The sequence below is a fragment of the Cupressus sempervirens genome, chromosome 5 (assembly GCF_028749045.1).
Source record: "Cupressus sempervirens isolate cs-2001-9-10 chromosome 5, ASM2874904v1, whole genome shotgun sequence".
In the NCBI taxonomy this organism is placed as follows: domain Eukaryota; kingdom Viridiplantae; phylum Streptophyta; class Pinopsida; order Cupressales; family Cupressaceae; genus Cupressus; species Cupressus sempervirens.
The window spans coordinates 899,245,022-899,305,969 of record NC_143122.1 but is presented as its reverse complement, the minus strand read 5'-3'; the positions used below and the strand labels follow the sequence as shown (position 1 = coordinate 899,305,969).

Genomic DNA, 60,948 nt, shown 5'->3' with positions numbered 1-60,948 from the left:
TATGGAAAATATCTCCTACTTATCAATTAATGAGTTTAAGCGTATTTCTAATGAATGGTTCATAAGGAAAAAAATTTGGTGAAGGTTTTGCAAATTGGGTTGCCAACATAGTGGGTTTAACCATTGAGGAAAAATATATAGTTAAGTGTGCTCAAGATGAGGTAGTACTAGGATAGGCGGCCTCTCGAGAAGTCTCAATACTTCACCTCTATGTGTGTCATCTAAGTCTAATGAGTATTGAGTGTTTGATTTATTCTCATGAGAGATGGATTCGTGTGAATCACTACTCATGAAATTTGGGTCAATGAGTTTGACTCAAAAACTACATAGCTAAATCCTAATAGCAATATCACTATTTGACTTACTATGGAAAATATCTCCTACCTGTCAACTGATGAGCTTAAGGGGCTTTCTAATGAATGGTTCATAAGGCACAACACTTGGTGAAGGTTTTTCAAATAGGGTTGCAAGCATAGTGGCTTTAATCATGGATGAAACTCTGTAGTTAAGCACGGTCAAGCTGGTGTAAAACTAAGATGTGTGACCTCCTGAGAAGTCCTTATGCTTCACCTCTTTGAGCATCACCTAGATCCATTGAGTGCTAAGTGTTCCATATCGTTGTTTGACTTTCTATGTAAAATATCTCCTACTTATCACTTTTTAGTAAATACCGACCTAGTAATGTTGATTTATAAAATTGCAGCTTATTTATTACATTCTTTTTATGTACACTATTTATTGTTCAAATTATATAAATTTCAAAATTTCTAGAATACTTCAATAAATAAACCACATACATAGCTATAATGTAGTACATAAGACTATACTAAGTATATTAGTAGTTGGTAAAAATTCAAATAACTTTGAGTACTAGAATATGATGGCATCATCCTTATCTTTCTAGAACAAAATTATTGTCTTTTATGAATTAACATAATCAAAAAGTAAAAATTTTCTTAATATATGAAATAAAAACTTTACAATTTTTTTGCAAGTTTTCTTGAATATTATCTTAGACATAAAATGATAAAAAATTCATCATGACATGTTGATATTAATAGTCTCATGAAATTAAAATAAAACCCTTACAATAGATGAATAATGATCACAATATCCACTTTGTATTGCATAATTGAAGTAGAGGGGAGAGGGCTCAATATTTGACTATTCCAATTATTGTGATGGCAATTATTTATATAATATAATATAATACCCACACTTTTTGATTTAGTATCCATTATTTTTTACAACATTGTACCAATAGTTGTGACTTTTAAGTTGTAATTTATAATGATAAGTACTCATATTTGAATGAATGTGTTTCTTATTATAAAAAGCAACCAATCATGTGATGTCACATGTATAGGGGTCTCTAATACAATTTAATAACTATCACTTTTCTCTAGATAATTTTGGACACCTTGATAAAAAGTATGTTGATGGTGACATGGTCCCAATACCTTAGTTATAACCAGTGGATGCCAAACAAGTTACTCTATAAAAAAAATTGAAAAGTACAAAGTTACCATACCCAACTACATTCTCTAGGCATGGTCTATGGTACAAAATGCACCTAAATGTAAAATAAATGTAATACACTTAAATAAAATACATTGTGAACAAGTGGAACCTGGCTGCCTCATAACATTTCTTGCATGAGAGGGTGAATTTTTTTTTTTTTTAGTAGTTTTGCCTCTATTGACAATATTTGTCAACCTATGGTTTCTATAGAATAAGCAATGGAGAAATACATTTTTATTAGTAGTTATCAGATTGGAAAAAACTATTACTAAAAATACAATTGTTTATATTTGGTTCTAGATAAAACGCACCAAAAGTCAAAAAAGAATTTTTTCAGATACAATGATTTTTTTCTCAATTTTGTTGTTGTTTTGGATTACACAACATATTGATGATAAAGAACAAATGTTAAAAATTTCAACAAAATCTAATGGCCACATCCTTTATATTTTGCATTTGTTTTTAGGAATAATAATAATAATTGTGGTTGACAAGGAATTATTTGACCAATAGTTGCGGATATGGATTGCCGTATTGGGAAACATAGCCGCGTATGATTAGCAAATAAGGTCAAATATGCACGGCTGTAGAGACGTGCCGCCTTATCATCTCATTATGCATTGGTCAAAATTCGCATAAAATGACGGTTTGGCATCAAAATTACTAACCCTATTTAGCCCTTTATTAAAAGTTATTTTTACATTGCCAAGATAGAAATAAGAAGATATTTTAAGAGAATTATAATTTGACATTTATGCTGAATCGTATCCTGTAAGAAAAATTATTAATTTATTCACTCGCACTAAATCTAGTGAATCTTTTAAGTGAGAACACATTTTAAAACGCTTTGCAGTCCGATAAGCATAACGAGATTGACGGCGAATCGGTTTTACGAGCTCCTTAATCGACGCATATAGAGATCAACTCAACCTTTAAGATGTGCTGGAATGATATCTATGACCAATTATTGTTATCAAATTATGCCCTATATAGCCAACCATTTTGGGTGATCTTTCTCAAAACAAAGTTCAGACATCCCAATCTTTGTAAATTCAGTCTAAAATGGCTCTGGAATTAGTGCTTGGCATGAACGGCGGCAATGGAGATTCTAGTTATGCCAACAATTCTTCACCTCAGGTATGTAATAAGCTTGTCTTTTTAATTCTTTCAGCGTTTATCTATAATTTTGCTTCGAATTTCGCTTGAGTTGCAAATCGTCAGTCTCAAAACCATTATGAAGATTGAATGTTATTGAACATATTGCCAGTTTTGATTTAGTTCAGTTCTGTCAATTCTAAAACTAGATTTGTGAAATTGTATGGCGCAGTTAAAGATGATTCAAGCTGTTAAACCAATTCTGGAGCGTGGCATTAATGAGAACATGAGAATGAAGTTTGGTGTAGGTGACATTTTTAGGATGGCTGATTTCGGTTGTGGCACTGGCAAAAATACTCTTCTGGTGGCGGACACCATTGTCAGTGCCATACAACGCTTATTGGCAGATGAGGAGATGCCTGAATTTGAGGTGTATTTCACCGATCTCCCCTCTAATGATTTCAATTCACTGTTTCAAATGTTGCCTCCGCCCACAGATAAGAATTGTGTGGTTACGAGGCCTTACCTTCCAGCGGCTGTTTGTGGATCCCACTTCAGACGTCTCTTCTCACGGAAAAGTCTCCATTTTTGTCACTCTTCTATGAGTCTCCACTGGCTCTCACAGGTGAGAAATATACAATATGACTTCCTCCCTTCATGAATATGGTATTCTTGTCTCATGAATAATAATGTATATAAATGCAGGTTCCAGAGTTTGTTCAACATAGAAGATCTCCTCGTGTTTACGTTTCTGGAGACAGTGAGGAGGGTGTGGCGGATGCGTATGTAGAGCAGTTCGATAGAGACTTCACAGCGTTTTTAAGAGGGCGGGCAGAAGAGATGGTGGAGGGGGCATGCATGTTCATATCTCTTATCGGTCGTAATGAAAACACTCATATAATGGAGGACCAGGGAGTATTGGGACACAACGCGCGCCATTTAGAATATGCATTTGAGGCACTCGTTAAGGAGGTATAGATAGGGGATGATCTCCCAAATTTTATAAATTTTATAATTAAAAGGTTTTTAATGTTAGAAACAACAAGTTTGCTTGGAACAATCTAATGGTTGTTTTTAGTTTGGGTATTCAACAATTAACTAAACTACATCCTTGTATATGTCATAAATTATTTTTTTGTGATGATAACAGGGGATTATTACAGAGGAGAAATCAGAATCATTCAATTTACCTTGGTTCAATCCAAATACAAAAGAGGTGGAGAACATTGTGAAGAGCGAGGGTTCATTTGTAATAGTAAGCATGAAGATTGTGGGAGACATTCATGCACATCCTACTTCAGAGATGAAAAGAGGCGAAGAGAAGATGTTTGGAAGAATTGTAGCAAACCAGTATAGAGCATTATTTGAAAATATTGTGGAAGCTCATCTAGGATGCAAGAGACTGACAGACAAATTCTTCTTCAAGATTGCTGAAAGAGCTTCTATTGAATTTGAAGAGTATCTCTCTAGAAAAATAGAACTGATTGTTGCCTTTTTAAAGAGAAAAGGAGGACCCAATAACAATAGTTAATAAATGAAATCTAACAATATTAATATATTCATTTTACTATGTAGAAAGATAAATTTTACTTAAATATAACTGGTGTTAGCCAATTGGCTAGTTTAGGAAATCTATTGATTCATAAATTGTAAAACTATTGATATTGCTTATACTTTGCACAGCTACATAGAGAGGGGTTGGAGACAATTTTTGAGTAGACTGCCTCTATTTTAAATAAATAAGATATATAAAAAAATTGTGTATTGTCTCAAATAATGTCTTTAAGTGAGTGTATTAAAAAATTATTTCTAAAGATGAGAATTAAACAATTTCACTTTATGATTTTTGTAAAAAAACACATTTCTGAGCAACAAGTTTTGATTCCATTTTGAGTGTTGTAGCTCAACTTCATGTAGTTTCCTTTTTGTGGTTGGTTCCTTCCAGCTATGGTCCCTCCATTGGGTATTGGTAGGGGTTCTTCCCTCCCCTCCCCGCCTTCTCAACCTAAATTCAAATCCCATTCTTGTATCGAGATGTAGCTTGAGGCTTCTAAGGCCCCTTTTTTCTTGAAATTAGTTACCATCACCCCATTGGATAGTACCTTCACCCCAAAATCCCATTACCACTAGGATTATGCTTGATAGTAGGGATTTTAAGCATCTACCTAGGATAAGGTGAATCATTTACAGAAAGGGTTAAAGGAATCCCTTCCTTGCCAAGTAAGTTTTCAACTTTGGCAACAAGCTATTGCTCAATAAAAGGAACTAATATTCTAGTCCCAGATGATGCTATGGATGATATAGTCAATGATATGAAACTAACCCTTATGGGGAGGTTCTTTTACTTCAGACATTCCATCAATCATTTGAGAAAATGAGTTGTGTCTCATTGGGCCCTTAAATAAAGTGTGAAAATTAATGTGTTTATTAATGACATGTTCATTTATTCTTTCTATAACAAAGAAGATCTTACCTATATCCTCATTAATGATTTCTAGTTTCTAGGTTCTAATGTGAGGAATATCTTGGTGGTTTGTAAGTGGAAACCTAGTTTGGACCCTAATTTTGAACTAGAAGCTACGACTCCCACTTAGGTAAGGCTACCAACCCTCCCCCTGGAATTTTGGAACAATGAGGTTTATAGAAACATTGCAAAATCATTTTGTACACTCCTGTTGGTGGACAAAGTTATGAAACTAAATATAAACTCTTTTTTTCTAGAATTTGTGCCAATGTTGTAGTCAACTTGATTATTCCTACCTTTATTATGCTATAATCAAAATACAAATCCTATGTCCAACCAAATCTTATGTCCAACCACTTGAATATGAGAAGGGAGACCTATTTTATCTAGATGGTAAAAGGTATGGTCATCTAAACAATGCCTTCTCCTCGAAGATGAAATGTATTGCTCCCACTATTGTATGTTTAGTGGTGACCTACTCTTCAACTGGCCCCTCCAAACAAGTTGTTACAACTTCATCACCGTTGTCTCTCCTCCATTGTCTTCTCTCAATTCTACACCTTTGACACAGTGAAAGGCAGAAGAATGCCCAAAGGAGATGTCCTAGCCTCTAGCAAATAATCACATAGAGGAAAGAAAATAATGATTCAAGATCTAATACAAAATCACAACTCTTTACTCATAAAATAATTGTTACATGCAATGTGTTAGGCTGTAAGGCCTTCCCAGTTACAACCAAATACAAAGCAATTACAATAAAAGTTCTGTAAGATCTCTCAAGATCCAACCCAAACCTTAGCTAGTCCAAATCCACACTCTGGTAGAAAGCTCCAAAGAAGATCTCAACTTGTGCTCACAAGCCCACCAAGCAATCTCCTTGTTTTCCAAGTTGTAGCTACTATCTCTTCTCAAACTTTATCCAAGATCAAAGTGTAAACTACCTCACATTCAATGCTTTGTCCACACACCCTAAAAATCTTCTCTCACTCAGCTACTCCATCTTCCATGCTCTTCTCCAAGCCGGATGATTAATCACAATCCTGATGTAAACTGTCTCACATTTGACACTCTATCCACAGACTCAGGAAAAAACTCACTCTTCAACTACTCTCCACACTCACTCCTCCTCTGAATCCATGAATAATGACAAGACAAGGCCCTCTACTTCTACCAAACCAAACCACAAGTTGGTCTATCCTATTACAAATTAAAATAAACCCTTGCATGCATAAGCCACAAGTCGACTTAGCAAGTTACATTAAATAAATTCACAACCTATATTTAATCATGCCACCTATTCAATGCCTTTTCCCTCTTTTCTCCATTTTCATTTATTTATTTAATATTTTTCTTCTAATTTTCATCACTTTCTCTCTCCTCCACAATTTATTTTTTAAATTAAATATTTTTTTGCTCTTTTTTTTTTTGTTTAGTAATTTTTCTCTCTCATTATTTTCCAATGCAAGATGCTCCTGCATCAGACTCCCCAAGTAGATAGAAAAGTGTGTCCCACACTTTGATGCCAAAAGAAAGATCTGCAACAATCTTCATTTTCACCAAAGACTTCGACTCCAACATTTATGCAAGAAAACCAACATGCAAATCATCCACATTTGCATCACTCTATCAAATAGTTGAGTCTCAACCATCCAATTAGATTGCTCACTCCTATGACAAAGTGAACATGATGCTTCATCAACACACCCTCATCCACATCAACGACTAGTAAATCCACACCAATAGTAACAAACTCCATATCAACAGCAATATGTAGATCTCCATCAACATATGCCAAACTCTCAACACCAAGCATCTCATTGCTCACAAAAAAATGCTTTGGAACATACAAGACACTACTAACAACAACTAGATCATCCACGACTAAGTGCTCCACAATCTCCATGTCAGACTCAACCAACTGATCATGTAAACCAATATCCATCCCAACATCAACAAGGTTAGAAATATCTTCAACAAAAACCTCCAATTTCTCTATACGTTCTATATTAGGCTCTACAAACTGATCAACAAAGCTAAACTCTTTCACTTCGACCTTGCTATGCCATCTTCTCTCTCAAACAAGTCTTCTCACTAGCCAAACAACTCTCTTCCGGATTGGTAGACTCCAACTCCAATAGCATACAACTTTCTTCTTTGGTTTCTCAAATATTTAAAAAGAAGAATCATCCACAACAACATCCACTTGAGTTATTGTCTAATTGTTCCTCCTCTCCAATATATCATGGATATTCACAATCATCCCAAGGTCCAATCCTCTCGGAGCCATCTTCCAAGATATTCGTAAACCCTCTACAAAAATCACCAATAGATCAATCTTCCCAAAAAAGATCAACCTTCCATCTTCACAACCATAAATCCATCTGCATGTCCTCCCAAGGTCCTATGTAAACTGCCTCAACTTTGGTGATCTCTCTACACACTTAGGAACAACCTTTTCTCTGATACCACTTGACACAATGAAAGGCAGGAGAATGCCCAAAGGAGATGTCCTAGCCTCTAAAAAATAACCACATAGAGGAAACAAAATCATGATGCATGATCTAATATCAAATCACAACTCCTTTTTCATAAAATAATTGTTACATACAGTGTGTCAAGCTATAAGGCTTTCCCAGTTACAGCCAAATACAATGCAATTACAATAACATTTCCACAAGATCCCTCAAGATCCAACCCAAACCCTAGCTAGTCTAAATTTACACTCTTGTAGAAACCTCCAAGGAAGATCTCAACTTGTACTCGCAAGCCCACTAAGCAATCTCCTTTTTTTCCAAGCCACAGCTACTAGCTCTTCTCAAAATTTATCCAAGATCCAAGTGTAAATTGACTTACATTCAATGCTCTATCCACACACCCTAAAATCTTCTCTCACTCAACTACTCCATCTTCCATGCTCTTCTCCAAGCTAGATGATTAATCACAATCTTTTTGTAAATTGCCTCACATTCGGTGCTATGTCCATAGACTCCAGAAAAACTCGCTCTTCAACTACTCTCCACACTCACTCCTCTTTTGAATCCATGAATAATGACAAGGCCCTATACTTATACCAAACCAAGCGACAAGTCGGCCTAGCAAGATACATTAAATAAACCCACACGTTATATTTAATCATGCCACCTATTCAATGCCTTTTCCCTCTTTTCTCCATTTTTATTTATTTATTTAATATTTTTTTCTAATTTTCATCACTTTCTGTCTCCTCCACAATTTGAATTTATTTATTTAATGAAAATATTAATAGATGGATATAGTGTTATCCTTTTCATAAATGACTTTCCTTTTAACGGCTAATTTGATGATGGAAATTTTTAATTTGACTCCCTACTTACTAAATGACTTGGAGGACCTTGTTAATATGATGCTAAATTTTGTGGAGGAGTTAGAGAGGGTTAGTTTAGTTGGGGTTAAGTGGTCTTTAAAAATAAGAATAACAACACTCCATGCAAAGTGCAAGTCCATGACCCAAAGAAAGATTTGGGGTGATTGTTTGCAGTCCAAAAGTATGGGACTTTTCTTTTCTCGATGGTTGCTTTTGAGGGAAGGCTACTGAGGGGTGATGATCTGGAAGCAAGAGAAACAAATATGATTTCAATAAATAAAATGGGAATGACAAGTGTATTCAAAATATTATAGGCCTTCACTATTTCAATTTGAACTATGAAGTGAGAAAAAGCTTTGTTGTGTGCCTTTTATAGTTCATGGGTGGTATGGCTTCAGAGCTAAAAGAAGAAGAAGATGATCTAGTTGTGGATCTTGATAAGGAAGAAGCCATGGAGAATGTTAATGCTAGAATCAAACCACAAAGAATTGAAGAGAAAGTTAAGATTAACTAGTTGGCATGGACATAATTAAAAGAAGGTGGGATTGTTCTTTCTATGGAGAAATTGAAGGCCGTGATGAGAGGGTAAGATGACAATTTGTAGATTCTTGGAAAAAATACTGGGTTAGCATTAATGGGCTCTCCTTTGAAGTTATGGAGAATTTGATCGCTAATTCCATGGGTCTAGCTATAGAAGGAAAAAGCTAGAGGAAGCAACGTAGCGTGATGGATGAGGAAATCCTATAGAAATTTTTTTGATATCACAAAGCTCCTATCTATTTACATGGGAAATTTTCTCCTAAAAATCTTCCTAAACTATGGAACATGGTCTGTTATGTTATCATGAGTTATATAACCATGATAGACAAAGTTAAGATGTGCTACTATTATCACTTCCCTATCCTTAATCACTTTACAAATAGAGAATATATCTCTTTTCCTTACTTGGTACTGCACTCTATGGAGGATTATTTGTGGAGTATCCATAAGATGAGACAGGAAGGAGAAAGCTATACCATTTACCACCAAACCTATTCAAATTATACAAAGGTCTTCACCTAAATATTCTAAGGCCTTCCCCATTAAAAATCACAGAGGTTGCTCAAACATGGGTCATCGAGTTTGACTCAAAAATCACACAGTTAAATCCTGATATTCATATCACAATTGTTTCCCTCTACCAAAACCCAAATTGATAGGGAGCCTTTGATTGATGCCAAAAAGATAAAAATAGAAGAAATTGAGGTCTTGGATGTCAAAAGTACTAGTACTATCTAGGAAGGCGATAGGAGGTTGAGAAAAAGACTAAGAGAAAAGAAAACCTTGGTTACCTTGGTAAGGAAAAACCTGACAACTCTGAGTCAACTGACAATTCAGGAAAGAAAACTGGCCTTAAACCTAAATGGAAAGACACTAAGAGAAATTATGGGGAATAGGAGGAGGAAGAGACTGGTAGTGAAGGGAAGGATGAGGACATTATGGGAGGGGAACAAGGCATCCCTTTACCCTTTTAAGTATTTGATACGTTTAAAATTGAGGCCAACACTCTAGAGTCTAGGAATGAAGGGGTAATGGGAGAATAGGGCATGGTCATGTCTCCTATTAGAATGGGTAATTTGAGTGGGAATAATCAATGGGAGGTTCTTGTGGTAAGTGTTGATCAAAAGGAGGAGAATATTGGTGGGAGTGACATCTAGGAGGCTAGTACCATGGGGAAAACTGACAAATACAAGGAGAGCTTAGATATAGCCAGATTGGAGGATATCATCAATAGTTTGATCAAGAAGAATGAGAACCTAGAGGAAAATTTTGACAAGGTTCCTGACTTTTCTGTCGAGGTTATGCATTTGGTTGCGACTACTCTTCATTTGATGTAGGTGAGCAAGGAGGACACCATCAAGGATAGACATGGAAATGACTCATTTTCTTTATGGCTTTCTGGTAGAGGATTGGTTATGCTTGCTACTGGTGAACCCAAGGAACCAAAGCAAGGAAAGTTAGCTCTTGCCTCTATAAAATTCTTTAGGTTTTTTTTTTTATGGTTGCTAATTTCTATTTAGCATGAGGGGCTTTCTATGTTAAATTTTTTGGACTTGTGTAATGCCCAGTGAGAATTTTTGGGTTAGTATTATGTATAATGATGATAATACCATAGATATTAGTAGAGGAAAATTTTAAAACATCTTACTTTGGGGGTTATTGATATTAAGGGGTTTGGTTAATATGTTGGTAGTGACTTTGGGTTGATTTTTCTCTTTTCTTTTTTGTTCTAGGTCAGCCCCAATTTTGGTTAATTGTTTATATATATATATATATATATATATATATATATATATATATATATATATATATATATATATATATATATATATATATATATATATATATATATATATATATATATATATATATATATAAGAGCTTTGATGAATCTTCTATTTTCATTCATGTTTTAAGAAAATTTAAATAGATTTAATAGTTTTATATAGATTTTCTATACTTCATTAATTTATTGATTTTATCAATCACACATATTTATAATTTAAATAGGTTTTAAATTTTACCTTAAAAATTTAAGATACTTATATATATATTTTTAAACATAAAATAAATAAATTATTTTATTTTATTCTAAAAAAATTCTCTCTCTCACTCTTTGTGTGTTTGTGTGTGGTCATAAAATCATTACTAAAGTATAAAGGTTTTCTTTTATATTTTGTGGAGAGGATAATACTTTTAAATATGATTTATTTATTTTAAAATAATTCATTTATTATAGAAAACTTTGATGATAGTAGTTGAAAGTATATGCACAAGAGACAATGGAATGAGAGTTGATTGGCTCAACATGACATTAAGAAATAATATACATACTAGCACTTATACCAGTGAGAGGTTCAAGGGATAAGTCGATAGAGTATTTTAAGAAAATTATCATTATATGAAATTGCATAGATTAGTAAAGAGTTAAACATATTTTTCTTATGATAAATAGAATTATTTTTCAAGAGAGTATAATGTTTACGGCGGTCCAAAAGTGCTTTACAATAATGGTATTTTAGAAGCAGAACAAAAGTTTACAATATAATTGTAAATTGTCATTAGAAGTATGGATAATGTTTGATAAAAATGCTTAACAACAAAGGTATTTGTGAAGCTAAATAGTAGTTAACAATATAATTATATATTGTCATTTGAAACATGCATAATATTTGATAGAAACATTGTATGTAAATAAATGTAAGTGTACCAAACTTGATGGTACATCCACTCTACATGTATTCCTCTTTAGAGGCCTAAGTTTCAAACTATTTAAAATGTAAATTTTTTTTTTTTTTGTGTATTTATTATTAATATTGATATTTGATCTATGGTAGATGGCTATTTTTAAATCCTCTATCATATCTATAATGGTTACAACTATCTTTTGTTCCCTACAAAATCTAATTAGCTATATAACACATTCTTCTCTTTTCTACATGTCCAGAATGACTAGAACATGTTCTTGTGTACTCTATAGTGTGTAAAAGAGAGAAAAAATTTTCACTAAAATTAATCATATTTGTTTGAGTTTCTATTTTTCTAAAAGCTAACTTGCAGGAGCACATGCCTTCAATACAGTGTTTTTTTTGGATCACAAATATGTATTAAAGAAACAAAATTCTAGAGTATAAGTGGGTAATTCAAATTTTAAAGACAACCTCAATACTTAACTAGATTAAAAGAGGAAAGCAATTTGAAATGGTTGAAAGATGAAAATCATCCCCTAAATTAATATCGTTGTCTCAAAATTGAATTTGTAGGTAGTAGGGAAATAAACTTATGCAAACATATCTAAGAACATACATTTTTTCGTTGATAAAAAAATGCTTCAGAAAATTTTATCGCTTATTAATAGTAAGGACAATACAAGAAATGGTGAGCTTTGAAATTGGACAAAATTATGAAGAGTGAAGGAGAGGCAAGCAAAAGTCTAGTACGTGGATGGAATAAAATATATTCAAGGTTTTCACAACATTGTCTAAATCCAAAAATAATAGCTGTGAATTTAATCAAATACTTTTATTTTCTTTGAGATTGGATCAAAGACTTCGAGAAGTCACAGCTAAGAAATGAACATATAATAGCAAGAACACATGGTCCACAGTAAGGTGATAGACTGTTGGCTGGTTAGAGTAGTAGCAAATAGAGTCGAAAAATAATTACGAAGGAAAATAGTTACACATAAGCATCGTCAAACTATCAGAACTACAACAAAAAAGTCAATTCAAAACTAGATCAATAACTTCCTATTGAAAGAAAAACATTGAAATAAAGTACATAAATACTTGTGATTGTAGATGAGTTAAAAAGGCAATGAAGAGCTTCTGGTCCAATGCTAGGTCTATATGGGGGAGCTAGTTATACTATTGCTCTGGAGAATTTTGTTGTCCACATCACTTAGGCCTTCATACTTGAATGCAAAATACATGACACATGTAACATAAGTAGAGAGTAAACACCACCTCTGGTAGTAGTTATTTTAGTACAAATCTTCTTCAAGCTTCTATCCACATTTTTCTAATTTCATTATGTAATAATTTCCTAAATAAATTTGGCTTCTTTAATGTCATTGAGATTGAGGTTGTATCTATTAAGAAGTAATCCAATTAAAATGATTTATGAAGACTAAAAGAGTTTCAACTGCACATTTTGAAATCACGCTACAAATGCTCCTTAACTAGATTTGGCTTTCTGGTTCCCAGATTGAATCCACAGATGTGACATTATCTTGTATTCACAAAATTCATCGATGGAAATAGAGAAAATTTGAGCGGAATTCATAAACAGATTTGCCAAGGCCAAACAAAATGGTAGAATAGAGAAGATTTTAATGCACGTCATTGGTTTTTAATTTTCCTTTCCTTTTGTCAGAAACTCAAAAGAATTGATGTATAGTATTACTATGATGGGTTCTATTTATACTTTGGAAATGCATGCTTGACTCAGTGATTAAATTTTTTGAAAACCAATATCATTGTTCTCTGGTCAATCTGAAAATGTTGCCAATTCAGCACAATTAATTGTTGATAGCATCGATTCACAGCTGTGACAGTGTTGGATTAAAAATGAGCAGAGTGTTGAAGGAGGTCAAACTTTATACTATGCATGTTATAATTCATACTAGGTGTCCTTTAATTCATGACAGCACTTAAGAAATCTTTGCCACTTCATTAATATTTGCTAGCATGTGGACTCTATGAAAAATTTGTATGAAGGAAATTGTCAACAATGGCTACATCATTTTGTGACTCCATACTCACAAAATTTTTCCTACCATGGGAGTCGGATGCAGGAGCATCATGCATCAGCAAAAAAAAAAAATGTGGAAGATTTGCATGTTGGTTTTCTTGTCCCTATTGAGGTGGAAGCTTGTGGTGAAGATGAAGATGGTTCTATATCTCTCTTTTGACATCAAAGTGTGGGACACACTTTTCTATCTACCAAGGGAGTCTGATGCAGGAGCATCTTGCATGGGAAAATTAAATTATTAGAAAAAAAAAAAAAAGAGAAAACAAAAAAAATTTAAAAAAGAAAAAAAAAAAATTATGGAGGAGAGAGAAAGTGACGAAAATGGAAGGAAAATAATTTAAAAATAGGAAAAAAAAAAAAAAAAGGAGAAAAGAGGAATTTCTATTTTCAAGGTGCATGGGTGGCATAAATAGAAAATAATAAAAATAGTTGTTATTCCATTAATCGAGGTGTGTAAGTGGCATCTTAGAAGTTTGTGGAAAGTTCCTTAAATCATGCATTTAATATTTGTTGGGTGCTTAGTTGTATTTGGGTGGGAATTTAATATTTATTTAAAGGTAGTTGTATTTACCTTTTATCCCACATTGCTTGTGTTTGTAATATTTTGGGTTAGAAGTGCCTATTTAAGCAAGGCTTATAATCGTTTGTAATCAAGTTCAAGAAATGGAAGCTCTTCTAATGGAAGTTGGAGAAATAGAAGCTCTTCAAGTAGAAGCTCTTCGAATGTAATTTCTTGTAGAAGCTCTTAGCGAGCAATCTCTCTTATATTGTAAGAATTTGGAGTTTTTCCATTTGGAGAATATTCTAATGAATTTCAAGTATTAATGGAAGTTTTATGAAGCTTTTTGTCATCTCTCTATCTCCATATTATTGCATTTGTGGTTGTGAGTTGCCACGGGTGGTGTGGCCCGTCATCAAATTGTGGGGAGTTGCATTGTTGTGATTCATTTTGATTCTCGTACATAACTATCTTATTGAATAGTTGTTTATTTCTTTTGGCATATAACAATTCCTTAGCTACAAGATTTCCATAAAGAATGATTTGATCCCAAGTTATTGTTTCCCATCTATTCTTCAGCCTAAATGCAATGACTAAATAGAGTTGGAATATTGAACTTACAATGCAAAGGGCATCATAAACCATGTGCTAAAATCTGGGAATCTGCAACGATCAAATAGATATTTCTATACCGCCACAAGATTTTATTTATTTTCCTATTAGACAACTGATTGTGCATGAGATAGTCAATGCCTTTAATTTGGAGCGCCCTGCATAGGAGAAGCTTATCGGCTTAATCATTGTTTTCTTTTGAAAACTCAAATCTTCCTTTGTAGCATAGATGTCAGATAATCAAAGAAATTTCCTCATAGTGAATAAAGAGTCCTATGTAATGATTGAATCAATCCTTATTTAAGTAATATCTTGCACATATTATAATCCAACTATTGAATGGGGATTCTAAAGATGGAGCATTGATTGCCAAGATATACTGCACAATAGATTCTCCAACGAGGAGAAACCATGTAATTCATGTCCCCATCTACAGCTATTCACCAAGTCCATCATTGTGTTTTGGGGTAGGATCCTTGTTGGAAATTTATGTCAACACCTGCAGGTTGTCCTCGAACCCCACACCCATCTACCCTGTCAGGTCACTGTAGGCATTCATGGACGGCAGGCATTCATTTTGGTAGGTGAGAATTTGAAATTCAAACCTTGAGAGGGAAAATGGAATGTGATAAAAGGAATATCATTCATTCATTCAAGTAAGAAAAGAAAATAAGAAGAGTGCAGATCAAGCAGATCAGATTAGAAGTTGCAAAGAAGAACAGTGGGAGAAGATCAGCAGATCTAGTCGTCAGAGTGCAGAGAAGGAAGTTTGTTTATTCCATGCTTGCAGTTGCATGTCTTCTCTCTGTTCACTCTATAAGTTTATTGTTCATTGATTCGACCTGTGAAGCAGTGATTGCTCTAGGTGATTTTGTATGCAGCCATTAGAGCTGCAAGTTTAAAGTTTGAAGTATTAAAGCCGGTTGAAGTTTTAGGGTAAATTTAGGGTTTTTTCTGGTTGAAGCCAAATGCTCCCAGATCTTGTATTGTTTTAAATCAAAGTTAAATACTAAGCAAGCCAGCACACTTACTCTATTGTTCTTCATCTTCCATTCTTTGGATTTAACAAGTTTGGTTGAAAGCTTAAAGCATTTGGCTTTCTGATTTTAATGGTGAAAGCATTCACGTTGAAATATTTCTTAAGTTATATTTCTTAATTTTGAAATAGAGCACTCGACATTTTCTTTCTCAGTTGGACCCGAGCTCACTTGGCATCCATTGGTGCCGAGAAATTATTGTGTGCTGAGCTCTTCTTGTGCCAAGCTCACTCGGCACCTGTTGCCTGTCACTCGGCACCTTCATGTGCCGAGTAAAACTGGCACTCGGCACCTTCATGTGCCAAGCAATTTTTTAAAGTGTCGAGTATAAATTATTATTTAGGTTTAAGGTTGTGAGTTGTTTTTAATCTATATTTCTCACATGGTATCAAATCTTTGAGGCCCTACATCCAAAGTGAATGAGGGCATTTGTTTTTTCTTGGGATATTTATCATGGCAGGAGATGCAGGAAAGATATGGCAGCAGTAACCATTATTTAATGGACAAAATTATGATACATTTGCAAAGAAGATGAAAACCATTATGGTTGCAAATGATTTGTGGGAGTTTGTGGTTAATGGATTCAATGATGTGACTGATCCAACTCAGTATGCTGCCCTCACAAATGCACAAAAAACTCATTTGAAAGAGTCAAGGAGGAAGGATGCTAAGGCATTAAGTCTTATTGAAGTAGCAATGATAGAGACAGTATTCCCAAAGATTGTAGTAGCAAATGATGCAAAGGAAGCATGGGATATCCTTGAGACAAACTTCAAGGGGATTGATAAAGTTCGTGCTGTAAAGCTACAAAATATAAGGAGGGAGTTTGAGAACCTTTAGATGAAGGAAAATGAATCAATTGCAAACTTCAGTTCAAGGACCTCCAATGTGATTAACCAACTGAAGTCAAATGGAGAAGACTATCAAGAGTAGAGGATAGTGGAGAATATATTGAGGAGTTTACCTCATAAATATGACCATCTGGTCATGACCATAGAAGAGGCAAAAGACCTCACTACTTTGACAATGGATGAGTTGATGGGTTCTCTTCAAACCCATCAGTATAGGATCAATAGATCCACATCTTCTTCTACCCAAGACCAAGAATTAAAGGCTCAGTCAAATCCAAAAGGAAGGGGGAGAGGAAGAAATGGCTCAGGCAGAAACTCCAGAGGCAAAGGCCAAGGAAATGGAGGACAAAGAAATGCTACAGCAGAAGGCTCAGATAGAGCAGATGGAGCAAGTAATTCACAAAATACTTCAAGAGGAGGTAAGAAAAACTACAACTCAAATAAGAGTAATTTAGAATGCTACTACTATCATAAATATGGGCATTATGTAAATGAATGCTGGAAGATGCAGAAAGATTAGTTAGGACAAGCAAATGTGGCTAATGTGAATATGAGAAGTGAAAACACTGCCTTCATCATGTGTAATGTTGGTGAAGAAGGAAGCCCTAAGGTTTGGTACCTCGACAGTGGATGTAGCAACCACATGAGTGGTAATGAAATCTTGTTTTCATTCATTGACAAGAGTTTCAAATTAGAAATTAAAATGGGTAACAATGGAACCCTACTAGTTGTGGGCAAAGGATCTATTATGGTCCGCACCAAGAAAGATGAGAAAAAGGAAATACAAAATGTGTATTTCACCCCTGGTATGAAGCACAATTTGATGAGAATTGGTCAACTCATTCAAAATGGATACAAAGTGCTGATGGAGAATGACATGTGTGTCATTCAAGAAAAAGATGGGAGCAAGAACTTACTTGTAGCAGTTCAAATGACAAAGAATAGAATGTTTCCCTTGAGGATAGAGACATGTTTCTCATCTCAAGTTAGTGTTGCACCTCCCACACAATCAGCTCTAAGGAGTGTGATTGAAGACCCCTCACAGCTATGGCAGCTTAGGTATGGTCATCTTGGCTATGCTGGTTTAAATTTATTGTCAAACAAAAGAATGGTAGATGGTTTGCCACGTGTAGGAAATGCTTGTGACAAGTGTGAGGCTTGTATTTTGGGTAAGCAACATAGGCTTCCCTTTAATTCTAAAAATTCTAGGATTCCTAGATATCCATTAGAATTCGTGCATACTGACCTAGTTGGTCCTATGCAAGTTACTTCCATTGGGAAGAGTACATATTTTATGACATGTATTGATGATTTTAGTCGTAGGACATGGGTGTATTTTTTAAAGAATAAATCTAAAGCATTTGATAAATTTGTAGAATTTAAAGCCCAGGCTGAAAGAGAATGTGGACACTATATCAAGGTCCTAAGATCAGATAGAGGAGGGGAGTATACCTCCAATTCTTTTGTAAACTTTTGCAAGAAACATGGCATTAAGAAAGAGCTCACAGCCAACTATACACCACAACAGAATGGAGTGGTTGAAAGAAAGAACAGGACCATTGTTGAAATGGCAAGGAGCATGATGAAAGAGAAAGGTCTCCCAACTGAATTTTGGGGAGAGGCTGTGGCAACAGCAGTTTACCTAATTAATAGGTGTCCTACAAAGGCAGTCCGTGATAGAATTCCAATGGAAGCTTGGTCACGAACAAGATGGACAGTTGAACACCTAAGGGTGTTTAGATGTGTTGCATATGCACATGTGCCTAAAGAGCAAAGGCAGAAATTTGATGACAAAGGTGTGAAATGCATCTTCACAGGGTATAGCCCAGAATCAAAGGCATACAGATTGTATGACCCATTGAACAACAAGATGATGCTTTCAAGAGATGTGGAATTTCTTGAAAATCAATCTTGGTATGGACAAATTGATGAGTCACCAAGCACTTCAAGCAAAGTGTCATTTATGAATGAAGAGGATGCTAATGAATAGCAAGAAGAAGGAGCAAATAGAAGAAAAGGCAAGCAAGTTCAGACATTGTTGAGCTCCTCTAGGCATGACCGAGTGTTAGTGCCAAGTACCAGTGAAGACCGAGCTAGTCATCAAAACAATAGCAGTGAAGATTCTAATCCCACACTCTCCTCCCTGTTACCAAGAAAGACCAAGAGTCTTAGGGAGATATACCAAGATGAAAGGTATGAAGATTATGATGAGAGTGTTAATTTTGCATTATTTTCTCATAGTGATCCAATATATTTTGAGGAAGCTATCAAGGAGAAGAAATGGTGTAATGCCATGGATGAGGAAATAGATGCTATAGAAAGGAATGAGACATGGGAGCTAACAGATTTGCGTCCCAAGAAGTAAATGATTGGAGTGAAATGGGTCTATAAGACCAAATGCAATGCTGAAGGCAAGATTGATAGGCATAAGGCAAGGCTAGTAGTCAAGGGCTACAAACAGCAGTATGGAAGAGATTATGATGAGACTTATGCCCCAGTTGCAAGAATGGAAACCGTGTATGCTGTCATAGCAATTGCAGCTCAGCATAAGTGGAAGGTATTTCAAATGGATGTGAAGTCCACCTTCCTAAATGGTGTATTGAAGGAAGAAGTGTATGTGGAGCAGCCACCTAGTTATGAAGTTGCAGGTGAAGAAAATAAAGTATATAGATTGAAGAGGGCTCTCTATGGGCTCAAGCAAGCTCCAAGAGCATGGTATAGTAGGATTGACTCATATTTGATGAGCAATGGCTTTAGCAAAAGCAATGGTGAGACCACTCTTTACATCAAGGCAGCAGATGGTAATGTATTGATTGCTGTCTTGTATGTAGATGATTTAATTTTTACTGGTAATGATAAGACTCTAATTGGTGAGTTCAAAGAGGGCATGAAAAGTGAATTTGAAATGATAGACCTAGGTCTCTTGAAATACTTTCTAGGCATAGAAGTAAAACAAATGCATGATGGCATCTTCATCTCTCAAGAAAAGTATGCAGGGCAGATCTTGGAGAGATTTAAAATGCAGAACAGTAAGGAAACCCTCACACCAACAGCAATAGGTCTGAAGTTGAGCAAGGAAGACTCTAGCAAGAGAGTGGATCCAACACTATAGAAGAGCATGGTTGGAAGTCTAATGTATTTGACAGCAACTCGGCCAGACCTAATGCATGCAGTAAGTTTGATTTTCAGATTTATGGAAACCCCAAGGGATTCCCATTGGCAAGCGGGAAAAAGGATTCTAAGGTATGTGAAAGGTACCAAGGGATTTGGAATTTTGTATACTGCATCAAATGAATTCAAGTTGATTGGTTACACTGATAGTGATTGGGCTAGAAGTATAGATGATAGGAAGAGCACTTTCGAATACATGTTTCATATGGGATCAGATGCAATTTCATGGGCATCCAAGAAGCAACCTATTGTTGCTCAATCTACAGCAGAGGCTGAATACATAGCAGCAAATGCAGCAGCATATCAAGCAATTTGGCTAAGGAGGATCTTGACAGATTTGAATGAAAGGAAAGAGGATGGAACCATAATTTATTGTGACAACATCTCATCAATTGCATTGTCCAAGAATCCAGTCTTCCATGGGAGAAGAAAACACATTGAAATCAGATATCACTTCATCAGAGAGTTGGTGGAGAATGGGGATATCAAAATGATTTTTTGTAAGTCAGAGCAGCAGCTAGTAGATATTTTTACCAAGCCATTAAGCATTGGAACTTTTGTGCACCTAAGGCAAAGTCTTGGTGTAGTTGATGTGGATCAGCTTTGATCCTTGTTTTGTTTGGCTCGGGACAAAGGGGGAGTGTTGGAAATTTATGTCAACACCTGCAGGTTGTCCTCGAGCCCCACACCCATCTACCCTGTCAGGTCACTGCAAGCATTCATGGACGGCAGACATTCATTTTGGTAGGTGAGAATTTGAAATTTGAATGTTAAGAGGGAAAATGGAATGTGATAAAAGGAATGTCATTCATTCATTCAAGTAAGAAAAGAATATAAGAAGAGTGCATATCAAGCAGATCAGATTAGAAGTTGCAGAGAAGAACAGTGGGAGAAGATCAACAGATCCAGTCGTCAGAGTGTAGAGAAAGAAGTTTGTTTATTTCGTGCCTGTAGTTGCACATCTTCTCTTTGTTCACTCTATAATTTTATTGTTCATTGGATTCGATCTGTGAAGCAGTGATTGCTCCAGGTGCTTTTGTATGCAGCCATTAGAGCTGCAAGTTTAAAGTTTGAAGTATTAAAGCCGGTTGAAGTTTTAGGGTAAATTTAGGGTTTTTTCTGGTTGAAGCCGAATGCTCCCAGATCTTGTATTGTTTTAAATCAAAGTTAAATACTAAGCAAGCCAGCATACTTACTCTATTGTTCTTCATCTTCCATTCTTTGGATTTAACAAGTTTTCTTAGCATCATTTTTTCTTTTTCTTTCTAAATCTTAAAAAATTCTTTCTTCAACATTACCAAAGTTTCAATTATAAAATCAGGAAATATCAACATAAAATAATATAGTATTTTTTCAAAAGAAGACAAATATTCAAAAGAAGATAAATTAATTAGGACAAGGAATCCCATGAATTGTTTGAAAGTAAATTAATTATTCATCTTAAATGTAGTCGCAATTCAAAAGCAGAAAAACTCAGACTGAGCCATTGAATTTATAAGAGAATTTATGACGACAAGTGAGAAAAATGACTGGTCGGTGCTAAAGATTTTGCATGTGAGAAATATATAAATTGTTTTGTACTTGATCTATGTTGTGGTATAATTTATTTATTTCAACACCAATGACATTTTATGGGTTGCTTAATCAAGAAATTTAGTGAAGAACACAACCTTCCAAATGTGCTGGAATTATCAAATTAAGCCCTATATAGCCAACCATTTGAGGTGGATTTTCTCAAAACAGAGTTGAGAGATCTCGGTCTCTGTAAACTTGATCTAAAATGGCTCTGGAATTTGTGCTTGGCATGAAGGTGGAATTGGAGATTCTAGCTATGCCAACAATTCTTCAACTCAAGTATATAACAAGCCCACGATTTTAATTTCTTTGGCGTCTATCTATAATTGTCAAATTTTGCTTGACTTGCAAATCGTCAGTCTTGAAGTCTATTTACCATATTTAAACTTTTTGATGATTAAATGTTATTGAGCAATATGTGTTCTAATTTATTAGAACTAACCTAGGCATTATAAAACTTTCACAAAGATTATAGATTGCTCTCTAATTTGACCATTGTATTTATCTTGTAAGGCAGAAAGCCCTCCTTTGGATTGTATCATTAGGAAGTTTGAGTAGTTGATAAGCATGTCAAATTGTGATATTGCTATCATGATTCAACTTTGAGCAGTGATTTCTATAAAGCGTACATGAAAGCATGTGCATTCTCCATTTCTAATCATCCCTAACTTTTAGCAAAGTATATTTCTATTATGTATTCAATCTCCACTGTTGTTTTTACTCTATCTAGATTTCCATGATAAAATCTTCATTTTATTTCTTGTGTGTTGGCGTAGCAATTGTATCTCTGATGAGATCCCTCTTGACCACCAGTACATGTTTTTTGGTGTGATGAAAAATTGTAGTATCAGAGCACAGGTCATCGATTTGAGTCCCTCAAGCCCTTCGTTGACCCTTCACCTATGTAGGATTGGATTATCAACATGGTATGTAGTGGGTGGGAATCCTGAATCCCACATGATAAATGGTGTATCTAGCTCCATTGTGTGGGGTGTTGGCATAGGTACTATAACTTAAATGAGATCCATCTATTTGCACCCACTACACACTATGTTGATAATCAAAGCCTATGCGGGCGAAGGGTCAAAGAGCTTGAAGGACTCGAACCAATGACTATGACTATATCCATGACGAGATCCCTCTCCACCACAAGTACATGATTTTGTTGTGATGGCAAAATCTACATTGTAGATGTGTTTTTGATTCATGTAGGGAAGTTTAATTCATTAAAATTTTAATTGAGGGCTTCATTATTAAAAGTTTTAGTGGTTTAAGTGTTTTAAGAAATGGCTCCCACACCCAGTTGCTTGTCATATTTGATTCTATGATTAATGAGATTGACTAAATTTAAACTTAATTTATTGAAGAGTTGAACTCGATTTATTGTAAAGGTGAAAAAAAAATATCATGAAAAGGATCATGCTTGATGAGTGTGTTAATATCCTCTTTAGAAATTATATTATTTTTCCTAATCATTCTAACATAATAATTGCATGTCTTTATCCTGTATTTTTCTAATTCTTAATGAAAATAAGAAGAATGTCAACTTCCTAGATCTCCATGAGGTCATTATTTTTCTCATCTTAGAGTATGCCCAATCTATGTCTATTGCACTTGAGTAATCCTATAGTAAACATGAAATTGAATATACCCATAACGTCGCTACTTATTATGTTCATATGTCCGCTAGTTTAAGGATGAAGTTACAAATGAGGAGGATCTTTTGCCTATTCTAATAAGAAGAATTCAAAGAAGAAAACTATGAAAAAATGCAATCCTTAATGGTCACATGTTTATGATACTAATAGTGACAATGGAGGCTTTTTTCCCCTCTTTGTTAGAAATAGTAATTTCTACTTAGAATGAATTATTTGTCATTAGATGTTTCTATATTATTAGGTTTAGGTTTAGGTTGTGTTAGCTGAAGTATTTTTCAAAAGTTTTAGTCAACTGTAGTAATTTCCAAAAATTTGTAGATATTTTGTCTTGTCGGCTAATGCTAGATTTCTCTAGAATATTGTACGCTTGCCTATAAATAGGAACTATGTATTCATTTGAAATCATGGTGAACAGAATACAATATATTTTTATTATGCTACAATACATTGTGTTTGATGTTTTATTTTTTTCTTGTACCTCTGCCCATCCATCAGAGTGGTATCAGAGCAAGGTTAAGAAGAGGAGTTTCAATGATTGTGCATAAGGAGGATTGCAAGAAAGAAAGGGGATATAAAGTTTTTGAGAGATCCATAAGTTTCTTATTGCCCTATTTAGGATTTGTTATATCTGTGAATTTTTTTTATGAGTTTCTATGAGACATGGCTTCAGAGAGTTTTAAGGCTTCAATTCCAATGTTTTCTGAAAAGAATTATGATAATTGGGCTTTTAGAATGAAGCTTATATTTGATTCCTATGAGTTATTAGATATAATCTTAAATGGTTATGTTGAACCTGTAGATGAGTCTACTTTAAATGCTAATCAAAAGAAAAAGCTTGATGAAAATAGGTAGAAGAGTAAAAAAGCTTTACAAATTATTGGACAAGCTTTGGATGACTCGATTCTTGGAAAAATTAAGCCATCTGTTACAGCCAAGCAAACTTGGGACATTTTTGAGACTACATATCAAGGTACAAGGAAGGTAAAGACTGTTAAATTGCAAGCACTTAGAAGAGAATTTGAAAATTTATAATTGAAGGATTTTGATTCTATAAGCCAATTTTCAAAGCATGTTATAAATGTGGTTAATCAAGTAAGGATGAATGGTGATGAGCTTACTGATCAAAAATTTGTAGAGAATATTTTAAGAAGTTTGCCTCCTAAATTTGATAATATTGTGGTTGCAATTGAAGAATCTAAGGATTTAACAACATTATCCATAGATGAGGTGTTTGAATCCTTGTATAATCATGAAGATAGGTTGAACATGTGTATTGGTAATTCACTAGAGAATGCATTCAAAACACAAATGACATTTTGTAAAGGGAAAGGAAGAGGAAATTCTAGATTTAGAGAAAGAGGAAGAGGTAGATATAATATTCAAAAGGAAGAAGCAAAGAGTCTAGATCTAGGAGGAAGAAGAAATCAATACTTCAACTCAAGGGGATGCAATAACAACCACACATCACAGAGGTATGATAAGATAGATGTTCAATGTTATTACTACAAAAAGTTTGGACATTTTGCAAATGAGTGTAAAAAGAAACAAGTTGATATGAGTAAGAAAAATGAATTTTTTTTTAGAGTAGTTCTAAGACATTGTTCATTACTTGCAATTTAGCCTAAGAGAGTTCAAATAATTTTTTGTTTCTAGATAGTGGTTACAACAATCATATGACAGGAAACAAAGATTATTTTTAAAGCTTGGATAGATCAATTAAATCAAAAGTGAAGTTTGGAAACAATGAGATAGTGGGAGTAAGTGAAAAAGGTAAAATCAATGTCATAACAAAATATGGTAAGAAATATATTTCTTATGTATACTTTGTACCTAGTTTGAAACATAATCTTATAAGTGTGGGGCAATTTGGTCAAAAAGGTTATAGAGTTATTTTTGGGAAAAATGTGTGCATTGTATTTGATATGCCTCCTAGTAACTTGGTCATTGGAAAGGTAGAAATGATAAATAACAGAATATTTTCACTTCAGATGAAGAACAATATGGTTGATGAAATTGCAACAAGTTTCAAGGCAACAAGTCAAGATCAGGCATGGATATGGCACTTGAGGTATGAACATCTAAATTTCAAAAGATTATCATTATTGCAAAGAAAGGAAATGGTAAGAGGCTTATCCCCAATTGAAGCATCATTAAGTCCATGTGAAAGTTGTGTTTTGGCCAAACATCATAGAGAGAGTTTTCCAAAAAGGATGTCATATAGAGCAAGGGTACCTTTAGAAATTGTGCATTAAGATATATGTGGTCTAATGAAAATGCCATCATTAAGAGGGAGCATTTATTTCTTAACATTTATTGATGACTTTAGTAAAAATACATGGGTTTAATTTCTTAAATACAAATCTAAAACTTTTGGCAAATTGAAAGAATTTAAGGCTTTTGTTGAGAAACAAATTGGTTTACCTATCAAGGTTTTGAGATCTGATAGAGGAGAGTATAAGTCAAATGAGTTTCTAGATTATTGCAGGGATCATTGTGTCAAAAATTAATTTACTACTAGTTACACATAATAGTATAATGGTGTTGTAGAGAGAGAAAATAGGACAATAATGGAGATGGCAAGGAGCATGTTGAAAGGTAAAAACCTTTCTAATGAGTATTGGGCTGAGGCAATTTTTTGTGTTGTTTATATCTTGAATAGGAGTCCAACAAAGATTGTGAGGGACATGATTCCACAACAAGCATGGAGTGATAAGATTCATAGTGTTTCTCATCTCAAAGTATTTGGTTGTAGTGCATGTGTACATGTTCCTAAAGAAACTAGAAGTAAGTTAGATGATAAGAGTGAGAAATGCATTTTTGTTGGCTATGATGAGAAATATAAGGCATATAGGTTGTTTAATCCTATCACCAAAAGACCCATTGTGAGTATGGATATTGTATTTAAAAAGGATGAATCTTGGGATGGAAATATACATAAAATAATTACAGGTCCTGCAACGATAAAATAATTACAGATGCTGCAACGATAGCATATGGTGAGAAGGATAAAAAGGATCATGAAGATCAAGAGGATCAACCAAGTGACCAAGAAAGAACTCCACCATGAAGTCTACAAGGAGATCACTTAGAAAATAAAGTTAAAAATGGAGAATCTTCAAATTCACAAGTAAGTAATGATTCAAGCCCTGTACTTGAACAATTGAGATCAAGGATTACAAGCAAGAAAACTAGAAGCTTGAGTGAGATTTATAATCAAGGAAGTAAAATAGATTTGCAATCAAATTTTGCTTTATTTGCTTAAGATCCTATATATTTTGAAGATAGAATTAAGGAAAAGGCATTGGATTAATGCAGTGAATGATGAAATAGAATTTGTTGAGAGAAATGATAAATGGGAATTAGTTGATTTTCCTAATAACAAAGACTGCATTGGTGTAAAATGGATTTATACTTGACTAAGATTAAAGCTAATGGAGATGTAGACAAATATGAGGCAAGGTTAGTTGCTAAGGGATTTTCACAAGAATATGGGGTTGACTATAACGAGACACTTGCACCTATAACAAGACTTGATACTATCAATATTAGCTATTGTAGCTCAAAACAAATGGATGGTTCACCAAATGGATGTCAAATCAGCATTTTTGAGTGGATATTTTGAAGAAGAAGTCTATGTGTAGCAACCACTAGGATATGAAATAAGAGGACATGAAGATAAAGTTTATAAGTTGAAGAAGGCACTCTATGGACTGAACCTACATTATATACAAAGATCAATGAGCAAGGTTAGATTTTGATTGTTTGTTTATATGTTGATGATTTGATCTTCACGGGCAATTTATCTATTGACATGTTTGAATCAACAATGAAAAATGAATTTGAAATGATAGATGTAGGATTAATGAAATATTTTCTTGGCATTGAAATTAATCAAAATGATAAAGGAATTTTCATTTTTCAAAGTAAATATGCAAAATATATTTTGAAAATATTTAGTCTTGATAAATTGTAGTCTAGTTTCTACACCTGTGGTAGTAGGAACCAAACTAAATAGAGAAGATATTGAGAAAGGTTTGGACTCAACTATATTCAGAAGATTGGTTAGTAGTTTGATGTATCTCACTACTACTAAACCAGATATTATGTATTGAGTGAGTTTAATCTCTAGATTCATGGAACCACCTAAGAACTCACATTTGTAGGCAGTAAAAAAAATTTGAGATATATTGTAGGAACTATGAATCATGGCATTTTGTATTCTACTTTAGATAATTTTCAATTAATTGGATATACATATAGTGATTTTTCAGGGAATACTAAAGATAGAAGGAGCACATTTGGATATGAATTTCATCTTGGGACAAGTGTTGTAGCCTGGGCATCAAAGAAGCAACTTGTAGTAACTCTCTCATTAGCTAAAGCAAATTATGTAGTGGGAACAAAAACATGTCAAGCAGTATGCATGCGAAAGATTTTGAAAGACTTAATGCAAGCTCAAGATGAACCTACTACAATCTATTGTGATAACAAGTATGCTATTGCACTTTAAAAGAACCATGTGTTTCACAAGATGACAAAGCACATTGACACAAGGTATCACTTCATTAGAGAGTTGGTTAATAATAGAGTAATTAATCTACAACATTGCAAATCAAAGGACCAACTTGCAGATATCTTCACCAAGGCTTTAGCACAGGAACAATTTGAGATTTTTAGGGAAGCATTAGGAATTGTAAATATTCATGATGTACATAGTAGAAATTAGGGGGGAGTGTTAGAAATAGTAATTTTTACATAGAATTAATCAGTCATGATTAGATGTTTCTAGATTATTAGGTTTAGGTTGTGTCAGCTAAAGTATTTCCCAGAAGTTTGAGTCGGCTGTAGTATTTTTCAAAATTTTGTAGATATTTTATTTTTTCGGCTAATGCTAGATTTCTCTAGAATATTGTACTCTTGCTTATAAAAAGATGCTATGTATTCATTTGAAATCACAGTGAATGAAATACAATATATTTTTATTGTGCCATAGCAAATTGTATTTGGTGTTCTACCCATCCATCACTTTTCTCATACTCAGCCTTATTAGGATTGTTAAAAATAAAGTCCTTGCCTTTGATGTTCAGTAATTTCGTAAGCTATAAAAGGGAAAGAAGGGAAAATTGGAGAAAAGGCCAAAGCAGTTTGTAGGGAGGCCAAAGTAAAAGATGTGAAAGGGATTTTGGGATAACCTTAAAGGATTGGTGATAGATACGGAAGAGGTTTTTTAGGTTAGAAGGTTCCATTCTAATAATAGAACTCCTAAGAAGGATAAGGGAGATTTTCATATGAAGTTATCCCTATAGATGCAACTATGGATATGGATGATATTACCCCTATGGATGACATAGCCTTATATAGCCAACCATTTGGGGTGATCTTTCTCAAAACAAAGTTCAGATATCCCAATCTTTGTAAACTCGATCGGTCTAAAATGGCTTTGGAATTTGTGCTTGTCATGGAAATGCAGATTCTAGTTATGCCAACAACTCTTCACCTCAGGTACACAATACGACTTTCCCTTTTAATTTCTAAATTTGGCTTGAGTTGCAAATCGTCCATCTCAAAATCCATTTACCGTATCATAACCCTTTTGAAGATTAAATGTTATTGAGCATATTGTCAGTTTTGTTTTAGTTCAGTTCTGTCACAACTAAACCTAGACTTGTGAAATTTTCTGGTGCAGTTAAAGATGATTCAAGTTGTTAAACCAATTCTAGAGCGTGGCATTAATGAGAACATGAGAGTGAAGTTTGGTGTAGGTGACATTTTTAGGATGGCTGATTTCGGTTGTGGCACTGGCAAAAATACTCTTCTGGTGGCGTACACCATTGTCAGTGCCATACAACGCTTATTGGCAGATGAGGAGATGCCTGAATTTGAGGTGTATTTCACCGATCTCCCCTCTAATGATTTCAATTCACTGTTTCAAATGTTGCCTCCGCCCAAAGATAAGAATTGTGTGGTTACGAGGCCTTACCTTCCAGCGGCTGTCTGTGGATCCCACTTCACACGTCTCTTCTCACGGAAAAGTCTCCATTTTTGTCACTCTTCTATGAGTCTCCACTGGCTCTCATAGGTGAGAAATATACAATATGACTTCCTCCCTTTATGAATATGGTATTGTCGTCTCATGAATGATAGTATGTAAGTGCAGTTTCCAGAGTTTGTTCAACAGAGAAGATCTCCTCGTGTTTACGTTTCTAGAGACAGTGAGGAAGGTGTGGCGAATGCGTATGCAGAGCAGTTCGATAGAGACTTCACAGCGTTTTTAAGAGGGCGGGCAGAAGAGATGGTGGAGGGGGGGTGCATGTTCATAACTCTCATCGGTCGTAATGAAAACACTCATATAATGGAGGATCAGGGAGTATTGGGAAAACTAAAGATAGTGGATGATCTACCAATTTTTATAAATTATATAATTAAAAGGTTTTTAATGTTATAAACAACTTGGCCTCAAACAATAGACTGTCTATAGTTTGGGTATTCCTCTATTAACCAAGTTATCTCCTTGTATATTTATATATCACAACATTTATTTTTTAATGATTACAGGCTATAATTACAGAAGAGAAATCAAAATCGTTCAATTTACCTTGGTTGAATCCAGAAGAAGTTGAGAGTATCATCAAGCGAGAGGGGTCATTTCCAATAGTGAGTATAAAGATTGTTGGAAAAATTCATGCACATCCTATTTCAGATATTCAAATAGGGGAAGAGAAGATGTTTGAAAGAATTGTAACAAATCAGTATAGAGCACTATTTGAAAATATTGTGGAAGCTCATTTAGGATGCAAGAGATTGACAGATGAATTCTTCCTAAAGATTGCTGAAAGAGCTTCCATTTTTTAAGAGTCTCTGTCTAGAAAAGTAGATTTGCTTGTTGTCTTTTTGAAAAGAAAAGGAGCACACAATTAAAATAATTAATTAATGAAACCTGCAAATATAAATATCTTCATTATATTATGTAGATGATATTATGTAGAGAATATATTATAGATCCCTACTATTGTCTATAAATACAAACTATTGTCTCTTTAAATATAATATGAACAATGTATTAAAAAATACATATTTTTTATTCTGATTTTCAACATTTATCTTCAAGTAGCAATAATATAATATTCACCATAATTATTTCTATTATTTTCTTTCTTACAAAACACTCAATAAAGTAGCATTACAAACTGACTTGACTAGAAATACCATATCAATTGCAATCATTTATAATAATTTTGTTTCTTACAAAATGATGTTGGACTTCCACTACAACCCCCCAAAAATATAGGCATATAGCATAGGTCATTAAAACATATTGATATTATTTTCCCAAACACATTAGCCTAGTAGTCATGTACATAAAGGATCCTTGATCCTATACATGTTCATCAAGTTGAATGTTGTAGCAAAAAACTCAATTGGAGTTGTAGTTTTTTCAACATGCTATATATAAAGAATGACCACTTGTAGATACAATTTACCAACATTGTTTTCCAAATGAACAAAATGAATTTCATATTTTCATATTTTTCTTTGTGATATTCCCTCTTTAAGATAGATTAGTATCTATCTCCAAATTTTTTCATCAACCTTGATATGATGAAAGCATATGACAAAGTTTGTTGGACTTTCCTCTTTCTAGTTCTTCAGAAAATGGGTTTTTCAAAAACCTAGTGTAAATGGATTAAAGCATGTATTTCTGAAGTTTCATTCTCAGTTATCATCAACAGGAAAGCTTTTGGTCTCTTTTCTTCTACACAAGGCATTAGACAAGGTGATCCATTATCTCTAGTTCTATTCATGGGTAGAAGCAAGAAGTTGTGTCTCAATTCTGTAGAAGTCCATGGATTGAGATCAAGCTCTTTTAAAAATGGGTACCCGTTTTAGGCTCAAGTTCCTGATCCAAAATTTAAAAAATAGGCACTTACCCATTTTTTATTTTCAAATAATGTGTACCCATTTTTGAAAACATAAAAAAAATGTATTTTTTAAAAATAGGTACCCATTTCTTACAACATGGGGTGGGATTTTTTTTCTCTTACCTCAAATTTCGGTTTGAGATAGGCTTGGTGAGACCAAGCCTATGCCTTCACCTCTCAAGAGTTGGCTAAGGCATTAAACTAACAAATTCATGCCTTGCCATAATTTTTAGAGGGTCTTCTTGATCAAATTCTTTTATTAAACAAAAACTCATTAGAGCTCTCACTGTCATGATTTTAAAAATATAAATTATATTGTGCTATTATTTTATTTACTATTTTTGTATTATTTTTTAATGAAAGGTGGTAACTAAATGTAAAATAGTGAAGTTCACTAAAACTTCAATAACTTTTTTATTTTATATGTTTTCTTAAATTAATTTATATGTCATCAATTTACATACAATCCTTTTGAGGTTAAAAAAATTGAAAAAAATAAACTTTTGATCAAATTATGGTGTCCATACACAAGAGGTTTTAAAATTTACCTTTATAGCCAATTAATAATTATTAAAAAAAAAATTCAATAAAAAATTAAGAAAAAATATTATCATCAATCTTAGGTGTATTAGGTAACTCACTTTAAAAGAATTTTAAAAAAATTATTTATTTGTGTCAAATTATGGTGTCTGTACATGAGTGTGGTATGGTCCTAAAACAAGCATTTTGAAAAAGTGGTTTTTAAAGATCCATACCAAAAAAGCAAATCTATCATATGTGTGTTGAAAGAGTGAGATTATTGAAAATAGATTGATACAAGTATGATAAATGTGTTTCAATCATTATTTTGTCACTGGTGTCAAACTTGTTATTTTTCTAGTAAGATAACTGCTTATATGATTTAAGTACTATCACTTATTTGATTTATGAAGAGGATTTGATTGAAAAGATTTAACAATAGCACCTAGATGAAAGGTTGAGTTATGATATAAAAATGGAGTACAACAATTAGCTAAGACATCAATATCATAGTGCATTGATAATCTACTTAAGGTTGCAAAGATTGGTTACACTAACCAAGTTCAGAAGAACAAGTTAATCAAAGTTTATCTGCCAAGCTTGACTGAATGGATAGTAGGTGCCAAGAAAAGATAGTGCAAGTCAAGCAAAAAATCAGTTGGAGCCAAGTAAAAATTTATTTTAGTATATGCTAATCAACAATTGATGTCGAGTAAAGTTTAGTTGATGCCAAGCACTAGCATGCTTTAGTTCGCGCTAAGTGATTTTTTAGAGGATGTTGAACAACACAATGTGTGTCCAGCATCAGAAGAAAGTTAATGTTGAGTGTCAACATTATTAGAAAGATCATGAATTTGGTGGATCTAAGCCAATAAGTTTGTTTTCTTGGATTGCGTTAACTAGGTGGAAGATAAGATTGATGAGTTGGTGGCACAAAATTCATGGCAAACCATTTTGAGGAGAATTCAAAGAGGACTAAAGAAGAAGTTTCTGGAAATGAAGTGGAATGAGGGGTAGATTCATTGAATCCTACCTAATCTATCCTAACCCTAATTTTGATGGAGGAGAATGAATAGAAAAATATCTTAATTCTTTATTTATAGGGATGGCTAGTCAGAAGCAAGGGTTGTCATGTGTGAGAACCTATGGAGGACAAAGAGTTTAGGGTATTGCTTCATCAAGTAACCTAATTGAAAGTCTTCATTGGCATGTTAAGTAAGAAGGCTTAAGGGTATGGATGCTTGAAGGGTGAACAAGCTACCAGAGCTGAAATGTCTGAAAGCCTTGGAGTAGAATGGAGGACTAAAATAGAAATCTATAAATCTACAAATGTAGTTGTAAGTCGTTATCAGATAAAGCATTACTGTTACTCTCTAATAATTGTATCAGTCTAGGGTAAATCCTTTGGATTAAGGTTTACCTAACAGTCATTTGTAAATCCTTTAACAAGGTGACATTCCAAGTGAATGGTCTAAAATCCTCTAGCAAGGCTCACTCCTAACAAGGTGATTAAAATCCTCTAACGACATCATATTTAATAGTGTGTATTGTAACCTTTAACACGGGTGACCTTTCATAGGGAATCATTTCAAAATAGTGAGAAAGAGTAGCATGTTATTGGTAGTTTTTTCCGAATTGAGTTTAAATGTAAATCATTGTGCCAAGTGTGTTGATTGAATCTGTTATGTTTCATGTTTATATTTTTGCAAATTGATTTGACAATAACCTACAAGTTTTAAGTGATTGCATAATCTGATGGATGCATGCATGATGATAAATGTTTTATGCATTCACTAAGCTATGAAAAGTTTTATTTATACATCTAGACCTTGGATAACTAACTCACCCCCTTCTCAATTATTCTAAAGAATTCCAAAAATGAGTGAACAAATGACTTACATATTCAAAATGTAGATTCCAAACACTAAAAATTTTGCTTCTGAAGAGCTTCATTATATTCAATCTCTAAATGCCTCAAATTTTGACATCAATTGATAAGAAATTTCAAAAATAGGACAAACACTTCCACTTTTTTCCCAAAAGTGAGACCCAACTACTTGCATTTACCCTCATCATTATGGTTGAAGATTTTAGTAGGATCATTAAACTTCACAACTCACTTGGAAAATGGAAGGGTCTACGCATTCATGGTACTTCTTTATCCATTACCCACTCATTGTTTGTTGATGATATGCTTCTTTTTTGTAGCTCTCATGTTTCAAAGGCTAGGTAGATTAAGCATATTTTGCAGTTATACTCTAATGTCTCTAGGCAGAAAATTCTCTGTCAATTTTTTTTTCAAAAATCTCTTCAACACCAACAAAGTTATTTCTAACAGAACTGTATGAATTTTGGGATTTTTTGAGGACTTCCTACGTTATAATTACCTTGGAATTCCTTTTTTCATGGGGATCAAATAAGATGAGTTATTGGGCTTCTATCATTGATTGAATTAAAAGTAGAGTTGTTGCATGGAAAGTTAGATGGCTCTCTTTATCAAGCAGAATTCTTCTCATTAAATCAATGCTTGTAGCTATTTTGAATTACTATCTTGATGTCCTTAAAGCTCCAACCTCAATCATCTTACAAATTCAAAAAATGATTAGAGGCTTCCTTTGGATGGGTAATATGTTGGATGATAAGAAAATTCCTCTTATTTCTCTTCAAGACATGACACATACTCCTATTGTTGGGAGTGAGGGTGTTCATGATTTATCAAATAGGAATGTTGCATTTGGTGGTAAATTAGCTTGGAAAATGTATACCAAGTCTCACACTACTTGGTACCAAATAATACAAAAAAAGAATTTGGATAATAATGATCCATCAAGAATATTCACAATGTCTAATCCTCCAAAAGGGTCTATGGTTTGGGATTCTTTGGTTTCCTAAAAAGACGTTATTCTTAATTATGCTACTTAGGAAGTGAATAGTGAAGACAAAGTTATCTTTTGGAGAGATTCTTGGAATGTCAACCTCCCTTGATCACTCTACCCAATACAAAAGATCTTATTTTAATTTCAAAATCTATTTGGGGAAGATGAGTTCATCACTATATTTCAGTAGTTTGCCTCTTTTCTAGGAAAGTCTTTTGGAAGGTTATGGCCCTTCTTCCTCTTCCTAATCAAGACTAAGAGTATTTGCGTACTAATATAGATCAAAAACATACCTTCTTATCAAATTCTAAAGAAAAATTTTTGTGGGCACCTGCCAAGGATGGTAACTATTCTATTAAAGAGGGATATAAGCTCATTCAAAAGATTGCTTTAGAAAAGAATCCTTTTAGAGCATACTTGTTTTGTGGGAATAATGTAGTTCTTTCGAAAGCTAGTTATTTTAATGCATGGTTTAAAATTAAGCATAGGATTCTTCAAAGTGATGGACATTTAGGACTATATATTGCTTCAGCTTTCAAATGTGTGTTATGTAATAATGAACTTGAACAAGTGATCACCTTTTCATGAGGTGTCCTTTTGCCTATCAGTGTTGGACCTTTGTTCTAAGTAAATTAAGCTTCTTTACCCATCTTCAAAATAATATCTAGGATATCTTCCAAGCATGGCCAATCATCCATCCTTGCACCTTGTTTGCAAGGTTATGGAAGTGCTCCCTGATATTAGTCATATGGGCTATTTGGTGTGAAAGAAATAAGTGGATATTTAGAAAAGACTTTTCTACTATTGATAAGGTGCTTGAAGGTATTGAAAGGTCAATTGTAGAAGTATCAAATGCAAGTCTTAGCAGATGCAAGATTAATCCTATTATTACTCATTGGGATGCCAACATTTTGCATGAATGGAAAATGCTTTGTATTCCTATGGGTGGGGGATGAACCAGTAAATCACAAATTGGTGAACCCACAATAGTGGGTTACACTTTTTCGGACAAAGAAATTCCTCCAAAATTGTCAAAGACAATTTTTTTCCCCAAAAAATTTTGATAGTAAGTACTCATATAGTTTATATTGAAACTAATTTGTAAACTAGGTAAACGAAAAAAAAGGGTCCTAAATAGTTTCGATCAAAACTATTTAGGACAAAAAAGCAGCCTAAATAGTTTCGATAGAAACTATTTACTTTCTATCAAAACTAAATATTAATAGTTTCTATCGAAACTATCTAAAAAGTTTCGATAGAAAGTTATTTTCTATTGAAACTATCTTAAAAGTTTCGATAGAAAATTAGAAAACTAGATGTCTTTTGCAAATTCTATAATAGTTACAACTGTTTTCATGGCTTCCAGGCTCAATTACCAAGTCTAGATGGAGCACTAAAATCATGTCATTTTTCATGATAGAAGTACTCTAAATGAGCTTTCTAATGACTATGAATTTGCTACATTTTGAATTTTTTAGGTATACGTTTTTGCACATGAATTGAACAGAGGTTCGTTATGAAAAATAAATCTCTATATTGAACGCTCATGGAAAAATAGTAACTAAGAGGAAAAAAAATTTAAAAAATAACTACAGTCTTCATATTTAAGTCCTCCATCAATCAAAAAAGGAAATTTTAAAATCAGGTAAATATATAATAAGTTACATGTGTCAAAAGCCATGTATGTCCAGATTCATGTTAGGTCAACTTTAAATGCTAATAAAATATGAAATACTAAGGATAAAAACATCAGATCACCTCCATGGTTTTAGTATGGATGTTAAAAAACTAAATTTGAAAGAATCACATTGATATCTATTGTAGAAAAAAAGTTATGCATGTCAAAAACAATGTCACTTTTCAAAAATAAGGTTTTTGATAACATATGAGTTTTCATGGGAGAAAAAATAATTCAATCAAATCAAGTCAATTTTTTTTTTTTTAATATATTTAGATTCTACACAAAAAATCCTAAAAGACTCTAGTTTACTTCATCTTCAAATTACTAACCGTTAAATGGCAATTTGCTTTTGAAAGTGAAAGTTTTCTTGAAAATTCATAGTTCAATGTCAATTTAGGCAAAAAAGTGTAACCCACTATTGTGGGTTCCCATATTAGACTGTTTTGATATACACTAGTATCCTCCCAATTTAGGGTATGTGAAGATCAATTTTGATGGTACCTCTAAAGGAAATCTAGGTAAATTAGGGTTAGGGGCATGTATTTGTGATTGTTATAGGAAAATGTTAGCATTTACAATTGCCCCCTTACTGGAGTGTACTAACAATCTTGCAGAAGCTCAAGCCTTGTTTGTTGATCTAGTTCTTGCCAAAAAAAGTAATTTTTAACATTTTCACATTAAAGGTGACTCCCAAGTAGTCCTTAATTCTTGCATTAAAAGGAAAACACTCTCTTGGCAATTTAAGTACATGCTCTTTTAGATTTTGAATTTGCTAGATTAGTATCAAGATATATATATTTTGCATACTCTACAGGAGGGAAATCAAGTTGTTGATTTCCTCTCAAATCTAGGATGTGATGGTATCAAGATCTCCACTCTTCATCCATCCTCGTCCCTTGATCAATATAAGGAGTTGCAATTATTTATTTTGTTAGATACTATTAAATGCTAGTCTTGATTACTTTTTATCAGGCTCGTGTATCATGATGACTTTGCTTCTCTCACAATTGGGTTTTTCTACTATAACTGTCAAGTTCCTATCATACAATCGCCATAACCATACTTTATGTACCTTGGATGAATGTGTGGTTTACTTCATTAGGCTTGTGGTCACTTCATCATCTAATGTTGTTTCATTTCACATGGATATCTATCCTTCATATCCCTCGAACATGTTGGTTTTTGATGGAATTTATTTCACACAAGAGTTGTAGTTTTCCTTGGTCACACATCTTATTTATTTCTATCAAGCCTTTGGTTTTAACATTTTTCCTCGTTGATGGCTTGGAATTGTTCTTTAACATGGAGATTTGTGTGAAGTGTGGCTCTTGCTCCTAGTTCCATAGATCAATTCTACCAGAAAACTATTGGATTTGGCTCCAACCAAACCTGGATGAAAGTGTTCTCCCTCTACAAGTTGTTGATTTTGATATGGTGGTCAGTTCATTCACCTTCTATTCAGTGGGTGATCAAACATGTTATTAGGGATGATATTCTCTCCCCTTCCTCTAGGTATTTCCTATTTTTGTCCAACATGGTGTCGATCTTTCTATCAAATACAATGGATTTATTATAGTCTATCTCTCTTTTGGAGATGCTTGCTACTAAGGTAGTTCTTCATAAATTTTTGGGAGAACATAAAATGAAGGTTGCAATGCAGCATTACGACTTGTGGGTAGGTAATGCTCTAGTGGGTGGTCTGTTCTTGCAGTCCCAACTCATGCAGAAGTATGATTTTATGGAAACTTATGAGGCCATTCAAAAATTGTTTGAAAAATAGAGCCCCCATTTCATGAAGAGTACTTTGTAGGTTGCTATGAGGGTATTGGGCTTCCAACTAGGTGAGTGAGTTAAGCGCATAGGGCATGTTTTCTTGGACCTATTGGAGCTTCTAAATAATGTTGTCTCATTGTCACCTAGTCTCTAGATACTATCTCAGCTGACCCTTACCTCTTAGCATTGGTTTGAGGAATCGTAGGATGTTCACCTTTCTGACTCGCAGTATCTACATTTGGCTTTAGGTGTGTTGAGGGATTGTCCCTCCAGTGGTCTTGCCTAGTCAAACTGGCTTCTCTCTACTTAAGATGCCCTGGTATCTTTGTCCTCTTAGGGTACAACTCATAGGTCAGGTTGGGAACCCTCTTCTCAACCCTTACCTAAATTTGGCTGGGGATGTGAAACCCATGATGCAATTGCTTCGGCCCCATCTAATAAGTTTGAATATGCAACAATGGAGGAGTGAGATTTAGTTCCTTCCAACTTGCCAATTTTTTGAAATTTTGATAATTTCTCAATCGTTGTTTGATTTTGGTTTTAGAGGAAGTATTGGCTCCAACTTGTAATTAGGAAACTTATATTCCATCGATATGGTATTTTGTAAAAAATGATGTTTCTAATCTTTTGTATTTAGCAAAGATTCAAGATTTTCTTATTGATTCTTTTTCAGTTGAGCTTTTGAATTAGCTTTATTTTTAATATGTATACTCAATGGCTTGTCCACTTTTACCAAAAATAAATGAAAAAATTAGTATTACTGAGGAAGTATATATAAATGTAAGTGGAAAATAATAGATGAAGATTTAGAAAAAGATATATGATTGCTAAATAGAGGCATATTTCAAAGTCAAATTAAATTAAATTTTATAACTAAATTAATAAGTTGTTAAATTATATTGGGATCAACTTTGTTAAAGTATAAATGGTAGGTTAAGTTTATATGATAATTATAACATGGCATATAAATACTATATAAAAGAGTTCATCTAAAACTTTGTTAAATTCAACCAATCTTAAATTCAATTGCGTAAAAGCACAAACCTGTGTCACCTTTTATAAAGAAAAGTGATATCAGAATGTGACAGTTCAACATTAATGACAAAAAAAATGGTATTTGCATTTAAAATATGAAGATGATGTAAACTGAAGAAATGTGTAGAATTGTATGAATTTTATGCCTATAATTTTTTATTATTTTTTTGACTAAGAATTTATTCGTTTTATTTTATTTTGAAGTCCCTTTTTTAACTGTAAAAAATATAGGATGTAGTTCCCGTCAAACAAGTATATGCAAATCATCTTTTTTTGTTATGATTTGAAAATATTTTATAGATGACATGTATAGCTAGTGCACAAAAAAAGAAATAATTATTTTTTTATGTTTATTTTCTTTGTTATAAGTACTCAAGTTTGACCTTGTCAGAATCCAATAGTTTTTTCCTCCCGTCAAAACTTCCCTATCAAATCTATACCTTCTTGAAAAAAAATTACATGTTCATGAAGAGGATTCTCTCCTCTAGTGATAAATATATTTTTTTAAATTTTTTGATATGATTTACTATTTTTTTTCATTTTTTGAGAGAGCATCTTCTGAAATGTTGAAATATCGACTTATAATATTTTTAGATTATAGCATATTATAACTAATCGAAACACTCAAAAATTAATATAATGATGATATTGAATCTGAAATCTATAAAAGGGTATTTTTAGTTTTTTTTTTAAATTGAGTTTTGATAGAGAAATGAGATTTGACCAAAATAGGTTTTTGTATCCCAAACGGTGACACAGATCTATGCTTTTACTCAATTGTAATTTTATTCTAAGTCCTCAAAAGTTATTTTTACCAACCTTTCATAAAATTTTCTAGAAATTAATGAATATGGAGCACTTGTCCAAAAAAAGGGGGTTCTATAAGTTCAAATTTATTGAGTGAGTCATACTTGAAATATATCCATTATATAATACTTCAAATTAATAAATATTTATAACCACTTTAATCATAATAAAATATTGAAAGAATAGTCATTTATGATTCATTCATGAGTACATATTGATCAATTGAAAAGAGGCGAATAGAATAAGTTATGATAATAAAATTAAATCATAAACTCATTAATATCATTAGCAATACAAATACCAAAGAAAACTAGGCATCTAAAAATTGAAGTAACAATATTATGAATGGTCATGCCCCATAAAATATAGGGTATAAAGCCATGTCAACCAATGGAAAATATATATGTGTTAGGAGGATTTTGATTGGACCCATTATGAAAAGCACTAAAAAATAGAAGAGAAACTCATATTTAAAAGCAAGAGAAAAAATTAAGAGGAGACTTACATGGATAGCATAGCAACAAGAATTAGTTTAAAAGACGTACCCTTAATGTGCACCAATTTAAGGGAAGATAAGGGCATCACATAGGATAAGAGAAATAAAAAGAAATTTTTAATAATCTTTTTTTTATTTTTATGAAGGTCAGCTTTTTCACCTAGCCTCTTTGGTTAAGAACAACATTTATAATGGAGGGGTAAGAAAGCACCAAAATATATGGAAAGGATCACAAATTCAATATATAAAGAGGTATGATTTTATTATGTTATGTTATTTTCATTTCACTATTATATAAAATATATATATATATATATATATATATATATATATATATATATATATATATAATAGAATTATTTATAAATATGATAATTGATTATTTATTATTGAAGATAATTTTATATTTATAAAGATGAATTCATTATAAATCATAGAGATTATAAATGTTCAATATAGAGAGATAGTTAAGGAAATGTATTGTTCTAAGTACTAATAATGTCAATATATTTTATTATGATATTCAACATGGTAACTTATGTGAGGAATATTGGCTCTTGGATAATATTGTCTCAGTCTATTGGAATGAAACCATGGATATTAATGGAATCCATATCATGGGGTATGTGAGGTGTTATGGTCTCCATTTGACCACCATGACTAGGACTAATAGACAATCTCCATGTGCTAGAATATTCTAATGATGTTAACATATGCATATGCAATTGGCCTTGGATAGAGGATTTCCTATACAAGAAGAATCTTAAGGGTTGTGCTCAAAGGAAGATGGTGCAGTAACTAAGGGTTAGGAAACCCAATTTGAAGACACGTTTATGGTTTGGGTTTTTGATAGTTTTTATATTGTAGTTAATTATTTTTTAAGTTCTAACATTTATTTTGCAAGTATTACTTGTCCCAAACTAAACCTAATAGCGGGGACATTATAGGGGTATTAGAGCATGATCTTGCCATCTTGTAGGGTATGTACAATTATAAACATTTCAATCAATAAAAGATAAAACTATTGAATAGAGGTGTTGATGAAACCTAAAAACATGGTGAATATATTTTGATAAATACAAGTGATTTCTATCAATTTGGGAGAGGCAAAGTAAATCCTCTCAAGATAGGTAGATTTCAAGATGAATAAGAACATGATTCCTAATATCATGAGGAAGTACTCCAACATGGGTATAAACATGTAGTCCCAATGCCTTGAGGAGGCCAACTTGTAAATGAGTGTCTAGCACCTTGGGACATTAAAATTTATATCCTTATATAGAAATCATGCAAGAAAAAAGGAAAAAATGATATTCAAAATATTTATTAAAAATACTATTAAATGAATTATTAGTTACAACAAAAAAGATATTGGAACTATGAAAATCAATTTTACATTCATGTTGGGACCATCAATCAAACAATTTAAGTTAGTTTGTTTAAATGACTTGTTAAAATACTCCAATATGGACATTACAAAATCTATTGATCAACCCTTATCATTCAAACATCAAACACAAATCAAATGTCAAATCAATCCTACATTTGATTAATATATATAACCAATCAAAATTGAATAACTGGTAGCATCCAATTAATTATATTATCAAATATAAACTTTGAAATAAAGCAACTTTGTGTAACACATAATAGGCATTGGCTAAGACCTATTGAACAAAATAGGAATCATAATGCTTGAGGACAAGAAATTTTGGGAGGGTAGGACTATGATATTCCCTCTTTAAGATAACATTGTAATAATGAAAAAATAGAAATGAAAAAATTAATTCAAAAAATATATATAAACAAAAAAAATATCATATGGATTAGAAAATGAAGACTTATTAGTTAATAAAGTTTTCAAATACAATCATTATGATCTTAATATTATTAATAATCAATCTATCAATAAATATTAATCAAAGAAATTAATAATGTCAAATAAAATAATATAATATGTAATTTTCAATAACACATTGATGCCAAATGGACAAGATTGCTAATAAGTTAAGATAATAAAATTATATAATAAACTCATTAATACCATTAACAATACAAATACTAAAGAAAATTAGGCATCCTGAAATTGAGGTGATAATATTATGAATGATCATGACCCATAAAATATAAGGTATAAAGCCACATCAACCAATGGAAAATAGTATATGTTTTAAGGAGGCTTATAGATTGGATCCTTTATGAAAAATGGTAAAAAATAAAAGAGAAAATCATATTAAAAGGGAAAGCAAAAATTAAGAGGAGACTTGTGTGGATAACAATGAGAATTAGTTTAAAATACTTATCTTAATTTGCACCATATTTAAGGGAAGATAAATGTATCACATAGGATAGAAAAAATAAAAATATATTTCTAACGAACTATATTTTGACGTTGGTAATGTCCAGTTAGAGAAATAATAAGAGATACAATCCAAGCATCAAAAATCACTTATCAAGTACTCTGTTTGCACATTGTATACTATAATTCTTGAATAACTCTCGCATGTCTTTGACTCTTTATATGTGCATGTGTCCACTTCATCAGGACATCATGTAGAACATATCCTTAACTATACTTGACCTTATCATCAATACATAGTCTGTATAACCTCATTCTCTATCTAGTACTTTGTTAGTCTTCACAGAAATAATACTATGATGACATCAATGACAAACACAGTCATGAATACAACATGTAAATCATAGTATCCATCTCTACAATGCTTAGGATACTCCCCCAAATGAATATCATCAAGATTCATGCTAACATCTACATCTATAAATGCAATAAATGATTATTTATTATTAAAGATAATTTTATATTTATAAAGATGAATTCATTATAAATGTTCTTACATACATACATACATACATACATACATATATATATATATATATATATATAGAGAGAGAGAGAGAGATTGTATTCATATCACTTAAAAGGAAAGATATTGTTCTATGTAGTAATAATGCAAATATATTACATTGTGATATTCAATATAGTTCCTTACATGAGGAACATTGGATCTTGGATAATATTATGTCAATCCATTGGGCTGACACCATGGAATCCTTATCATGGGGTATGTGACACGTTAAGATATCCATCTAACCACAATGACTAGGAATAATAGACAATCTCCATATGCCAAAATATTCTGACAATGTTACCATGTGCATATGTTATTGGCCTTGCATAGGGGATATTGCATCCAAGAAGAATCTTAAGGGTTGCACTCCAAGAAAGACAGTGGAATAACTAAGGGTTAGGAAACCTAATTTGGAGATGCCTATAAGGTTGGAGTTTTAAATAGAGAGTAGAATAGTGTAGTTAAATTTATTATTTTTTAAGTTCTAAAATTTATTTTGTAGGTATTACTTGTCCCTAACTTACCCTAAGAGTGGGGACATTACACTCTTTTGGGCTAATATATAGAAAAGACTAGATTGAACAAGAAGCATCTCATATTAATGAAGTTTCTCCTATAGTCAAAAAGATAGAATATAATCATAATAATAGGATTTAACTCATCAAATGATGTAGCTCATATATGCATAGCTTATCATTTGTAAACTATAGAGAATACTATAGATCTTGGAGATCACTCAAAATGAACTTGTTGAGACTATTTCTCATAAAAATTAAGAAGGAAGATTTTTTTTAAATAATGGAAGTATGTTTGTCCATTTCATGTGAACAGTAGATATATGCAAAGAAATAATGTAGTCTCTTATAAAATGAAATATTTGTGAATGATATAGGCAATATAAAAAATATCAACTTTACAAATAACATATATGAATGATGTAGCATCATTGTTATAGTTCTCCATATATGTAGAATAATGTACTTAATAAAGAGATTGTAACTCCAAAACCAAACATGCAAAGGGTAAGATTTTCATAGAAAGGGTAGTGTTTTCATGAAGGAAATAATGGGAAGAGAAATTAGGACATGCACTACTAGGAGGGGTTGTAGTCAGCTCAACCGCTTGGCTAAACTATTTTCACAAGATCAAGGTATGGCTATAGAAAGTAGATTTTTTTAAAATATCAAAAATTATTTTAATTGACATTTTTGTGGGGTGATTGATTGTTACAACAAATTTTTTTCCCTTTTTTAAATTCATATATCATATCTTATTTTCCATGATAGGATATTTCATTGTCATGAGGTTCAACTCATTATTTTTAAACTTTTAATCATGTTTTTTCTATACATCCATCCTTAGAAAGTAGATGAGACAATAATTTTCCACTCCTAGCTAGTATGCACCAAGTTCAAATCATTCTTCGATGAATAATTTTTTCTACTTAAATTAGTACTAGTCAAATTACCCAATTAGCATTAGTTGCACATCACATTGTTTGGATTTGCTAATGTAGGAAATCCTCTAATTGCATTAGTCTTTCTTATCTTAACCAACCTATCAAATTTCACATACAAAAATCTTATATACCATAGCCAACTATCATCAAATATTGCAACCAAATAAATTTTAAAAGTAGTACTCAAATAGAATAATTTAAACTTGTAATGTTTTCTTGTAGAAATCAAGCATCCTATTATTCCTAGTCTTACATATACCTCCCTTGATTTCTAGATGATAACGATTATCATTAATTTAAATAATACTAATCAAATTATGCTTGAAACCTTCAAAAAAAATACACTTCATCAACTTTATCTTACCATTATGAGAAGTATACTATTTACCTTTTACTAAACATGATTTTTTATTACCAAATATGACAATACCATCATCAAACTCTTCAATATGGATGGACTTGCTTCTATCATCATTCATGTGATGATTTAATATCAAATTTCAATGACCCAGTCATTGTTATGATCTATATGGGAGACTAAAGCTTTCTCTATTTGAATTTATGTGGCCTCCTCCTACATAAAAACAAACACCACTTCTTCTTCTTCATCACCCTTTAATTCATCATTTATCACTCCTTCATCAAATGCAATATAAAATTGTTTCTTTCCTTTTCCATTAAATCTTATTTCCTTATCCGTATAATCAATCTTAGAATATCTAGTAGTAATATGATCAATATTTTTACATGAAAAAATTTAGAGGTAATTTACATTTATACTTACTAGTACCTTAAAGATCATCCCTTCTCTTCTATTCATCGAGGCAGGAGTCAAGTTCTTTTCTTTTCCTTTTATTCTTGATGTCATTGATAAGGAATACTTAAAGCTTTATATGTTGGAACTATAATTGTTATGTTTTCATTTATGTCAAACCTTATAGGTGAGACAATTTCTATTTGAGTAGAGTCACATATCAAGATGATTTTTGAAGAGGATTTGAGAAGAAGAGATAACAAGACAACCTAGTAGAATGTTTGAATTATGTGGAATTACAATGGGCACTTGATTAGTTAGACTTTGGAAATATAATGTGTTTTTTTTATCATGAATATTGATGGTATTATTTTAGGGGAGTACCCTAATAAATGGAGAGATTGTTAGCATGATTGACATGTTGCATTCATGAATGTGTTTGTCATTGATGTCAACATAGTATTGTTTTTGTGAAGACAGAAAGAGTAGCATAGATAGAATGAGGTCATAGGGATTCCATATTGATGATAAAGGCATGCATAGTTGAGAACATATTCTAAGTCATGTCTTGATGAATTGGACAAGTGTGCATACAAAGAATCAAAGAAATGAAAAAGTTATTCAAGATTTACAGAAGATAGTGTATACACAAAGTACTTGATAATTTATAATGTTTTGATTGTATCTCTTAATAGGCATAGAATCGTGATGAGTATAGTTAGATAGAGATAGAAGATAGCCTAATGATGATTTCATCAAGTGCACAATTTTAGAGGTTGCATGTGTCAGAAGTTGTAAAGACTATGAGCTGATGGTGTTGTGTAATTGTAAAATAATTATAATACCTTAATAAAGTCCTATTTTTTAGGATCTAATTGAAAAGATAATTATTGAAGAAGAGAGATTGTTTGCAAAGAGGGAGATTATTGATAAAGAATGTTTTTAATCATTATTTTGTCACTGATGTCAAACCTGCTATTTACTAGAATGACAATTGCTTATAAGATCCAAGTACTATCACTTAGTTGATTGATGAAGAGGATTTAATCAATAATATGTAACAAAAGAACCTAAGGGAAAGGTTGAGTTATGGTTTTGTAATGAAGTACAAGGATTATTTAAGACATTGATAAAATGATGTATTGATAATATACTTGAAGATACAAAGGTTGGCTACACTTAGAAACTCTCAAAGAATAAGTTGTAACAAAGCTATCAACAAAGCTTGACTAAGTTCATTAGTGGGTGCCAAGCAAGCTAGTTCATGTTGAGCAAATTTTTAGTAAGTGTTGAGCAAATGAAAAATCTAGTGTGTGACAAGTGAAACAAAAGGAGCCAAGCAAGCTCAGGTGCTGAGCATTAGTAAAAATTTGGTTGATGTTGAGTGAATCCATAGTAGGTGTTGAGCATTAGTAAAACATGGTTGGAGCTGAGTAATAGAGTATGTGTCGAGCATCAGAATTCAATAGTGCCAAGCTACTGCATTATTTGAAAAGTCAAAGATTTGCTAGATCTTAGCCAACAAGTTTGTTATCTTAAATTTTGTCAACCAGATGGAGGATAAGGATGACGAGCTGGTGGCACAAAATTTTAGGTAAACCATTTTTGGGTGAATATAGGTAGATTCTTCATGATGTTTCTAGAAGGAACAAGATATGGGTAGATTCATTGAATCTTACCTAATCCATTCAAACTAAAATTAAGATTGAGAAGATTAGAGTGGGAAAAGTATTCTAGACTTCTATTTAAGGAGCTAAAAGTCAAGAAGCAAGAGTAGCTGAGTTGCCAAGTTAAGTGGTTGGTAGGATTTCAAGGTGAAGGCATCAAGAGAGAGGAAGGAATAGAGTACAGAGACTCTACTTCAATAGGTGACCAAAGAGGAGATTGCACTAGCACATCAAGCATGGAGCCTCAAGGAGATGAAGCTTGAAAGCAAGACAAGTTGTTAGAGTTGTAGTTACTAAAAGCCAGGCAAAATTTGAGAGTTGAACTGAGATCTAAAATCTGCAAGTTAAGTTGTGAGTTGTATCAGGTCAAAAGCCCTTATTGTTACTCTCTAACAATTATATCAGCTAGGGTAAAAATCCTATGGACAACCATTTGTAAATCCTTTAACAGGGTGGCATTCCAAGTGAATGTTCTAAAGTCCTCTAACCAGGCCCACTTCTAATATGATGGTTGGAATCTTTTAACTAGGTTGCATTTAATAGTGTGTTTTAGCCTTTAATAGGGTAGGCCTTTCATAGGGCATCACTTCAGAAGAGTGAGAATTGAGTAGCATGTTACTGGTGGCTTTTCCCAAATTGGGTTTCCATGTAAATCACTGTTTTATGTGTTGATTCTTCATGTGTTATTCTTGCATGTTGATTTTACAATAACTTACTAAGTAGGAAAGTTTAAGCTTGGATGCATGATCAGTCAAATGGTCTCACTATACTTGGTGAAAAATTTTTACTAGGACATTTGGACCTTGAATAATTGATTCAACGCCCCCCGCCGCCCCCCCGCGCCCCCCCCCCCCCCCCCCCCACCCCCTTCCTTAGTTATTCTAAAACATTTCTAACACTATTGTAATTAATTGGAAAAGCCTCAAGGCTGACTCAGGGAATTATTTTGAGGATGTGGTATAAAGGAAGGATATTTTCCTTGTGATATGAGAAAAAAGGTAAGAAGTGTATTCAAGTTTCATATATGTGAAGTACTCGGTAAATGCAAGTAAGTGATCCAAAGGATTATTGATGCAAAGTTGGTGATTTGTTATTAAGATAAGAAGAGGATTGGTTTGATCAAGATGAAAGAGGAGTTTGAGATCATTCATTTCTATTATTCTACAAGGAATATTACAAATATCAATTGGATAGTAAGTTTGGTGATCTTGCCCATGAAGTTGTTTGGAGAGTGGGTCCATCTTCCTTCTGCAACTCCTAACAGGCTTGGAATCTCCTAATAGGGATTCAAAGTCTCCTAAAAGGGATTGATATGTACTGAGTTTATTTCATTGGCTCCTAACAAATTCCATCCTCTTACAAGGAACTTTTCTATTAGCACATCATTTTGTGAGTACAATCCCCACAAAGGTTTTCCCCAATTAACATATCTGGTGTTATTGTGTATGTGTATCTTCTTAAGGTTGTTGGTTATATTGTTTACATGGTTAAGGATTAATAAGGATGATAAATTTTTTAATTATTGGATAACTAATTTACTTGATCCCACTCTCTCAGTTATCTTGGTGGATTTTACTTTCTAACAAATATTTAATCATAACATTAAGTGGAGAAGATAGTTGAGTTAAATCCTAGAAGAGATGATCAACAAAGAACAAATACTTAGGCTTAACTGAGATTCAAAGAAGAAGATTAAGGAACTTATAGTTGAAGTCAAGCTTTACTAGTGTTGACCAACTAAACAGTAGAAGATGAGAAAATTCAATGTCAATCAAGCACCAATCAAAGATGGAGTAATAGAGAAATGTGACCAAGCACTAGTATCTAGACCAAGTGAAGACACTATAACTTGAGTAAGTCATTATAGTGATGATTGAGTTATCTAGTGATGAATGAGGCCAAAGAACATAGTGTTGGCTGAGTGATAACATTTTATAGTTTTTGTATGAGTTGGATTTCCTATCTACCATAATTAAATTCTTGAAATATGGAAAGCATATTGAAGATAAGAATTTATGAGCTAAAACATTTAATGCAAGGGAAATCATGTTTGAAAATTCCTATGCATGGACTCAATGAGAAGTTTGGAGAAGTTTCAAGAAATGAAAATATGGAACGATTCGATGAATCTAACCTAACTATAAGATCAATGATGATGTTTAAGTGGAAAAAGATTAAGCTACCTATTTAAGGAGCCACAATGGATAACCTAATGATGTTGGAGAAATTTTTGATTTTATTGGTTGGAAAATTTGAGTAGAAGGTTGAACAATGAAGTGTTGAGGTAAAGAGTGACTGCTTGAAGAATTTTCAAGCAAAGGAATGATAGAAATAATAGTGGAGGCCAATCAATGAGTCATTTCTTAAACCAAATCTATGATCTATATTTTCAAAGGGAGTTGTATTTATTCAAATCAACCTATTGTTACTTTCTAACCATTGTATCAATTAAAATCCTTTAATCAAGGTAACATTCTAATTGAATGTTCTTAAGTCCTCTAGAAAGGCCACTCCTAATAGGGTGATTAAATCCTTTAACACGGTCACACCTAACTGTGTATATTGTAGACTTTAACATGGTTGGATCCTAATAGAGCTTACTTCATAAGAGTGAAAAATTGGTGACATGTCGCTGGTGGTTTTTTTCAATTTGTGTTTCTAGGTTAAATCCTGGTGTCATAATGTCATACATGTGTGGATGTTATTTTAGATGTGTATTGTTAATACTTTACATTCTGTAAGTTTATTATTATTAGGATAATGGACTGCAAGTTTTATGTTACCGATATATTACTATAGAGACTGGGCTACATAATGATTAGATCTAAATTGGTTTAAGCATTTAAAATTTTAATTGGTACACCTAGACTTGATGACAATTGATTCACCAATAGCCCCCCACCCAGGCCCTCTTCCCCCCCCCCAAGTTACCCTAAATCATTCTAACAATTGGTATCAAAGTATCAATGCTTGTAGAAGAATAGTTTGAAGGGACTTATAGCTAAAGATCAAGAATTACAAAAAGAAGATACCCAAGTTCAAAAAGGAGATCTTCACTGCATGGCTAAGCCTGAAGAAGCTTCACATTGCTAGAATGAAAGATTTGGCAATATTCTACTTGGAAAGTAATTGTGTAATTGTATGTGCACCTTTGACAACTTAGTAGATAAAGGAGAAATAAGAGTACAATCAAAAAATGTTGGAGATTGCATCTACCCTAAACTATTCAGAGTTTGATGATATTAAGGTATATGAAACTACAAAAAAGATGTCAGATAAGTTAGCAAAGATCCATGGAGGAGATAAGAATGTACTTAGATCCAAATCAAAAATCTAGAGAGGAATGTTTAGTGACATGAAAATGGAAAAAGGTGAAAAAATTTCTCAATATGTTGGAAAAGAAAAAGAAGTCCCCAATTCTATCAAAGGAGTTGATGCAAATATTAGTGATGAGACTATGATCAGCAAGGTACTTACAACTTGACTTCCCATTTATGTTATTGGGGTTTCTACAATTAAAGAAGTGAGATGTACTCCTGGTAATGACCAAACCTTAGATAGTCTAGTTGGTAGACTCGCTACTTTTGAATTGTCAAATTTTGATAATTTTAATGCCTCTACTATTTAATCTTCTTTCAAGTCACAATTGGTCTTAGAAAAGTTTGAGAAGAAGAAAGGAAAGCATGAAGCTAGTGAGAGTGAATATTTTCATGATGATCTTGAGGATCTTGAAGCATTAATGGCTATGAGACTTCCAAGAGGTGTAGGAAAATACAAAGGTAAACTTCCTATAATCTATTTTTCTTGCAACAAAGTTAGTCATATTGCTGCAAGGTTTCCTTGTTAGCAATTTGGCTAGGTAGATATATTGTAGTTGTCATTTATGGAAACATATATCTTGTATGAAGAGATCATAATGTAAAGTTAAATACATAGAAGCTGTACTTGGAAATTTTTCAAAGTATCAATTAGTTTATTTGGTAGAATAGATACAATTTTGATATGCACAGTTGATAGAGACATTATTGGCACATGGGTGAGCTCACCAAGATGGTGTACAAAAAGGGGGGTATAAGTGGACATCATTTTCCTGAAATCAAGTAAACTTGCACTTGGATGAAATGTTTGAGGGTCATCCACTCAAAATAAAAAGATGTCTAAAACATATAAATTGTAGCACTCTAAATCTACTTTCTAAACTACTAGATTTTTTGCAAAATAGATATGATTAGGTGGGTCAAACCCTATGCACATGAAAAAAATCCTTGTTTTTATAGAAAACATAATGTTGGAATGTTTAGAATAACTAAGAGGGGGGTGAATAAGTTATCCAATGTCCAAATGTACAAATAAAACTTTTCATTATTTAACAGATTCATATCTATAAAACCATATCATGCATGCATCCATTAGAACATCCAATACCTTAACTTAGGAGGTCATTGTCCTAGGTCAATATAAATTTGCAAAATTATAAGCATGAAATACCACAAACTCATTCACACAATTTGATAGAAGGACTTTATGTGGAAACCCGGCTTGGAAAAAACCACCAGTAACATGCTACCAATTTTCACTCTTCTAAAGTGATCCGCTATTAAAGGTTACAATACACACTATTAAATGTGACCTAGTCAAAGGGTTTTAATCACCCTATTAGGAGTGAGACTTGTTAGAGGACTTTAGAAATTTTTATTAGAATGTCACCTAGTTAAAGGATTTACAAATGACTTTCAGGTCAACCTTAATAAAAAAAAATTTATGCAGACTGATATAGTTGTTAGAAAGTAACAGCAGGACTTGATCTAATAATAAAACACAACTTTCTTGGAGATTATAGATCTCTAGTTCAGTTTTCCATTCTACTTGACATTCATACTCTTCATCTTTGATAGCTTTCACCCTTCAATCATTCATCCTCTTAAGCCTTCTTTCTTTGTATGCCAATTGTGGACTCTTCTATCTAACCACCATATGAAGCAATACCCTATACTTCTTATCTTTTTAAGGTTCTCACACATGAAAATTGTTGCTTCCAACCTACTATCTATATAAATAGATAATTTAGCTCTTTTTTCACTTAACCACAATCATCCATTCTAGGATTAGGTAAGATTCAATGAATCTACCCACTTTTTCAATTTGGTCCCTTCTAGAAACTTCTTCTACACTCCTCTTTGAGTTCACCTAAAATTATTTATCTTGAATTCTATGCCACCAGGTCATCATATAAATCTTCCACACACCACATAATTCAAGAAATCAACTTTGTTGGCTCAGATTCATCAAATCATTGATTAAACTCTTTTTAGTGTCACTCAACAATAACAGTCTTCTGATGCTCGGCTAACACTAGGTTGCTCGGCATCAACTTAGTCTTACTTTCTCAATCACTACTATTATATACCTTATGCATGACACATACTATATTTTTCTAATGCTTGGCACATACTATTTTTTTAATACTTAGCACATACTAAATTTTGCTTGGCTTACACTGTTTGCTTCCCCAAGCTTGGTAGACACTTTTTATGACAACTCTTCTTCTAGGCTTAGCTTAAGTAACCATTTACTTTAGGCTTAAGAAGATCAATAATACATACTATCATAAATGTCTTACTTGATCTTAGTGTTCCTTTTATACATAGAATAACTCAACCTTTCTCTATGTACTTTTGTTATCTTATCTTTTCAAATCCTCTTCATCAATCAAAAAAATGATAACTTTTAGACCAAAAGTAGTTGTCTCACCAGCAAGTAGTAGGTGTGACATCATTGACAAAATAATGATTTTTTTGTGATAGTTTCCACACTTCAAACAATCTCTTTTCAAAACATAACATAGTTGTTTTTGTGTGTAGTGCAAAAAACTTAGTTATATTCAATATTTTGTAAATCAATGTGGTAGGATGATAGATATGAGTGATATCTAGAAGTTGTGTATTTTTTTGTAATTTTCTAACGAGCATTATTTTTATTAGTTATTGAAGTGACTGCATCATGAAATTTTAGTACCTATTCATGTGTAGGGCATAACTTGTACCAAAATAATCAAAAATGAAAACATCTTTTTTTTAAGTGTATAGAATTAAGTGTAGGACAATAATATATAATTTATTTTTCAATTTGTTAAGTTTATTAAAAGTTATTAAAAAAAGTTAGACACTTGTCTATGAGAACTATGAATATAGTGGTAAAGCTAAAATTATAAAGATTGCAATGTTAACGATATCCAAAAAAGGAAACATTTATATGTTTAGAAAGCCAAAAAGACATGCGAGATTATGGTGGTGATTTTAGACATACCCACTTTACTAGTTAGAAATCTAATGAAGGAAAAGATGAGAATTCATCTTAAATAAGATGAAAAAATGTCTAAAGGAATAAATTGAGGGGAAAATGAGTTCCCAAGCCTTTGGGTCAAGTCCCAAGGCTATTACCAAGCCATAACCTAATCAGGTTTTAGATTTTCAAATAACCCAATCAAGTTATGAAAAGTAAAAAGTGCATTCAAAACCCAATCAGGTTTTGAAGCCCAATAGGGTTTTTAAGACATAAAAGTTTACTTCTTCAAAACCCAATAGGTTTTTGAAGAAGTAAAAATTTTATCTCTTCAAAACCTAATTAGGTTTTGAAGTAAAAGTGGGCTCTACTCTAAAGGCCATAACCTTCACATCTGGTGTTAGGTTGACTCTATTTGAAATGCATTGGAAAGGTATTGAAGATATCTATAAAATTATATAGATAAAAAAAAATCCTAGAACATCAAAAACAAAATCACATCCATTTGAATTAAGAATAATCAAAAATAGGTACTCATTTTCTTCCAAACACGCAACCAATAGGTAAACACAAATACAAATATATTTTAAATCCTCTCACTCACTAACTCCTAACCTCTCTCTCTAACTAGTTACCCTCAACCTTTTTTTTTCTCTGAGTAACCCCTAGCCTCTCTCTCTCTCTCTCTCTCTCTCTCTCTCTCTCTCTCTCTCTCTCTCTCTCTCTCTCTCTCTCTCACTCTCTCACTCACTCACTCACTCACACACACACACACACACACACACACACACACACACACAAACACTCACTCACTCAATCACTAACTCTTGAGATGTCTCTATTACTAACTCCTAAACTCTATATGAAATAAATAGGTAGCTAAGAGTGTTAACATATTTCCTCTCTCTCTCTCTCTCTCTCTCTCTCTCTCTCTCTCTCTCTCTCTCTCTCTCTCTCTCTCTCTCACACACACACACACACACACAAACACTCACTCACTCAATCACTAACTCCTAAGATGTCTCTATTACTAAATCCGAAACTCTATATGTAATAAATAGGTAGGTAAGAGTGTTAATATATTTCCTCTCTCTCTCTCTCTCTCTCTCTCTCTCTCTCTCTCTCTCTCTCTCACACACACACACACACAAACACACACATAGTCACTCACTCATTAATTCATTCACTCATTTAAATCATATTCTATCTCTTACTAACTTTTAAACTTTCTTATTCTCTCACTAACTCATATCCTTTAAATATTTCTCTCTATCTTGTAACCCTTAATATCTCTCCATCTCTAAGTAAACCTCCTAAACTCTCTCTCTCTCTCTCTCTCTCTCTCTCTCTCTCTCTCTCTCTCACACACACACACACACACACTCACTCACTCACTCATTAATTCATTCACTCACTAAATCTTAATCTCTCTCTCTTACTAACTTTTAACCTCTCTTATTTTCTCACTAACTCATATCCTCTCTCTCTCTCTCTCTCTCTCTCTCTCTCTCTCACACACACACACACACACACACTCACTCACTCACTCATTAATTCATTCACTCACTAAATCTTAATCTCTCTCTCTTACTAACTTTTAACCTCTCTTATTTTCTCACTAACTCATATCCTCTCTCTCTCTCTCTCTCTCTCTCTCTCTCTCTCTCTCTCTCTCTCTCTCTCTCTCTCTCTCTCACACACACACACACACACACACACACACACACTCACTCACTCACTCACTCACTCATTAATTCATTCGCTCACTAAATCTTAATCTCTCTCTATTACTAACTTTTAACCTCTCTTATTTTCTCACTAACTCATATCCTCTCTCTCTCTCTCTCTCTCTACCTACCTATCTATTGTGTGTGTGTGTGTGTGCGTGTGTGTGTGTGTGTGATAGAGAGAGAGAGAGAGAGTAGTGAGAGAAGGAGGGAAAACATAATAGTACTTTTATCTACCTATCTATTCCATGTTTTGGAAAAAATAACTATCTTTTTTAGACTATTTTTAATTCAAATAGATGGAAAGTAAAATTTTAATGTCATATGAGTATTTTAGTTCCATTATTTTATAGATCTTTCAATATCTTTGTAACACATTTTGAATGAAGTCAGTCAAACTCTGATGTGAAAGTTATGGTTTCCAAAGTAAAGTCTATTTTTACTTCTTCAAAACCCAATCAGATTTTGAAGAAGTGAGATTATTATCTCTCTTCTCCATAACTTGATTGGGTTTTGAAGACATTTTTGGCCTTGGAACCTAATCGGGTTTCAAAACCCAATTTTATATATATATATATATAGGGCAAGCTTGGTAATCAAACTTGGCCACTTTTTGAAATTTTGAATAACCCGATCAAGTTATTAATGCTTTTTGTATTTTTTTTGTATGGTGTCTACTTTTTTGTACACCATCTTGGTGCACACACCCACATGTGTAGTTAGGTATAGAAAGGATAAAGTGTTAGGATAATCTATGCATGAGCGCAATTCAATATGGTTAGGTATGGAAAGAGATATAAAAATTTACTAGTCAATGGAGAACAGCAAGAATAGAGCATGACAAGGAATAGAAAATTATAGATTAAGGAATTATTTTTTTTTACAAAATAATTACTTCATTAACTAGGGATGACATCCTAGATGTTAGCCCTGAGTTAGCAAGATCTAATTTGTTATTTTGTAAAGTGTGTGAAAGCTTGAAGGTCAATTGGGTAGTATTGTGTAATTTGTAAAGGTATAAGAGAAAATATGAAATGTGATGTTAAGTGTGTACTTCTAAGGAAGATTATACAAAGTGTATGTGATGCAAATTTTGATGTATGATCAAAGGAATGCAAATATTGTGATGAGTAGCAAAGGAAATATCATATATTGAAGAGATTAGCAACAATGAAAGTGGTTTTTGTATTTATCTCTTTGTATCAAGAAACTACATTATATATTTCATGTTTGGTTAGTGAGCTCTTCTTTCATACATTTTGCATTTGTATATGAAAACTCCTAACAAGGTTGAGGCTTCTAACAAGGACCAAGACACTATACTAATGTAATAGACTCCTAACAGGGTCAATATCTTTTACCACATACTTTTGATTCGTGGATCATTTTGTGGGTACCATCCCCATCGGGATTTTCCCTTGTTCAAGGTTCCCCTAGTTAACAAAATATGGTTTTATGAGTTGTCTAATTGCATGGTTGTGTTTTCTTTTCAGCATAATTAGTTTACTTCATATGCAAGTTATAAAGTAATTAATAATATCCAATTTTAGGCTAAAGTTTGTAGAATACTGATTCAACCCCAAACCCCCCCCCCCCCAATATGCCCTATTTTTAATAGCCTTGGTAGAGATGGCAAGGATTAAAGGAAAGATAACAAGTTCAAAGAAAGAAAAGATGAAAAAGACAATAAGGGATAAAAATACTACAAAGGGAAAGGTAAGAAGTCTAGTTACATTATTGAAGAAGAGAGTGATAATGATTTCTATAGTAATGATGAAGAAGTTTTTTATGTTTCTATGAAAGATGATTTTGGTGAAGATGAGAAAACTACACCTATAAAGGAGGTGTTAAGTTTGGTAATGATGCACCATGTCTTGTGAAAGGTAAAGGATCAATAAAATTAACTGATAAATTAGATGTGATCATGCTTATTAGGTTGAAGGACTTTACTACAATTTGTTGAGTGTGGCATAGTTGAATAGTTTAGGCTGCAAAGTTGCACTTCAGCATAAGAAGGCTAAGATATACAATGGTTTAAAAGACTTTATTGGAAGTGGAGACCAAACTAGAAGCAACTTGTTCTATCTAGACCTATATGATGATACTTTCTTATTTTTACAATGTGATGATATATAGTTATGAAATAAGAGGCTATATATCATGTGAACTTCAATAATTTGGTAAGCATTAGTAATATGAAGAAGGTAAGTGGATTACCAAAATTGAAGAAACTCGATAATTTTTAATGTGTAAACAATGTCAATTGGGAAAAATGACAAAGTCTAGCTTCTAGAGCAAGACCTATACTTCTAATATTATTTTAGAGCTAGTTCACACTGACCTTTGTGGACCTATTGGTGTGCAAAGATATTGTGGTAAAAAATATTTTATTATCTTTGTTGATGACTACTCTAGAATGATGACTGTGATGTTTCTTAAAGAAAAATATGATGTATTTCAAATGTTTAAGTGGTTTTCATCTAGAGTTGAAAAAGACATAGGTAAAATCTTGAAGTGTCTAAGATATGATAAAGGAGGTGAATTCATATTTAGGGAATTCAACACATTTTGCAATGATAGATGAATCAAAAGATAAATGCCTACATCTAGGACCCCTCTATAGAATGGTATATCTAAAAGGAGGAATAGATCAATCATGGACTGTGCTAGGACATTGATGATGGAGAAGAATGTTGCACCAAAATACTATCCAAGAGAAGTTGTAAGTGTAGTTTTTTATATCTTGAAAAAAGTACAAGTCAAGAAAGGTAAAAACCTTATGAAGCAAGAGCATCCTAGGTGTAAGAGAAATCTTGCATCACCCAAAAATATTTTATTTTCAGTCTTTTCTATTTTAATAAGGACTAGTAGACAAGGTGGTTATTATTTATGGGAACTTGCTATTTTTAGTAAGTTTTTCATATGAGCTTAGAATGTTGTCATTTTATACATGAAGGTTCATTTTAGACTTAAAAGCCTACCATAAAAATCTCATTGTTTACATAATTATAAAATAATTGAATATCTTAATGAGGTCTTATTATAATTAAGTGGGAAAGATGCAAGGCCAACTCAAGGAATTATTTTGAGGATATGATATAAAGGTTATTTTCCTTATGATGAAGAGTGTAATCAATGTGAGTGAAGTGTGATATTTGAATTATTTGGTAAATTTGAGTAAGTGATCTAAGGAATTATTGGATGAGAAGTTGGTGATCTAGTATCGAGACTAGAAGAGGATAAGTTTGGTTAGTAGATAGAGAAGGAGTTATGCATTTCTATTATTCTAAAAGGAATAATACGAAGACCAGTTGGATAGTGAGTTTGGTGGTCTTTCCCCTAAAGCTATTTGGATAGTGGGCCCATCTGTATTCTACAACTCCTAACAATGTTGGAATCTCCCAACAAGGATTCAAAATTTCCTAACAGGGACTGATATGTATTGAATGTATTTCATTGACTCCTAACATCATCCATTCTCTAATAAGGAACATTTTTATTAGTACATCATTTTTTGGGTACCATCCCCACTAGGGTTTTCCCTCTAGTTAATAGTTTCCCTAGTTAACGTATCTAGTGTTATTGTGTATGAGTATTGTGTTATGGTTATTGATTACATACTAAAGGTCTTTAATAAGGTTGATAAATGTTTTAATAGTTAGATAACTAATTCACCCCTCACACCCCCCCCCCCCATCCCCTCTTAGTTATCTTGGTGGAATTTACTTTCTAATTATTGGTATTAGAGCATTAGGTCCTTGAAGAGAAAGATTAAAACTTTTGGGAGATCAATGTTCGATCACTTTAGAAAAGAAAGTCCTAAATTTGATGGAGTTAACTATGATAGCTAAAAGGAAAATATGAAGACTCTTTCTATGTATGGGTCTAGGATACTGACTAATGACAAAGAATGATAAATAGATTGTGGAAGAAAGAAAGCTTGAGGAACACGGTGAAGCTAAAAGATATATTTTTATGCATAATAAGCTTACCAGAGAAGCATTACTCTTATATTTTTTTGAAAATGAATATAATCAAGTGGAAGATCCTTCTCAATAATTACTCTGATGAGCATGCTATGAATTGGTTATATTGGTGGACTTTTCTTTCTAACAATTGGTATCAAAGCAGATCAGGTCCTTAAAGAGAAATCTTAATAGCTTTGGGAGATCAATGGTGTGTCATTTCATAAAAGAAAGTTCTAAATTTGATGGAGCTAACTACGATAGCTAAAAGTAAAAGATGAAGACTTGTTTTATATGTATGGGTCCAGGATATTGACTTTTGATAAAGAAATTGTGGAAGAAAATAAGCTTGAGGAATGTAGTGAAGCTGAAAGAGATCTGATTGTGTGCAATATTAATACAGTTGGGTAAAATCCTTAGATATTATTTTGATGTGGAGCCTAATTAGACTTAGAGGTTTATTCAGTGTAGTTTCTCTCCAAATTATTTCTATGAGGGTTTGGGGGAAGCATCCCCAAGATGAGGTCAAGGGCTAGTGCTCCTTGTCATAGTATAGGGTGGGATCAAGGGGAAATGCCCGCATAGGGGTTTTCAAGGGTAGCACCCCCAAAGCCAAAAATGACCTTATATTGTAAAAGGAATTGGTTGTTATTTTTCTATAGGATGACCTATTCTAGGCCTAATTTTGTAAGCAGTAAAAAGCTTGTATAAAATAGCTTAGGGTAATGGATTTCATAATGTATGGTGATATTAGAGCTTCTTGCAGCAATATTGAGCTATAAGGGATTGTAGATTGTAATCACTAGATATTAATAATATTCTCCACTTGTTGTTGGTGGATGTAGCTAGGTGATTGGGTGAACCACATTAAATCTTGGTGTCTTGTTTTCTCTTCTATGTGATCTATGATTTTCTTATATTGGTTATATTTTCATGTTACTTTTATTATTGTATATGGTTAATCCATTCTAACAAGTAGTGTAGATGATTTAAGTTTTGATACCCTACACTAAGGATTTCACTAGGAAAATTTTACTTGGAAGATTGGAATTAGCAGAATCAAGTTTGAAGCAATCTGGAGAATTGACTAAAGTGGAAATAGTTTTTAGTGCATTGAGTATCTGTCCTTCTTTATCAAGAAGTGCAAGCACTAATGGAGACTATGCTAGTAGAAATAGATATAGATCTAAAGAAGATAGGAAGTTTGAAGATGGAATAGCCCTTCTTATGAGGAGAGAACTAGATGGTAAGAAATTTTTAAGTGTTAGACTTGCAATGAATTTGGTTATTATGCTTCTAAGTATCCTAAAAGAGAGAAAAAGTATAGAAGGAATTTCAAGCCTAGAAGACCTAGAGATTATTTGTATGCAAATGAAAATGATGAATCTAAGGAAATAGTTCAAAGTGAAAGTGATGATGAGTCAGGATGTGTGGATATAAAAGAAGAGAATCCTAAAAAGAAAATTAGAGAAGAAAAATCTCTAGTTTCACAAGTTGAAAAGAAATATGATTAGATCATAGACAATGGATGTTCACATCATATGACTGGTAACATGAACAAATTTTTCAAGTTCAAAAAAAATGATGGAGAAATTGTTAGAGTTGGTAACAAGCTTGTTATATCATAGTGATAGGATCTATTACCCTTGAAGGAAATACTAACCCTCATGATGTATATTTTGTTAATGGATTAAAGCATAACCTATTGACTGTTGTACAGTTGGTCGATAAAGGCTATCATTTTCAATTTACAGAGAAGACATGCATTGTCAAAGACAATGATGGTAAGTTGATTCGAGAACAAGATCCTGAGGTAATGTGTTTCAATTGAACCGTACTGAGATAACTTTCTTAATTGCAAAAGTGGATAATAGTTAATTATGGAATAGAAGGTTATGTCACATAAACTTTGATAATATTGTGAATGCTAGTAGCAAATTTGCAGTCCAAGGCTTAACTAGAATCATGAAGCTTAATAATATTTTTTGCAAAGAATGTAT

The 60,948-nt window shown here is 32.9% G+C and overlaps 1 protein-coding gene and 1 pseudogene across 1 annotated transcript; both read left to right on the top strand.

Annotated features, from left to right (window-relative positions):
- Window positions 1–2,460: 2,460 nt before the first annotated feature.
- Window positions 2,461–4,247, top strand: LOC149558826 (indole-3-acetate O-methyltransferase 1-like). Its single transcript, XM_089832864.1, has 4 exons — window positions 2,461–2,658; window positions 2,849–3,241; window positions 3,322–3,588; window positions 3,767–4,247. The coding sequence occupies exons 1-4, from the start codon at window positions 2,584–2,586 to the stop codon at window positions 4,145–4,147; spliced, it is 1,116 nt and encodes a 371-aa protein (XP_089688990.1). The 5' UTR covers window positions 2,461–2,583; the 3' UTR covers window positions 4,148–4,247.
- Window positions 4,248–17,013: 12,766 nt separating this feature from the next.
- Window positions 17,014–30,036, top strand: LOC149558825 (putative jasmonic acid carboxyl methyltransferase 2; annotated as a pseudogene).
- Window positions 30,037–60,948: the final 30,912 nt, after the last annotated feature.

Bases quoted from the DNA above. Each gene is read 5' to 3' on its own strand.
- LOC149558826 (XM_089832864.1), top strand. From the start codon at position 2,584: ATGGCTCTGGAATTAGTGCTTGGCATGAACGGCGGCAATGGAGATTCT. The intron at 2,659-2,848 runs GTATGTAATAAG...TGTATGGCGCAG, and splicing joins CCAACAATTCTTCACCTCAG to TTAAAGATGATTCAAGCTGT. The intron at 3,242-3,321 runs GTGAGAAATATA...ATATAAATGCAG, and splicing joins GTCTCCACTGGCTCTCACAG to GTTCCAGAGTTTGTTCAACA.